Consider the following 60,742-nt stretch of genomic DNA (forward strand, 5'->3'; position numbering starts at 1 on the left):
GGTCTAAAACATAGAGAGATGCGCTGAGTTAATTTATACAATATGCTTCCAATTTACATGGTTTCCTTCAAGTCAACTCTGGTTAGGATGTAAAAGAAATTCAAAGATCATCATGCACTAGTTTGATGATCTTTTGAAGCAATGTTTTCTATGAGTCTATAACCTAGTTCTATGATCCACACACTCAATCATGAATCGGTCAAGAAGAAGAAAAAAAATTCAATGGCATGTTTAATTTAATCACTTGGAATAAAATATCAATAATCTAGTAGCTTTTAGCTGATCCATGTAACACTTACTCTCAAAAACCAGTCATGGAAATTTATCTTTAATTAATTTATTGATTTTTTTAACTATTACAAGAAATATTCGAGAAAATAACACAAGTTTAAAAGATATTTTGAAAATAATATAGGTTTTTTTATTGGAGTTTTAAAAACCATGTAGCATCAAAAAATTTAAATGGGTATGATGTTTTTACCATCTCAATTTTTATAATTTTTTTTTAATTACATTGGTAACAACATAACTTATATAAATTGCGTAATTTTATTAATGTAATCTAATAACTATAATATTTCTTTAAATATTTTTTGAGTTATGCTAACTATTTTTAAAAAATTTGATGTGTTATTTTTTTGTAAAATTAAACTCTTAATTTATTATGTACCATATGAGACAAGTTAGGAAAAAAAATCTTTCATGGGGTGTTTGAAAATGTGGTAATATTTGTCTTTTAAAATACTTTTTATTTTAAAATATATTAAAATAATATATTTTTTATTTTTTAAAAATTATTTTTAATATCAGTACTTTAAAATAATTTAAAAACATAAAAAAATATTAATTTAAAATAATTTTTTTTTTAAATACTTTTAAAACATAAAAACCAACATAAACAACAATTGACACTTGACTAGGCTATGTGTGCCAGGGATGAGGAACACGATCAGTTTTCGATCGTGACAAGATTGCCATGGCATTCCAGTCATAGAAAAGTAGCGAGGACTTCCAAAATTTTGTTGGAACAAGAATGGTAATTTGATTTTCTTGTTTTCCAAAAGAGTAATGTGTAGACATTCACTAGCTGGATGCTACTGTTCATGGTGGGACTTTACATGATTAAGGAAACTCTACCTTTCCTGCGCTGGTCCTCGAGAAAGGAAAAATGGCTTCAGATCGAGGAGTTTGCCCATGGAAGGGCAAGGATGCCATGGATGGCAGGAACACAGTTTCAGAGGCTGTCCTAGTATATTAATTTTATCCCAGAAAGGAAAAATGGCTTCAGATCGAGGAGTTTGCCAATGGAAGGGCAAGGATGCCATGGATGGCAGGAACACAGTTTCAGAGGCTGTCCAAGTATATTAATTTTATCCCAGAAAGGGGCTTCAGAATTGAAATAGTTCAGGCTAGCCACCACTACACTAGCAATAAAGCCTCCAATCTGGGTTGGTGAACTAACTTTGGGACCCCAACTTCTCAGATGCTTGACCTGTTTCAGGTTTATATATATATATATATATATATATATATATATATATATAGGTGTTCCTTGATTCGCCGTGGGATGAACTGATTTTATTACTTTTTTTAATGTAGGAGAATAATGTTGAAGCGCTATTAGTGAGTGTTTTTTTTTTAAAAAAAATTCAAGACTTAGATACTGGACCTAAATGGGTCCATTGTGATGATTTTATTTAATTATATCATAAAAAATTAACAACAATAAATGAACTGAGTTTTAAAAAGAAAAGTGATCACAATAATATGTAAAAAGAATACTCCCTAAAAAAAAAAATAACAAAACTCAATTCCAAGATAATTCACTTCTAAAGAATAGAGTTGAAAAATAAAATTAAAAAAACAACATATTTTAGCATAACAGTTGAAATAATCTCATAGAAAAAAATTAAAAAAACAATAATGTCCAGTTCCCAACATTTAAATGTAAAAGGACGAAATCAAAAAAATAAAAAATTAATCAACAAAAAGAACCCCCAAAAATTAGAACACCAACAAACCTAGATAAGATTATCAAACCTCGCGAGTCAGATCATACGAACGTGATAACCTTATAAAAGAAAAGATATAAAAAATTACGAAACTCAATTCTCAAACAAATTAAATATTGAAGTGTGAAGCTGAAAAAATATTTAATATTAAAAAATAAAATATCCAGAAAAAAAGATCAAAGCCAATGAAAATTATTTTAAAAAATAATTTAATATGCTTAATATATTTTAATATAATATTAAAATTATTTTAATATATTTTTAATATTAAAAAATATTTAATATTAAAAAATAAAATATTATGAAGTTTGATTTTTCAACAAAGCCAATGAAAAATAAAATTAAAAATAAAAATTTATGTCCGAAAAGTGATACCATGAATATTCTCCACCTTAGACTCCAAAATAAAATCACAACACAACTGGTCTAGCCAAAAAATGAAACCATCTCCTATTCTCCATCAATATCCATCCCGAAGCTCGATGAAATTTACAAATGGAACGTCAAGCACGAGAACATGAACGCGACATTTAATTAATAATTAATGCGAGATATATAACTCTTATATGGTGCTGTTTTTTGAAAAAAAAAAGGGTTTTTAGTTATTACCAATTATAATTATTAGAGCTCACAAGAGAAAGGCTTTTTTTTCTTGGTTAATATTATGTTAACTCTACATTTTCCACCATGTTTAGGAGAAAAAAAAAAGAATTCTAATATTATGTTAAATTCTTGGTTAATGCATCAATTTGATTGTAGATTATTATTTAATTTACTCTTAAAAAAACCTACAAGAAAAACCCAAAATTACTTTTTATATAGTTACTAGATTGGTTCAAGATTTGAGTCAATTTTAAAATGAAATTATTTTATTTTTTAAAATAAAATAATATTAATTAATTTTTTTTAAAAAAAATTATCGTGGTCAAACTTTATTGAATGGATTAACTCATGTTTAAACGACACAAATTTCAAACTAGTTTCAAAATCGAGATTAATAACCACGTGTTTTTTAGAGATTAAAAAAACCCTTTTATTAACTCCCTCTTTCTTTCTTTCTTTTTTTTCCCGGCCCATACTCCGTTATTTTGCGACTCACCTTTACATCTCTCAGGCCCAAAAGAAAGTTCCCTTTGCATTCACTAAAAGGTAAAAACCCAAGCTCTGTGATCGCTCGACAAATCTTTGACTGGGATGAAGGTGAAAGCAAAAACTTATGCCACCCAACGTCGCAGAATCCCATGATGTTTTAGACAAGAAAACAATGTTTCGCGCCAGACAAACTTTGGCCCGAATCAAACTCACTCTTCGGAGCAAGCAATTTTGCAGCAGCACTACCAAACCCAACAACAATAATAACAAAAGCATCAGTGAAAAAACAGATTCAAAAGTGAGCAAATACGAGGAGGCGAACAGGCAACTAGATAATCTTGACTTCATGAAAGCTGCTAAGATCCTCTTCAGTGACCCTCCAAAGAAAAAGAAATTTGGGTATTGCAAATTTTCTTTCCTTTTGTGCTGTTTTATTTGGGTCTTTGGTATGTGAATTGGATCATGGGGTTTGATTGCTGTTACTTATCGAGTTTCTTATAGGCATTTTGTCGAACATGTGCTAAGCATTGGTTCCTCCTATGGGGTGCTAATCTTGAGGCTTTAGTGTTATGCACGAGACGAAATCAGACTGATATCAGTTTCTGGTCCTGGGACTCCCATCAGGGAGAATTGCATTTAGAATCAAAGGGCTTTTGTTTTTCTTTCTTTGAAATGCCTTTTGATGGGTTGATTATGATAATGTAATGCATAGACTGATCAGCAATATTTCTCATGTCGAATCTCCTGACATCTTCAATATGTTTACTTACATTCGTGTCTTTTATTTTCAGGATTGATTTCCATCTGGTACAACTCTTCTTCACCTGCTTGCCTTCACTGGGTATCTCAGTTCACATTTTTAGCATATTGTCATATTCATATTAAAATGTGTCCTTCTCCTGGTTCTGTTATTGCTATCTAAAAGAATGCGTATTCATTTTGTTTCCTCTTTTTTTTTCCCCTCTAACAGCTGTATATTTGGTGGCTCAATACGCTCGACATGAAATGAAAAAAATGGATGCGGTAACGTTATTGTCTTGTCAGGAGTGATAAATTGCGCTTTAAGTTCTATATCATTCTGCGTCTTTATTCCCTGACTTTTTTCCTTTTTCCTCTCGTCTAGTTGTCTCAGAGTCATATGTTTGCATGCCAATCATTGCGTAGTTGGATCCTCACAGGGAACTCTTTAGATGAAAAACTTCAGATGCCGAAGCGTTAAATTGGTGTCTCCTACAAATCATAGTTTCTAGTTGTTGATCAGAAAATTATACATCCGTTTCACTATTGCTTATAGGTTGGCATGCTAAACATTTGAACGTCAACGTGCATTCAACGTTATCAATATCTGCTTTTGGCTGACAAATTTTGATACCTTTCCTGCATAATGGACAAATTTAATTGATATTGTTGAACAGTTAATGATGTAGTTAAATAGTATAGTGATGTAAAAATCGCCAATAAAGTTTGAAACTTCATCTCAATTTAGTTTTATTCTGTTATTTTGTTTAAAATGTGTTCTTTGAAGTTCTTAAAATGTTTCTTTATTATGTGGTTATTCACCAAACTTGCTTTTAAACAGTTCATTTCTGTGTAATGGCTCTTGTTAGTGGTTTCATTAACCTCTCTGAGGGAAAATTGATGCCTTAAATGCAGCAGAAATTGCTTTTAAACAGTTCATTTCCGTGTATACAATCACTCTAGTTATCTAATAGCATCACTAAAGTTATCCACATTTTCTCTGCATCGGTCTGAAGTCATTGTTTTGTATTTGGGCTCCTAGTTTGATGATTCTCTGACCATCCCAGGAACTAGAGATGAAAAAGAAAGAAGAAGAGGAGAAAGCAAAAGAGGAAGAACGAAAAGCTATGGAAGAAAAAGCTCAGTCTGAGTCGGAGCTTCTAGAAGTGAAGGAGAGAATAGGTAAACTAGAGGAGGTCGTTAAGGAAATTGCGGTTGAATCTAAGAAACAATCAGGTGGCAGTGTAACAAAAACCCAGGTCCAGGAAGACAGTAGCAAGACAGTAAAACAGAAGTCTCTGGGACCAGCATCAATTCCTGATTCTTCGCCACAGGATCAGAAGGGCAAGACCCAAAATGAAGGAACTTCCCCAGATGCTAAGAGATAGAAGCCTTGTTGCTAAGTTCTGTAGAAAGTGGAAGAGCTCATTTTTTGACAAAGCATGCGCCTGACACAGTAAGCCCACTTTTGCCTGACAATCGATCGGGTGTTTGACATTTCCAGGCTATTTTAGGTTAGATAGTTGTGCTATCTAACAGTTTTAAATCCCTTCTAGTTAGAAGTATTCATTCAAATGTTTGAAAAGGAACATGTGTATTCACAACAGAATCATTTCTTTTCTTGTTGGATTTCAATTTTTGCTTGCCACATGTATAAAGTTTTGTAGCAGAAAAACTGGATGGTTTAAAATCATCACAGCGGATCAATTGAAGATTTTACGTTTTATACCTTCACTTCCAAGTGATTTCTTGCTTTCCCATTTTCTTCTAACAAAACACTCTGTACATGGTTCGTCATAAAAGAAAAAAAGATTATTCAGATCTCTTCGGTATCCGAACGAAGTTAATGATTTTCTTGGAAGTGGCAAGCTTTCGGTCATCATTTTCTAGCTTCATAGATTAAAATTAGGCCCAGGGGATTGGTTTAGGTAGTAAGGAGAAGATTAGGTCGAGTCTTGCCGCTACTTTCTTAGATGTTGTATCTACGTTCAACTGAAGGTAGCTTTAAGCTTTGATCCCATTTTGGTGCAGCAGGTCCTGATGATCCTAATGATGACAGTTCATCTCCCTCGTCGGCTATTCGGTACCATGTGAAATGGTCAATGTGGAGGAGGATGAAATGCGCCTGGATTTGACTAGGGTCAGATGCGGAGGAGAGCAAGGAGTTCACCTAGCCCAGGTCTCACTCATTTCTTCAACCTTTTTGTATTTTATTTTGTGTAGTTGGAATTTTATTTTTCAACATGATGTATGATTTTTTATCATATTATTTATGATGGATTTTTGTGGTTTTATGAATGGATTTATACATTTTTTTTTTAAATTTGGATTTTTTTTAAAAAAATCATTTAAGAAATTAATAAAATATATCTATTAAATGGACATGCAAACAATTTATCTATAAATCTGTTTTAGAACCATAAATAAATTGAAATTAGCGTAACTATGTTAATTGAGTTTGAATTGGACACCATTTTCAATTCAAATCCAAACTCAAACTCAAACTCAAACTATTTTCGGCCTATTTTCTTTTCACCAAACAAAACAAGATGAAACCCAAATCCCATTCCACTATAAACATTTTTTTATTTTATATTTTTTTCATTTGTAGTGGATTTGGACCCAGATTTTTAATTAAATTTATTTTCGAAAAGAAATTCAACAAAAAACTGAATCAGTTCCTCGATTTTTTGCTTTTATTTTTCTTAATGTCTCTTTTTAACTGCTGTGATTTAAATTAATTTGAAGAAGATAAATTTTCTTTTTTAAAAACAATAATATCACCCATGGATGAAAGAGTTCTGTAACGTGGACAGTGCATAGAACTGGTGGCGTGAAAATCAGGGGCAAAGAAATGGAGATTTTGACAGAAAGTAATTTAAATTTTATTACAGTATAAAATCAGACTTGTTTTATTACATAAAGTCATCGTTTTTATTCATGATTATTTATGAAACCACTATGACATACTTTATTCATTAAAAAAAACATTTAGTTAACAGATCCAAATCCTTCCTCTCATGTCCAATCATGCATGTCTATTTAATCTAAGTTATTAAATTTAAAATGAATAAACATGATTTTAGCATATGTTTAGAAAAAGACACAGGCTTAAATATGTATTTCTTTCCTTCACCAATCCTAGATTAATTATCGAATTCAGAATTAATGGTAAGAGATTAGGTATATAATTAGTCATGTTTCTTGCTAAACATGAGATGATCCCAGTAATTGTTGGATCGAAAAACATAGTTGTATGCTGTTCGTTTTTCTTCTTTTTTCTCGAAGTGATAAGAACAGCAAGCTTATTAACTACTACATCAAAGAGTTGGGATGTCAACTTTGCTGATTCACTTTTCATATAAATAATAATAAATCATGTAACCCCCACTCCCTCTCCTTTTTTTTTTTAATTTTCATTTTTTTCTTTCCAATTAAATTTTTTTATGATCTAATTAGCGGAGATTAGTTTTGAAATTGTTATAAAATTACTAAATCACTTTTATACCAAAAGAAGTGAGAATCAGTAAGGAGCTTCCACTGCTCATATATAAATAGTGAAGCTCCTCTTTTTTTTTCTTTTTTTTTTTCAACTAAACCCTCTATTTTTTATTTTATTTTCCCTGTTTTTTTTATTATTTCAATTTTATTTTTTTTAAATAAAACAATCTCATCTTTACCAAGTTTTTTCTTAATTTTAATCATGGATATCTCCAAGCCTATTGGATCTAAGATTATTTTTCTTTCAGGCCGAGAGCGGGAGCGAGAAGGTAAAGCCCTTCCAACAAATGCATTTTCAGGGGCAGTCTTGGACTGATCAAGATGAATGAATCATATCAGAACAACTCTCATATAATTTAATGTTAAACCTGGTCTAAGTTAGAAGTCAAGGTGAGAGTTTTTTCTTATCAATTTCATCATTCTTTTTCTCAGTTTCATCATCATATTTTTTTTACCAACCAACTAGGCTGTCTTTGAACTAATCAAATTGATTGAAATGTTAGGACAACTTCAACTTAATTTAATTTTAAACTCGGGTTAGATAAAAAGTTGAGCTAAAAGGTTTTTATATATATCATCCCCTTTTCTCAATTTCATTTTTAATTATTTTTTTTATGAATTAGCCAAAATGTTTTTGAATGTGTTAAGTTGATCAGGTCACATCAAGTAACTTTCACTCAATTTAATTTTAAATCTAGGCTAGATGAAGAGTTGGATTAAGGATTTCAAGGTTACAGTTGAGTAAAATTTAATAAAATTATCAAATAAATATTTATAAAATAAATATTTTTTTATCATGTTTAAAAAAAGCTCCGATATGATCCGTCCGTGCAGCTCGAATCTGTTTTTTTAAATGTACCGAATTCCCTTCTCGCGAGGGCTCTTGACGGAAAGGTTCTTGATAAAGTAAGCCAGCTCCTGCAGGAGCTTTGATTAGTGTAAGATCTTATAAATATAGAAACTAGTTCTTGCATTATTTTTTTCACCAACCGACAGGAGCAGCAGCACATAGAATGGTAGCTCAGCATTTTTCTCTGTGTGTATTATATCATTACAATGCACTAAGAAATAGAAACGACAGGCAGTGGATTTGACTTTGTCCATGAAGAAGAGACAACGGTTTAAGATCACAAATGATCCAACCTTAATTTTTAAACATAAATGTGGACAAAACAACCTTACTTTATAATTATAAGATCTTAAGAGAGATGACCAGTTCTTGCTTCATTTTTTCACCTAAACTGAGCTCATAAAAAATGATGGCAACCCATTTTTTCATGCATCCGTTCCCAGCCATGTTTTGAAGTGTTTCTTAAATGAGAGGCAAAATCATAGGTGGGAATTCTTTTAATTGAAAAAATGGGAGGGGGATAATAGCAGCCTAACACAGGAAATAGACAGCCGAACTGAACTGATACACGTGTTGAAACCCCACCAAATTTCATATTCCGTAGCCTCAGGACTTTCTGTGATACAAACTGTCATCCTATGATCCTATCTATCTCATTAATCCGAGATTTCTGTGGTAATTAACTATCATAGCAGTGAGGTTTCCGTCACTTTACCTTTTGATTCTAGGAAGATTAAGTTGGGGATATGATTAGCATGGTGTTAATCGAATACATCAGGTTGATTTGGACCCACTAATCCGTAGACCCCATTTTTGAGATCTCTTAGGTAAGAAATCAAGGTTATCAAAGATTAAAAACAATATAATATAGGACAATGATGAAGATAGCATAGCTGAGGGTCATTATTATGTGACTTTATCTTCACATGCTAGCTATACCTACCAACCTTCTTTCTTTCTTTTTTTCTTTTTTTTTTTCTTTTTTATCTAACATTTATACAAGTAGAGATGGTCTATTTCTTCAACCGCTAGTGGGTCAAATACGAATTCCTTTACACAATCACAGCCATCCAGTTTGTGTAAGAAAAAAAAAGTTGTGTAAATATGATGCAGACCACACTGTATCCATTGCCAAGTGTTATGGAATATGATACTAACTTGCTGCCATGATTTAAATTTGAGATTTGAATTGGTTTATAAGAGAATTAATTAATGAAGGATTTGTTTATATATATATATATAGATGGGATTTAATGTTGAGGCATTCAAACCCTTAGTTGAACCGATTCCATCTACGTGGAAGCAATAATTCCAATGGTTAATTAAAATTTAACATTAATTGAGAAATTCCCACCAAAGCCATGGAAGATGACCACAAGCTACCTTTTTAAATTGTAAAAGAGTAGTAACTTGTTAGCTAAGAACTATCTTGTTTGAACAAAATGACTTGGTAGCACAAATTAAGCAACTTCCAAGTTCAATAACTTCTTCTTCTTTTTTCTTTTTGACATAAAGACTATATATGCAAACTTCGAATTCAAGAATTGGGAAAGAAAACAAACTCTCTAACGTTCTTCTATGGCAAAAAAAAAAAAAAAAAAGGAATTTACAGGCATGATCCAACTAAAAATACTAGAATAGATGAAAAATATCTTTAGTAAGCAAGCAGGAAAAAAAAAGGTAAGAAGAAGAAGAAAAAAATAGAAAGAAATAGTAAGGAAGAACATAAGAAATTGAACTAAAAACACAAAAAAAGAAATCAAGAAAGAGCTGCTTAGAGCTTCAGTGACAAGTCAAGCTTTTGCAGATCATCTTGTTTTGCCTTCAAATGGTTAACACCAACCTCCCACCAAAACCCACCAATTCCTTCAGTAATCACCGGAGAAAATCTTCGAGCACTTTCAAATCTTGCAACCCCATTAATAGATGATGATCCACTGATGTTTTTTCCCATCAGAAACTTCTCTGATTCAAGCCTCCCGATTTCAGGTTGTCGATCAATGGGTTTTCTAGACCATCCATTTTGCCCGTAAATATTTGAAGAAGAGCTAGTGTTGGATGGCTTATTGATCATAGAGTGCACCTGGATTCCAAGTGATCTGTTGAAGGAGCCATGCAAAGGAAGAGAAGCCAAGCTAGTGTATCGATTTTGGTGTGAATAATTAGGTCGAAGAAGAGAAAAAGAAGCTTCACTAATTCTCTGTCCACGTTTGGCAAGTGTTCTTTCTCTCTTATGTGCATTCTGGTGACCCCCAAGTGCTTGAGAGCTATAGAATTTTCTTTGGCAATAGTTGCATGAAAACACTCGAGGCTCGGTTTCATTACCTTGAGGAGCATCCAAGGACTGACTTGATGGATTCATATCAAAAGAATCAATGAGATTGAGTTCTGGCTTTGATGACTCCTGGTTGGAATCCTTGTTGGAGAGGCTTAGATCCAAAACTAGATCATGATTGGTGTCTCCCCCTTCTCGGGGCTCTTGTTCTTCTGCTTCTTGATCTTCTTCAAGTTGCTTTCTTCCCTCCTTCTGGCTCTCCATTATTAATGAGGGTCTTAGACACGAGGGAGCATTTGAAACTGAAATCAAGCTTGAAGTTTCAGAGAGACATGCCTCTGATCTAGCAGGAGGCTCCATGTGGAAAATAAGAAGAGAGAATTTCCTCTTTTTGAAGGGAGGCAGAGTGGGTTTAATAGCAAGCAAGGTGAAATGTTAATTGATATAGTCATAAATGCACTGCCCTGTGTATGGAAGGATGTTCTACTATTATTTTACAGTTACAAGGTCTTAATATAGTAAGACTAGGAGAATAATACTTTTGTGTAGAGAGAGATTCATGTGCCATCAACGTTTTCATTAGAACTCATGAGAGTACCTCTTGTTTCCTTGCACATACCCATTGGATGTTTCTCTCTACCTTTCTCTTGTCTTTTTATATTTCTTGGCTTTTGTGGGTCTATGTTCCTGTTCTTGGCTATATATCTGGGCGTGTGCGTGTGGACTTCTGACATATAAAATCCAACATAAAATAAATATCATTGCTCCTTTTGGATTCTTGAATTGCGTAGATATATATATGTAGAATGGACTTATCCTAGAAAAGTTGTGGTTTTGTAAAGTTTTAAACACAAATGGAGGATTTGCAAAATCTTCACAGAAAGACTTCTGTCCTTGTCTTAATTCGCACTGCAGTACTTGGGCCATCAGAGGAAGCGTTCATGGCCTGTCAAGACTCAAAATCACCCCCCACATCCACATGATACTCTTAATTATTCTGTGTCATTTTCTCTTTTTGTTCTTGGGTATTTGGCAATCTCACCAACTTGTGTATTACAGCAAGAAAATTGCTAGTCTTCCATTAGATGTCAAGATTTATGTGCATGCATAATGAGGACAGTAATGAATCAGAAGGTTAAGATGTTGATTGAAAGATTATGATCACTTAACAGGATGGTCGTCTAATTCAGAATGTTGACAAACTTATTTGGCATTAATCATTAATTTTGTTGACTTACGGATTGCATCGATCCTTAGTCAAGTTAATCAGCAAAATATATTCTTATGCACGCAATCATGCACTAAGGGCCATTTGAGTGACATGCAAAGGTCATTTTCATCATTACAATTCATTAAACAAAGTCTAAACGTACATTGCAGAATCAATTTGGCCACATGAATTAATTATGGCTTGTATCTTACAAATTAGTGCTAAAATAACGAAATAATATTTTCCATCAATAATTTTTTTAAAAAAAATTAATAAAAATTTTATTGGCAATTTTATTGGTAATTTTACATATTAATAATACCGGTGAAAATTATATCAACAAATTTAAATAAATTCAAAACCCGTTAATTCTCCTTGTCTTCTGTTTCTTCTTCTTCTTTTTTCTCTTTCAAAACAACCCGTCTCTCCTAATTAATTAGCAAATTCAGCCACGCCCTTCACAAATCTAGTCACCGAACCTGCTCGCGTCAACCTATATATATTTGTTAGTCGTGTTAACTTCCCTCTCTTAATTCTATTTCTTGTGAACCTTCACTACAATAAGTAAGTAAATCTATTTTTTTTTTGTAACTTATTAATAATTTAGGTTAATTTATTGATATTTTTTGTAGTATTTGTAATTGGCTTGTATATTTAAGATTTTTAAAATATTTTTTAGATAATTTAATTGTTTTAATGCATGATTTGTATGTTACAGTTTATTTGGGATTTGGAGAAAATTAATTTTATTTGTTATTTGATGAAATTGAGTTTGATTTTGTAATTTAGGTGTGTTATAATTAAAGAAATGATGGGTAATTTAATTATAATTTGAAGAAATGATGGGTACTAATTATATTTTGTTAATTTTATTATTAAGTTGGAGATTTGAGGAAAATTCATTTTTATAGAGTTGATAATTATTAAAATATATTAATTTATGTTGAATAAATTTGAATTTATGTATAACTAGTTTTAGTTTTGAACATTAAAATTTACCAAAGAAGATTATTTATGTCTAATTGGTTTTAGTTTCAAACATTGTTTTGTTTGTGATAAGGGAATATCCATACCATTAGCCATTAGAATCGTGACTTGTAAGTTTCAACAACCATTCATTACATTAACATGTTTTTTTGTCATGTATTTTTCAATAATTAATATATTTTTACCGGTTGAGATCTGCATTTTTCCTTGTAGATGCCACAAGGAGCCAGTTTCCCGGGCAGTTTCAAGAGCAAACACTTTTTTTTAAAATAATTGTAAATGTCCGGACCAACTTATACAAACCTCAACTAATTCTTTAAAACCTTAAAATTAACAATCAAGAAGCGAAATTTTATTTGGATGACAAGGATACTAGTATGCGCCACATCAAAAGGTTAGACTTTCATGATGTATCTGGTTGGCTAATGGTTGTAATTGCAAATATATTAATTTTAGGTCAATTTATCTTTTTGGAATTGCTTGTTAGTATTTTGTCCTGTATTAATTGCTTATCTCTCCTTTTTTTATTTTTTTTTGACCTTTCGTAGTTTTTCATGGCCAATAATATTCCAGGATTTGGGTAAGTCAGAGCTCCTAGAAAGAAAGTAGAAAAAAAATTCAACCGGTAAGGTTGAAATTGTTGTTTTCTATTTGTGGTGAGAGCTAGCATGTTGAATTTGTTTTTCTTCCATTAATTATCGATAATTTCTTACTATGGTGTCCACTAGATTTCCAATAGGAGTTATAGTTAATTATATTTACATTGATCAACTACATGATATCTTGTAACCTTTATTATTGGCTATGATAGGTTAAAAATATCAATGTTTATATTGAATTGATTTAGATATGATATTTTATTGTGTAATAAAAATAAAATTATATAAAATATTTGTTGATGTTATATAATGCATTATATTTGTATTTGTTGGATAATTATGTTTTTTAGAGATGTATTCATTGTTTTAATAATTCCACGTGTATTGTTATTGTTGTTGTTGTATATTTAGATTGGCTAAAAAATTATTATAATTAAACAAAAAAAAATTGAAAACGCTATGGAAAGTCCTATTTCGCAAGGAAATTAACACCCATTTCATCAGGAAATTACAGAAGGTTTGATGAGAAATTTTAATGGAATTAAAGATTGAAAATTCCATAAAAAATTAATTTCTAGCGGTTTTGCTAATGAAAAATAAGTGATAAAAGCTGGGTTTTTTACGTGAAAAATCCATCAACAGTACTTCCATAGGCATTTGAATTGTCAACAAAAATGTTGACGGCTTCCTCGATGAGGAACTTGCCAATGACAGGTTTTCATTAAAAATTCCGTTGGCTATTAAAATACCAATATTGAAATTAATTTTTTCCTGAACATTGACATAATATTCTGTTAATATTTTTTTAATTTTCTGATAGTGATACAACGAGGGTGTGATTCATCTAGTGCATTAATCACCTCTATAAATTAGGCAAGATATAGGATTAGATGTCATGATTACTACGTTCAAGTCTTATGCCCTCACCAATATCACCGAAATATATAATTTATTTTTTTCAAATCCGTAATATTCATTATTTATTTAGCATTGGTTATATACAACTAGAGAAAATTAAGGGCTTCTAGACTCCAATTCAAATTAATTAATTCTACAAACAATCGTGATTTAAATATACAGTATAGTTATTTCTCAGATACAGTACATAACAGGAGTTTATTTAAAATTAATGTGCATTAATCTTGATACAATTAATTTGCATTTCAAACTCGCTTGATCTCAGCATCACTTTGCCTTTTGAATTTCAAAATTAACATAATATAGTCATTAATTAAAGGATTCTTTTTTTTTTTTTTTGTGATAATATATATTGATGATTGCAGATATCCTTAATTTAAGAGCTTGTCAGGTCTCAACTATCAATTTTATGCGTTATACTGTGATGTTAACTGGCCATGACCCAGCTGTAGATTCTGAAGGGACCTCACAAAACACTCTCTGTGGGGATTTGGCTGGCTCATAATTTGATTAAATATAAGAGATTTTATCTAATTCCATTGCTCCCGGCTAACTCAGCATTGATATTAACATGACTTCCTGCTAGCTTTTTTGCTAGCTACCACCGAACGGGTGGAGGAATGATAAAATTTCCTTAACGTACGTAATCGGCCAACATATATTCCTTTCATTACTGTGCATGGTTGATGAGCTTTGAAATGTTCATAATCGGAAGTGCTTAATTTCTACTTCAAAGAGGGCCAACTGGAATTGATGTAATAACCAAGGGATCGACGATCAGTTTTGAAGGATTTTTTATAGCATAACGTAAATAGGGTTCCAATTTCTTATCCCAAAACCAACAGTTTTAAAGTAAAGTTGAGCATGTAACCAGACCATAATGTGTGATATATATATATATATATATATATATAGCATAAAAATCAACAGTTCTAGAGTAAAGTTGAGTATGTAGTACCAGACACTAGCTAGACACAATGTGATGTATATAATATAGTATTATATATAGCATAAAAATCAACATTTCTAAAGTAAAGTTGAGTATGTAACCAGACAATATATATTAGACACATAATGTGATGTATATAATATAGTAATATATAGCATAAAAGAATAGCGATGACCATTATTTTAAACCTTTAATCATTCACATTATTATCTCATTGGTCTAGCTGTGACTTTTAGGGTTGGTTTTTTTTTTTATATATATATTCTTTTCAAAGAAAAATTCAAATGCACTGTTGTTTACATATGTTGATCAGTATGTCGATTCATATATAATAATTTAGTCAGTTTTTAGCTATTTATGAAACCCAGTCATACTTTATAATCGCTGTCATTTTATATATGTTGTAGATTGGTAATTAAGAGTAATATACAAATATTGTTCATTAATTAAGCTTTATTTAATAATTTAAATTTTGAATTAAAATTATTTTTTATAAAATAATATTGTAACCAAACAATCAAAAATTTGAGTTCCACTACTCTAATTTTTTTTCAATTAAATTTACCATGAATCCTTATAAGTTTTAAGTTTGAAATTCTTTTACTTGAGAATAGGTATTAATTAAAAAGTAATATATAATCATTTATTAGGATTCAGCTAATTAATAACTTAGATTTAGAAAACAATTATTTGACAATATGAATCAATGAAACTATTTTAGAAAATAACACATTAATTTGCTTAGAAAAAATAAAAATCTATCAAGAAAAGAAAGAATTTTACTAAAACATTTGATTATTTTGTTAATTTAAGAATACAATTACCATGGAAGATCGATGGATCACTAGCTAGGTAGCTCCCTAGATTGCCAACGGGGATGGATATATAGGCTTAGTTCACGCATAATTGAAGTCTTTGTAGATGTTAGGTAAGCTTCCACCTTTAAAATAAATAGCCAATGAAGCCTCTGATCATGCAATCAAATCTAATTTATACGCCTCGGAATCTAATCCTATATTAGACTATATATATATATATATATATATATATATATAGTCTAATCTCCAATCATCAATATAATATTAATTAGCACAAATCATTGTTCTTTTTAATTAGGGATTATAATTAATCCCATGATCCCCTTTTCATCTCACATTTCCTTAGGAAATAATTCTTTGACATTTGATGGACAAGAGAGTCCTATCTCTTAAAGATTCTACCAATCCCTTTCGCTTGTTTCTTCTGGCCGGCTTCTTTTCCCTGGCGTCATGGGATTGGAGAGGGACGAGTAATTAAACCCTAACCTGTGTCGGCAGTACTGTAGGGTTTGGAAATTAAATATATGTATATTTCATGAATTAATGATCCTATATTTATTTTCCCATGGTGTTTAAATTGTGTTGAATCCCTCGGAAAATTCCCCTTCACAGGGTAATTATAACCCAGGCAAAGTCTTGATATGTGCAACAATGAAAATTGAAAAACAAACAATTGCAATGTACTCTTGAAATGAATAGAAGTGATCAATGTAATTCAAAGTTTATAAATATATTAGAATAATGAGTAAAGATATTTAGTTTATCATAATAATATTCACTATAAAATAATTATTCAAGAAAATTAGAATACATTCATGTCTAAATCTATAAACATGCAAAAATAAAACTCAAGTCAAGCATGGTTTTAACATAAATATAATAAAATAATACTAACATGCATACTAAATATATGTCCAAGCTTGCAATTCATATAAAATCATATTCAAGCATGCATACTAATAATAATAAAAATAACTATGCTCAAATAAAACAAATAAGGATATCTACTTGTTGAAGCACTTTAAAGTAATCAGACTTTTATTGTTGTAAAAATTAAATTATATGTCCTTAAAACTTTATTACTTCTCAATTATTTTATTATATGTCCCTCAAAATTACAACAACACTACATTGGTTTAGATGCACTTCCAAACTAAAGTCTTTGAACCAAAGTAAAAGGGCTATATTATATCTCAATAAAGTGAATCTAAGCTTTAGATTTTGGGATGAAAATCAAAATATAGAAAGGAGAAGAAAAAAATAAAAATAAAATGAGAAAGATTAAGTGTGTAAAATTCTGAAAAAATATTATACTCAACTCTTTCTTCACCTCTATTTTTATAATGAATTTTGAAATCTAAAAGGTTAAAGAATTCTTTTAGTTGAAAAACTGTTTAGATTTATTAGAAATGCTTCTTGAAGAGACTATTAAAATTCACGGGCTAGGCTGGATAAACATTATGCTGGAAGAAATATTCTTCATGAACCAGGTCTAAATCCAAATTTCAGTTGGCAAAAAAAAAAATTTATAATCTAAAATATTATTTTACAATAAACTCAAACTTAAACCTAGGCTCAAGCACGAGTCAATTTTTAAAGTATAAATGTTTGGTAATTAACGAGCCCACTTTTACTATAAAAAGAAGGGACATGTTATCATGAAAAGCTAATTATAGAAAAGTATATGATCTCTTTCATATCATAATCTGTGAAAATATATTTTAATTAATCTGAATCTTTTAGATATATAGCAAAAATAAGTGTATATAAAAAAAAAGATTTTGAATGTAAGCACAACAATTGTTATAATTCAATTTTTACATGTAATTTTTCAAACATTTCTCAAAAAATACAAAAAAAATACATTTCCTATAAAATTTCTTCAATTTTTTAAAATTTAGCTATTTCCTAAACTTTTTTTATACTTTTAGTGTTTTTTTATATTTTATTCTGATTTTGAGCAGACAAAAAAAAAAGATAATTGAGTGTGTGTTAAAGAAAATAAAAAATAAAGAAAGAGAACGAAGACAAAAAAAAATTGGAGGGAAAATGAAGAGGTGAAAATGAGGAGTGGACAAAAAATAATAATAAAATAAAATATGAGAGCTAGAATATTGTCATCCCATTTATAAACATCATTATGCATGTTTTATCTTAATTCTATATTATAATTTTTTTCTAAAATCCAATTAAACATACCCAAATATGATTGCCCTTAATTTTAGGGCTAAGCATTTTCGATTTAGCCCGGTTTTGAATAAAAATAAACAACCTAACCAAAATTATACTTTTTCAAGTTTTTAAATCGAACCGAACTAAAAACTGGTTTAAACCGACCAGTTTCAGTTTGGTTTGGTTGATTTTTTTCCTTCCAAACAGGTTCAAACTGAAATTAATCCAATTTTTTTCTTTTTAAACTGACATATCGTCTGGTTTTTTTATCAAAATAACGTCGTTTTGGCTTAAGGGTTTTAATTTAGGTATTTGACCAAAATTTAATTTGGTCCTCTGACTTTCAATTGCTTTCAATTATATCCCTAATTAGCCTTAAACTTCTGATTTTATGCAAATTCTGCCCCTAACAAAATTCAACATTAGCTCTGAATTTCAACGCCTTTTTTATTGTAGTTTTTGGTCTTAGATTTATACAAATTGACCATTAAACTTTCAATTCTCTTTAATTTCATCCTTGGTTTCAATCAATTAAGTCCCTAGAGTTTAACGCCTTTGTGAAAAAGGTCTTTAGCTGTGAATTTTTTCAATTTAACCCTTCATTAACCCTAAGATTTTAATTTTCTTGAGAGTTTACCCCTGATTTGAACCAATTAACTTTGTAAAAGTTAAGTTTGATCTTTTAAATTTTAATATTCTCAATTTAGCCCAAATTGGACTTCCAAACTTAATATTTCACCAATTAAATCTCTAATAAAATTAATTTGATCCATTTAAAGTATAATTAAGTCATTGCACTTAATTAAATCCTTTGATTTGACCCAAATTAACTCTTAAACATAATTAAACTTTAATTTGATCCATGATTAAATGAAATTGTTATATTAAAATCTAATTATGTCCCTATACTTAATTTTTATGCAGATTTGTCTAATAATTATTTCATTTGACATTGAATCCGTATTGTCTCTCTAGTTTTGGGTACAATAGAGTATAATTAAGCTTTTAATTCCATCCAACATTGCAACTTTTTTTTTTCTGTATATTTGAAATCTTCCTCATCCTGTTTTTGTCAAATCATCATTCTTCTTGCTATTATTTTTTTTATTTTAAAAATAAAAATGGTTAAATTTTGAGAAATAACCTAAACATAAGTTATGACATCCACTGTCACCGAAAAAGAGAAAAGGTGGTAGCCAACACCCAATCAATCCAAGAATGTGCCTCAACTCGTTGGCCCAGACACCACCAAACACGTTCACGCACCATTGTATGTGTCCCACATGCCTCCTCCTAAAAACCCTAGTAGGTATATTTTCTCATTCTTTCGTTTACAATCATTTATTGTTGTTATTATAGGGCTTATATATAAAATTTATTGAAGTATGTTTCGTCCTACTTGAATTACGATGATGGTGTTCAATGTCTCGCAATGAAACTAGGAAGACGGGATGTGTTGATTTTTGCATTATATCAGATGTAACAATTTAGTCTCTATATGAAATTTTAATTTGTTTGTTTGCTTGTTGTTTTCGTGTTTGATTGTCGTATATTTTAAAAACATGCCATGTTTGAATTTTTGTGATATACTACGTTGTTGTTGAATTTGAAACCATAAATGCTTTTGTTACCGTGTTCTTAATTTATGTTTACATATAAATCATGTTTTTCAACTTTGAAATCTGGTTTTTAAAATTTTCTGTGTGTTTTCATATATATTTAATTATTGTTTTCCTGTGTTTTTGGTTTGCCTTTGGTTAGTTTTTTGTGTTGAATTTGTTTCAAAACTATGCTTTTACGGCCAGCTATTTTAATTCAAAATTGTGTGTATGTTTGATTCCTAAGCTAATTTTCTTATTGGCTTAAAATTATATAATGCCTTTTGTTTTCAATTGTGTTCATGGTGCTTTTGTTTATTTCTTTGTCTTTAATCTATGCTGAATCTTAGTTTTCATGTCGAGCTAACTTTATTTCCAAAATTCTTGAAAAATAGATTAATTATATGAGTGAGTTATTTTTCTTTATGTAAAAATTAGTCAATCCTAAATTTTCTAACGTCACAGCTTTGATTTGAAACATAAAAACTAGGGTTCATACAAGGTTTCGATTTCTGTTTTCATATTTGAATAAGTAAAATATTATTTTACTGAAAACATGCATCATTTTCAAACTTTCTATTTGATTGTTTTAATTTTTTAATTTTCAAACTTTCTATCTGCTAGTCATATTTTGCTTGCATTTTTCTTCACATATTTGTTTTTGTCATTTTCATGTGCTTTGTTATTTATAATATTTTTACCAAATATTCTCATGAGAATATAAAGTTATATATGTGTTTCTATCATGTGCACCTCTTGCTTGTATTGCATGCATATATACAATATGATTAAATAAAAATTCATGAGGGATGGTCGTCGACGATGATATTTTCTATGAGTTTGTTTCATGGTTCTATTTAGATCAATGTTTGACTATGGGTTAAAGAGGCGATATCTCTCAAATGTGAAATTAAATCAAAGTAGGGTTTTATCTTAGGATCGATCAACAAAGTAGGGTTTTATCTTGAGGCAGCTAGCTTCATGCTATGTTGGGTGAGATGGAAAGAACTGTAGACTGCACAGAAGCTTTTTTGTTCGAAAACAATCATACACTGTTTCATAATTCTTTTTTTTTTTTTTTCAAATTGGTCCAGTGGAATCGGTCAAAACGAGATGCAATAGCTGATTAACGAACCTCATCAATCAATCAATTTCCAGGTATTTGACTCTTTAAACAGATTCAGGTTAGGATTTCTGTATTCTTATATAAACAAGCCAAAGCTAGGAAGCCAACCTAGCTAACTTCGAGGGGTGATCCTTATTAGCATGCAAAAGGGTTTTGCTCAAAAAAAGAAAAAAAGAAAGCAAGGAAAGGAGGACGAAAATGACTCGTTAACCTCATGTGTTGCTTTATTTTGCTGTATTGATGCTTCATATTTAAACATTATATATATTATATATACTCATATACCACCGAATTGATGATGATGATGACTAATCAAGAGACTAGGAGATAACATAATAATGGCACTCATGGTTAGATATTTGATGTGAGAATTACGCTACAATGTCTGGTTGTCTCACATGCCAGCCATGAACAAGTTGCAGTACTGCGCTCTGTTATCTTCCTTATGGCATTATTGAGACCACTCGGGCTTGGGTAGATATTGGTTGAAAGAGGAGTATCCATCAAAAGTACATTTCCTTGTCTTGTTCTACTTTATTACAAGTCTTCAGCTAAAGTCATTTTGGATAACGAGCTGGTCGAGTTTGACGAGGCTTGATCACACAGGATGCGGTGAAATATTATGCATGCCATGGATGTATCTTCATATATTCCTTCCACTTAATTATCTTCTTCTTTTTTCATTTTCATGGCATGTTAAAGCATCACTGTAAATATAATAGAAGCCAGCTAAAACATCTTTTCGAGCAATGTTTCGATTACTACTATTCACTTGTTAAAACCTAATAAAAAAGAGTCTTGCAAGCTCAACAACCTTGTCTGGATTTGACCCCACAAACTAGCTCTTGATTGTGGATAAAAACCCATATTTCTTCCTTGTAGCTAGGGAAGTGAAGGGGGAGACCTGAAGTACGTTATCTATCACTCAAAAAGACCTTTGTTCATGCTGTGGGACACTAGAAATGGAGGCGAGTCCAAATAAGAAGTCCCATTTGCGCAATCGGACTCAACATGAAACCCAATGGGACAGCCCCGCATGTCAACAGAAGATGCAGTTTGTCGTCATCTGGTGGCGAAATGGGCGGTGAAAACGACAAGTGGCCGACAATTAGATTGAGAAGTTGATGTGGAGAGCCCCTAGTGTGGTTTCCTATGCTAAATAACTTTATGAATTATTATCAGGTATGCCATGTCACATCTCTAAAGGAAGCCCCTTCAGATAAGTTTCAAATGTGACATGAGTTAACGAAACAGAGGGAGAGAGGAGGGAGAGAAAGAAAGATAACAAGGCATTTGATGGATGGAGAAGAAAAGGATGGACTTTGTTATGAGTGCAATTAGCTTTTGAATTCACTTGCTTGTCTATGGCAAATGGGAAAGCAATTATGATTCTTGTGTTGGGTTTCGCTTGCTTGGTCTAATCAAAATTGGGACCCCAAATCTTCTTGTAGATTTTTCTGTCTATCTTTTTTATTAAGTTAGTGTTTTGTAAGTAGTTTGAAGAGAAAGTTATGGGGCATATAGCCATCCCATTAGAAATACATATCAAAGGATATGAATTTCCTGCTTGAAGATGACCTCTCCACTTCAAAAAGCCATACTTCATTCCATCTCATCTCTCTCTTTCTCCACAAGTCGAATTATAACTCGAGAGGAAAAAAACAAACAAAATAGAATCGGTCTCCTCGTGGCTTTATCTATATAATTTGGCAAACATCAAATCCAATTAAGATTCCTCTGCTCAGGCACTTGAGGTTGCGATCTAACGGCAAAAGAGCCTTGTTCTTTTCCTCTGTATCTGGAATCATATTTCTTTTTTTTTTTTTTGCATGCCTCTTATACTTGTGGTAATTTACTTATTCACTGGACTTGTAGGGTATTTAATAAACCCAAAAATTAATCATAGTATGCATAAACTGACCCAAACACCCCGAATTATAAAAAATAAAAAAAGATTCCTTTGATAGTGAAACTCCTCGAAATTTAATACTAATCACTACCTTTAAAGTATTTTTCTAGCTTTTTTTACAGCAAGTCTACCATTGACTATAATTTGGGAGGCATTTGCTTTACATAAAGTATTTTGCTAGTTTTTTTGTATAAAATATTTTATACACTAAAAGAAAAATATTTTTCATGTCCTTTAATTCACGTCTTTCCTGCAGATGCCCTTGTCAATACCACGAGTACAGAACAGAAAAGGATACAAACACATATTCCACCCCTCCACCTGTCCATTCATCCCTCGTTAACAGACTTTAATGTTGCAAGAAGAGATATTGCTTACAAAAAGATAAAAGAAAACAGAAAAATCAGAAGAGCTGAAATGATTTTTGAAGGTTTCAAAATCCATAAGAACTGTGATACACGCCTCAGAAGGGCAAACGTTAGGTGAATTACACTTCATCATGGGACCCGTTTTATATGTTAATTCATCTTATCAATTAAATCATTAATCTGGTTCTCACGATTCCCAGTGTCTCCCCCATCTTTGAATAATGCCCTTTTCCCTTGCAATCCTTCTTTTGGCTTGTTAAGTGAAAATGACCCCAAAAAATTAAGGATCTCCCTGAAGTGTGGACCAGCATTGGCAACTTCATGTACAATGTCTTCTAGACATAGAATGCCATACTTCCCTAATGCCTGCCAAAATGAAGAAATGTGAGGAAATCCCAGAGGGCACTACAAAACTTGACACAACCGTGAAAGATTTATCCAATACCTGTTCGATAATGTTATTATCAATTAGTGGAACTCTTTTGTTGTCAATCTTTCCATAACCCTTCTTGTAAATCAGATCACTCACATTCTTAACATTTGGATATCTTCAAAAAAAAAAAGAGCTTGTTAGGATAAATTGATATGAAATAGTTAGAATCATACAGCAACCAACTGTCCCAACATCATTAGGATAATCATCTCTAAACTAGCATTTCAATCGGTTGAACCCTATTCCTAAAACCATGTCTGCCTAAGGACTAGAAAACACACAACTGAGGATCCAGTTAAAAACAAGGTACAAGTTTGTGGCGTGTGAAACAGCCAGGCAGACAATTCCTTCTTACAAAAAGAATTCATGCTATTAGAGTTCAACTGTTCTCTAAAAATTTATTAAGAAATTGCTTGAGAGAGCCATGTGGGCATTCAGGTGTTCATTTAAGGCAGAAATCAAAGCCCATATGTGTTCATGGACAATCTTCAACTTGACCTGACATCTGTCAATATTGTAATTTAGGCTCCAAGCACAATATAGAGACGATGTCTTAAAGAGCTTAGCTCTATATCCAGCAGACATACTCAAAATAAAGATCAGGTAGAATTCATAATGTCTATTGAAACTAAAAAAGAATGCTGCTAGATATCTATTATACAGATATCTAAAATCTTATCTGGTCACTGGTTCACATAGCAGATAATTCAGAGAAACAGAGAGCAGGTTGGTTTGAAAGCTAAGAATTCAGAGAAACAGAGAGCAGGTTGGTTTGAAAGCTAGGAATTCAGAGAAACACAGGTTGGTTTGAAAGCTAGGGGAAGCCAAGCTAGAACTTACTTGGCATTAGATCTAACATACTGGACTAATCCATTTGGCATACTCACAGTAACTTTACTGGGTCTCACAATAAATCACTCAACAGAGCTATAATTAATTAACATTAAACCATTCCTCTGCCTATATTTAAGATTATACTCTTCCAAAATAAATTAATGTGGGTTTCAGAATCCTACCCATATGTAACATATGGCTCCACCTTTTGTAGCAATTCTAATACCCCTGGGCTGGCCTTCAAGAAGACACCATGAAAGATTCTTGTCAATCTCAGGTTGTATAAGATCTTCCTGGTTTTTGGATGCATGTCATTTTTGCTGAAAACAAATCAACGTGTCAGAACTGGAAGAATAGATTGCAGAGATATTGAATGGAACCATTGCAAAGCACTAGTAACCTACCCATGTAGACGAATGACAAATAGAAGCTTTGAATTTGGTGTGGACAATGCTGATTTTGCCCTCTTAGTTCTCTGTTTCATTCGGATGAGGTCCAATTCCTAGATGGAAAGCATCAGGTTTATAATTATTACAGAATCATACAATCAGGTTTCGTGTAAACTAGTGTATATTCTGTGAAATGCACAGAAGAGAAGGGTCACCTTATAGTATTTTCAGCACCATTAGCTTAAGAAGATTTACAATTTAACAATCAAGGATTCTTACAAGATTGACAAGCCAGAAAACTCACTGAATTCACATGCTAGTTTTCGAAGACTTTACATGAAATCTTTAGATGGCAAACTATGATATACAGTTATATGTATGCCCCAAAACATAAAATAGTTCTGCCAACACACAGGATAGTAATTTCACAAAACATACACATACCACAATAAGCATGCCACTCAGTCCTCTGGTCAAATGGTTAAGGGTAAGGTAGTTGCAACAAGTCTTGGTCCTAACTTCTGAGTTACCAGAAAATTGCGCATACACGATAAAAGATCTAGACAAGACGGCACTTAACAAGCTGTCAAAACACATTTGCTTATGATAATCCAAGAATTACTGGCATCAGATTTCAGTCTCTAGTGCAAAACAAGAAAATCATCATCCAGAGCATGAGAATGAACTTTTGTCATCTGATAGTTTCCCTAGCAATCTTACTAATTTCAAGATGGAAATGCTTGAATATAAGAAATTAAAAAAAAATGGAATCAACAGGCATATTTGCACGTACAGTAAGTAAATGGAAACCAGCAGAAAGCAAAAGTTCGTATGAAAATAACTAGAGCATAAAACAATTGACCTAAAGTTAAACCATTTCATGCTGGGATAAAATAATAGAATCAAATTCATCAAAATGTTTCAAATTTCACTTATATTACCATGCATTACACAGAAAGGTACAGAAAAATGCAACAACAAACATTAAAGAAAAAGTAAATTTTGAAAGAGCACCAATTCACAGCAAGTAGAATATTTTACCCTGTCCCTAAACTCCCTGACAAGCTGTTCAGGCCTTTTAATATCCTCCACTTTCCTCTTCCTCCCACCATGTTGCCCCAACTCCAACTGGGTTTTCCTCGTAAGTGCAATCGATTCTTCCTTGTGCTTCCTTTTCTTCAATATCACCTCTGATATATATGCCATCTCCAGTGGTTCCGCTTCTGCCATTACTAATATTTTTATCCTCTACCCTCCTTGTCCAATAGAAAAAAGAAAGAAAATGAAACCTCCGATCCACCTAAAATCACATGAAACAATAAAGTTAGCATCTCCTCCCTTTCTGAGGTGAAGTAAGCACGACACTGAATTCCAAACAACAGAAACTGCAACTCCGACTACTAATACATATGCAGATAACTGTATTTCTTAGCGAACAAACAGAAACCCAGATAGAAAATCAATACTTTAATGTTTCACAAAGAAAAAATACACCAATCTTAACTATCACCGTTACCTAGCCTCTCTTTGGTTCCAGAGGGAGAAGAAAGAGTAAGGAAAAGAAAAAGAAAAGCCGGAGATATGTAACGGTGTAGAGGCAAAGAAACAAACGGGTAAACTAAAGATGAAAAGGGATTTGTAGAGACTGCTGGATTATTACCTGAGAACTGAAAGAGAGGTGAGTTGGGGAAGAAACTGAATTGAGACGGCTGACTTTTAGGGCTTATTAGGATGTTGGCTTCACAGCAGAAAACCCCTCGCGACAATGTAGACAAGTAACGCCATGTTTTTTTTTTGCGGTTTTTAAAAATTTTTTATTGTTTTTATTTTAAATTAATATTTTTAAATATTTTTAAATCATTTTAATATATTGATTTTAAATATTTTTAAATCATTTTAATATATTGATTTTAAAAATATTTTAAAAAAAATTAAAAATATTATTTTAATTTATTTTTAAATAAAAATATTTTTAAAAGCAAAGCATGACCATATTCAAAAAATTCTCTTTTCTATCTCTTTCGGTTTCATTTTAAAACAAATTCAGATTAGTCCTTTTATTTAAGCGGTGGTAGTGATTGTGTTGTTAAGGAAGATTAATTTACAATTAAGTCCTAATAGTTTCTTGAAGGTTTCAGTTGAGACTCTTGAGAGTGTATTGACTCATGTTGTACTCTAGAATTGGAGTGGTTTTCAGCTTAGTTTTTTTTAAAGTAAATATTTAAATATATATATATATATATATAATATTTTTTTTATTTTTGAGAGAAGATAGAAGGAATTATGTAAGAGGTGTCTATTTTCCAATTCTTTTTTTACTAATTAATTGTTGTATTTTTTTTTTATGTTGTAATACCAAACAAATCTTGAGTTTCAATCAGGTTAAAAGAATGTCACATAAGATGCTAGGCATTCAAGTGATTCTCAAATGCTTCCTGAATTACTAGTTAAGTTTTAGATTTACTTTCTAGAAATTACTGGTTTGAATTTTATAAATCTCAGGATTATTAGAGGCTTACATGGTCGTTAACTTCAGAACTTGTGGAATTAGTCGAGGTGCGCACAAGTTAACTCGGACACCCACACTAATAAATAAAAAAAGTTAATAAGCTAGAAACATTGGAAGTAGAAATAGAAAAAAAAAAGAAAAGGAAAATACTACAAAATAAATATAACCTTTGCTATTTTCCTTGAAATAATATTAGCTTTGTGTTTTGGAAAAAACACATGATAAGAAATTAATAAAATTTTATTCTTTTCTATTAAACGATTTATCTTTCATTTCTTATTTAAATTGCTTGTTGAACAAATTCATTTTGATTAACTCAAGTTTTTGAAATAAAAAAGAACTATTAGTTTGAATGAAGAAAAGTTACCCCACAAATGTTCTCAAAACACCTTAAATAATTTTAAAACTATGCTCTATACAAATCTTTATCATGGGATAAATCTCATTCGAGATTTACGTGATTAAATAACACATTTTAATTAAATAAATATTTTATATTTATAAAAAAGAGTTCATCAAGGTAATTCTAGAGAAAAAAAACTCACCAAATTATCCTAGATATGTAATAAAAATTATAATATATAAAATAATTTATTTGGACATGGAGATCAGTTAAATAAAAATATATTATATTCATTTTCATATTTTAACAAGTCTAATATTTTTATCTATCTCCATCTCTATCTATATAAATACAAAATTAAAAAAAATTTCAATTAATTTATGGAGTATTATAAATTAGTTTAGAAATTAATTAAGATTAAATCTTTTCGATTATCTATGAACATTATCTAGCCATTAGGAAAAAAATTAAGAGTTTTGAAAGAAAAAAACACAAAGAAAGAATTCATCCTTTTTTTTTTTAATAGAAAAACTAAATGGGTAAAAAACACTGGTCAAAACAAATAAATAAAAAAGTGCTAAAATGAGAACACACGCAGAGTAACATGGACACCAAAATGCATAAAGCAAATAGCAGCACCGTCTCCCCCCTCATAATTTGCCGTCGAGAGCGAAGGAGCGAGCGGTGGACGGCCTGTCTCTGCCTCCGTCTCCATCTCCAAACAAACCCACCCCAGTTTCATTTTTCTAGTCGATCAATCTCTAATTCAACAAATTTCTTTCTCAAAATTCAATTTTGTGATCATCATTAATTAACAGAGAAGAGAATTGAAACGAATTTTGAGAGAGAGATCTGCAATGGAAGTGACTACTTCTTCTTCTTCTTCATGGGACGCTTTACGCAAACAGGTTCCTTCATCATTTCTTTCTCTTTCAAAATTCTCGATTTTTTATTTGAGGGATTTGATTAAAAAATTTCCGAATTTCGTTAATTTCTGGATGATTTGTGTGAATAGTTATGGAAAACTTGACATTGATTTATTTCCGCGAGGCTTCCTTGGTTTCGAATTATATCTTATAGGATTAATGTAGTAGCGAAAATGCATCTTCTCTTTTAAACGGAGGGAAATACTTGTAGCGTAACTACTTCACCTTGAGGCCTGCTCCATGGATAGCTTGAACCTGTGATGCTCTGATTATGCCATGGCTCTTGGAGAATTGAGTTTCTTTTTGCTTGGGCTGGATGGTTGAGAAAATCATCAAGAGATCTGTGAAAGTATCTATCGATTCGATGGTTTTTTATTCAAATGATTTGTTTGTTCAGTTAGGAATGAAAATAGTTTGTTTGTTATATTTCATAATGTCCTTTTATGTCTTCATATATGGAGTTATGATAATTGGTTTACGAGTTCTTATGTTATTAATCCGTGTTCTTTTCTTATACTTTCTGCTTGATATTAACTCCTGCTAGCTTGAGTTTTAGATATCTTTGTAAATGATTTTCTGCAGGCAAGGAAACTTGAAGCTCAGTTGGATGAGCAGATGAGCACATTTCGTAAACTAGCATCCTCGAAGGGTTCTACAAAAGTTGATTTTCCAGAGAATGATCTTGAATCTGGGATAGACAGGCTATTAAAACAGCTCCAACAAGTAAATTCACAGATGCAAGCTTGGGTATCATCTGGAGGATCAGAAATGGTTTCTCACACCTTGACTCGGCATCAGGAAATTCTTCAAGATCTTACTCAGGTAGGTCTTCCATTCAATCTGTGAGCTTTTGCTTATGCTCCTCAAAGATCTTTGAGTTGCTTCATTGAAGTTGACCATGTATGAGGCAAACATCTCTTGAAGCTGTATAATTATACCTTTTCTATTTCCTTTATGATCGGTTTTCTTGTTATTGTTTAATTTCACTACAAATGAAGCTCATTCTCCTTTGAAAACCAAGAACACTCACAAAAGGAGGTGTATACTGGTTGGTTACTATTGGAGATTGCTTCAGTTTTCTGTTTCACATGACAATGTTAATAAGCTGATATGTTTGACAAAGGGGTTTTGCATCTGGGCTCTTGTGATGGATTTGTTGTCTCTGTTGTCGCCCTTACGCTTGCATTCACAAAACCTGTTTAGAGAAGTACATTTAAAATTCACACTGATACATAATTTGGTTTACAAATTTTGTTGGAGTTGAAATTGTTGAAAAATGTATATGATGATGACAATCTTCCTTTCTAGGCCCCATCTCATTAAACTAAACACCCCCCTTCTCTTTCCTCGAAAAAAAAAAGACAATAGGGAATTGTGTAATCTCTTGCAGTGCAGTGGATTATATTCAGTCTAATTAACTTGGAATTACACATGATTAAGTGCAGGAGTTTCATCGTCTCCGTTCTGGCATGAGAGCTAAGCAAGAACATGCTCTTCTTCTGGAAGACTTTAGGGAGTTTGATCGAACAAGATTAGATTTGGAAGATGGGGTTGGTTCTGCAGACCAAGCCCTTCTTAGAGAACACGCATCTATTAGCCGAAATACCGGGCAGGTACACGCCAAAGGGCTCTTCTTTTTGCGGTATAGGTGTGTTTTAGTATAATTTATATGAGTGTGTGGACTTCCACATCCTCAATCTATTAGATTTATCCTTTTCTTTTGTAATGGAACATTGACTTAATATATCTGAAATCATATAAACTGTGAAACACTCAAGATATGTTGGGAAATGTTGTGTGGTTACCCTCGTTGGTTATACTGTGTCTCTGATTTGCATGCTTCATGTCATCATGCATATGCAATCTGCACTGTAATTTATGCAGAAAAAAAGAAAAAAATCTGAAACAGTAATTTTCAAGCATGACTGCTAATGTGCAACTTATGCTTTTAATTAAAGTTCCTTGTTCATTGTGTTCTGGTGCTTCAGATGGATAATGTGATTTCACAAGCTCAATCTACTCTTGGTGCACTAGTTCTTCAACGTTCAACTTTTGGAGGAATCAATTCAAAGCTGAGTAATGTTAGCAGCCGCCTCCCAACGGTATGAAAACCTTTGCTCGGGTGGTTAATTATGTTTTAAATATTTCTGGAATGCTGAATGAAGCAATGTCTTGAATCTTGTTTAGGAAGCCTCAATCAGAATTATTATTTTTTTCTTTTCATTCTATAGTACATGACATGAATGGGTAAAACAAGTGGAGACACTTGATAATAAGTTGGTTGCTGAATGTTAAAGCTGCCTTTCAAACAGCAGTTATAAATTGTCTAGATGGAATCTTTGGTAATGGAAAGGGATCTCCATGAGCATGCTGGAATAAACTATACGGCATCACTTTTAGGCGATTGCTTAACCCCAAGAAATGATTTTGTTTCCATGGCTTCGGGTTTCATGTATTCTTCCATGTATATACTTGTAATGATTGACGTACTTCTTTGATGTAATGATGCAGGTAAATCAAATTCTATCAGCAATAAAGAGGAAAAAATCCATGGATGCCATCATACTTTCCCTGGTTGCATCCGTATGCACTTTTCTTATTTTTATTTACTGGTTGACCAAGTAAGAATTTCATTGTGCGCGCTCTTGGAGGTTGCTTGTGGTGAGACAACCCTATCTTTTATCTTATCTTTTTGCTCTAAAGTGAATCGAGGGTTGTATTTTTTGTCCAAGTTTATAGTGACATCCCTAGTGGTTAATGCTTTGTATTGCCACGCCTGTAGCATTTATGATATGCCATGTAAAGGTCGGTCGATACGATAGACAAAAATGATGAGTGTGATCTGAAACTGAGAAATTGTGCAAGCCAATTACTTTTATAGACCTTGGATCAACCAGGGTTACCATATAAGCTGTGGTTCATTGTCTGTCATTCATGAAGATGATAGTTGAACCTACTCCTTGCCATCATTTGATTCTGCGTTTGGGTATCCAGATCGGAAAAGAAAAGGAACTGATGGTCTGATATTGTCCCGAGCAAAGCAGAAATGGTGCGTGCAATATATTTGTTGTGCATTGTGTTTGTGGATGGATCAGTTGGTTTTGTGCTTTTTTATAGCGAAGAGATGAGGTCAATTTTCTGATCAAATCTAACCTTACTTTAGTGTTGGGAAATTGGAGACCTAAGATTCAACAACACACACCACCACGAACAGTCCAATTTGATGCAAAATAAAATAATAAAAGTAAATAAATAGTGGACACGTGAGATTTAACGGTCAGGGAAAAATCTTGTCTGTTCCATGAATTCGAGAGCAATTTTTATTTACTACAAGAGAAAATCATTGTAAGAAAATAATTATGATTTCTATATCTAAAATTCAATAAATCACCTTGTGAACAATGAAGGAACAAGCTTGAGGAAAATATTTTCTTCAAAAAAGAGTTATTGTCATTATTTGAATTATCAAAGAAAATATCTTGAAAAATATATTTTTCATTCATGGTTTTTGCAACGTCTAACATTTACGATGATGGATATGGTTGTATTGGTGGTGAACGTGATGATGATTGTCGCGATAGCAGTATAGTAGATGAGACGATAATTGTTGTAGTAAAGTGGTGACGGTGAGATGGCGGTGGTGCTAAAGAGTGTTGATGCAAGGTGGATGTGATTGTTGTGGTGAACGGTTGCGCGCGGTGGTTTTGATGACTATCATACAAATCGGTAGTGCAAGAAAAATATCATCTTCTCGTTTCCTTCCGTGACCAAGACGCCGCTGCAACATCGGCATTGGCAAGGCTGTCATTGTCCATGCAAGGAGACGGCATGGAGCGATGCTTTTTAGTGAAGGGTGCTCCTGAATGGACACTGAACTTACTCTATCAAAAATACCAGCATTAACTTTGCCGTGCTGATGACCAAATCATGAAAAGCTAGTAGAAAAGAGGCGGGTTAATATTTCACTAATGTACATTTTGGTTCTTAAATTGTTTTAGTAATTTTTATTTTGGCCCCTGTAATTTCTTTTCCTTGCAAATAAGTCCTTATTTAAAGTCTTATTCTGCCTCTATCTCTTACAATAAATGCAATTTGGTCTATGGATGTTTTTATTTTCAATTAAGCCATTACATGAAATCTTAAACTTGATCAAAATTGTGACAATATACTGCAGGAAACAAATTCCTAAACTTTATAATACCTTAACTTGAAGAGAAAAAAAACAGAGACAAAACATAAGAAGATAAATTAAAAAATAAAATAAGGTAAAATATTTCATAATATTTATATGGTATCATAGAAAAACATTTATTAAAAAAATATTATTGTTAGGTCATTGAAGTTGTTTTTACTTTGATTTTGACTTCTTTCCTCACACCATCATAAATATATTATTTTCAATAATTATTTTTATAATTTAAATGGGTTGGTGGATAAGATAAGAATTAAGTAGATTTCAATAGATATACCCACTGAAAAAATAAAACTTCTATTGCTAATAACATTAAATGTCTATTATCACAATTTTGATGAAGTTTAGAGATGTTGGATCAGTTTGGTAGCCAATTTTGTATGTTGTATTGTTTTAAAGAACTACATAATCATTTTATGAGAGCTCACAAGTGTTTATGGTCAGGGATAGGAGACTCCAGGGACTCTTTTGTGGGATGAATTGATTGCTATTAGGCAGAGGAATGCTCTCCATTACGCATTGGTTGTTGATCATAGCATATGATGCTTTATCTGTTCGACAGAATCAGGGAAATGTCGGACAACGTATATAGACCCGCTGGAAATCAGCGTGCTGTGACTCTTGATTATGAATCAATTGATGAATCTTCCTTGGATGCGAGGATCTTTATTTGGTCCAGTTTTATGGTGAACCCTGTTTTTTCAAGGATTGGTCGTTTCTTCATGTTGATGGAGTAAGGAGAGAATTTCCCAAAGGTGACCTTAAGATTTACTATCTAGCCCAATCTAGGATCTCCATCCTTCTCTGTTGGAGATGAGAGGTCTCTCTGAGAGTCTCGCTCCCTTTGCAGTTCAAGATTATTCATGTTGCCCAGTGCCCAGGTTAGAAGGTTTTGAGGATCTTTTGAAAGGTTGGAGCTGTTGGTGGGCACATCAGCTCTGTGGTATATAAGAAAAGCTCTAAAAAATGTCGAGAATGGGGTATAAAATGTCGCTTGGGATATGATGTTTGAAAACCAATATTTTCTTCCAAGAAACTATCTCATTAGAAGTTGAGGAGGCAGAAGGTGGTCTTGGTAGGGAGGAGAGGAAAAGGAGTAGTTCTAGAAAGCACCATTTTTCTGTTGGAAGACATTATTTAGAGGCCTAAGGAGGGGAGAAATATATAAGATCAGGAAGGAGAGGAAATGGAATGTCATGTTTCTTCGACCATTTTGTTACAGAATTTGTTATCATACTTGTAGGCAAGGGACAGCTCCTTTTCTGTCTAGGTTAAATAACGGGAATGACTGGATGACCCTCCCTCTCCCTTCACCTCTCCAGTTCAAGTTCGCACACAATTTAGTCTCAGGTATTTTGAGATAACATCATCCACTTCCAGCTGAGATAGCTAGCACCGCAAGAAATTTCTTCATATACATTAGTAAAAGCCAACCTATTCACATTTTATCTTAATTTTGTGTATAAGCCCGCCAGAATGCAACGTGCAGTAGCTTCATCTTGTTTTCCTCATCTGCACTTTCATCTAACAGCATTCTGGGATTATCTGTGTTGGTTTGTTTATGGTGTTCAATTATCACCTCCTAAAGCTCCTTGCTGCTGATGTTTTCTCATTAGAATCACCATCTTCTTCTGGCAGCTTGACAGCAGAGTAAGTTCCTGCTCCACACAGCGCTCCGAGGATCGGGGCAGTGAGGTAAATCCATATGGCTTTATAGTTATTTACAGCAATGGCTGGCCCTAATGTTCTGACTGGGTTCATTGATGCCCCTGTTGTTTCCCTGCACATGAAAATGAAGACACTCCAATATGCTAATGATGTTTAGATGTTTTAATCTCTGTAATAAAATGCTCTATTCACTACAGACTACTTTATGCACAGGAAAACAAAGAATCTCTCTCTCTCTTTGCTATCTTTTTATTTTTAATATTTGATTTGACACAAACCATTGTAAACATGGAAAAGAATGGCCTTAATCATAGATCATTTTCGATTGACGAATGGGAACAATCTTTGTAGGTTCTGAACCACAAAAAATATGCTGTTGTCGTGTCTCTCACATCAACTTATATGGAAGGGTTAAGCTATACAAGAACTGAAATAGGTTTTGACTCAGTAGCTTTTCTTGGATTCGCCCCTTTTCACAAGTCTTCAAGTTGTTGCTAGCAATAGTGCTTAAATATTCATGTTCTTTACTATGTTTTGACCAGCATTTTGCTCACTGTGATTTTTGGACTCTCCTTAATCAGATCAATAGTGCAAGAATAATTTTTTTTTTATTAACATGATTGATCGGGCAGCTTATGTATACCTCGATTAATTTTATAAGCTCTGAAATTAATAATTATATAATTATCTAGTAATTCTAAAAAGACTCGAATTCATTATCATTAAAAAATAAATCTAAAATTTTATCAGTTTGAAGAATAATTGAAGAGTTTAGTAGAGATATACCCAGCAATGAATATGTTGAGCATGACAGTAGCCCCTACCGCGATTCCCGCCAGCTCACCCACCTGTGCATGGCCACAAATTTTTGTTACAATTGCCAAGCTTGACAGCTTAATTTATGCATCTATTTCAATGTATTGTGTGCATGTGATTACCTAAAACCTGGCAGAAGGGAGAGAGTAATAAATTTGGCCACTGCATATATATATATATATATATATATATATATATTAACGTGGTGTCCGGACTAATTTATGTATATCTCGATTAATCTCATGAATCCTAAAATTAATAACCATGTAAGTTTTTAGCGATTTTAGAAGGATTTGAAAAAGATTCGAACTCATAATTATTAAAAAATAAATTTAAAATCTGACTAGTTGAATTATTTTTTATGGGTTGTAAATGTGAAATTACTCGTGATCCATTCTAGGGCTATTGATTTTATTAAAGGGTGCCAACCATCTTGATTGACTCATGTCGTTTTCTCTTCCCTTTTGGAAAAATTGGGGGAAAAGAAGAGTTGAAAAGGAGAAGGGATATGTAAATGTAATGCTTTCTTTTATACATAAACAATTTAAACAAGGGTATTAGAAATCAAGTTTCAATCCAGCTTTTGCCATTTATTAAGAACCAAAAGGCATTCTTAATGCTCAGTTGAGAAGGTTTGAAGCAAGGAAAGGAAAGTACTTACAGCTCTTGTGTCGGTGGCTACAGCAGTGACAACGAACATGAGAATAAAGCTGGTGATAAACTCTAAAGCAAAAGCTTGACCGTATCCCCCAGAAGGAACTGTGACCCCCCCTCCCATTACAGGGTGAAATATCCCCTTCAATGCAAATGCAGCACATAATGATGCCAATACTTGTGCCCCAATGTACACGGGCACCTGTTCAAAGGAGAGTGATATTAACGGCCAAAAACTGCTAAAATAAGAACACACAACATTAATTGAATAGTACTGTGTATTTTCTTGTACATGTTTCCATGGAAAGTGTTTCAGGGCAGCAAAGGCAATGGTGATAGATGGGTTGAGATGAGCTCCAGAGATGTGGCCTGTTGCTAATATAACGATCATTACAGCTAGTCCGGAAGAGGCAGCAAGGCCAACGAGAGTTTCCGAGCCTTGTGTTTTTTGGTTAACAATGGCCGTGGCTGTCCCAGCAAAGATCAGTATAAGAGTGCCAATGAATTCAGCTCCCACCTGCGGTTTTGGAATTAATATAAGTTATTACATGAACAAAAAACACAAAATGGAAAACGTTAGTTCGTTTTGGTTATTGTTATGTCATAGAAAGTTGTCTGCACACAACATGCATACCTTTCTTGCTAGTGAGACAGGAGGAGGGGGCAGTGAGCAAGAGACAGGAGGCAATCTTCCTTCTTCCATCGCCCATTCTTCCACACTGAAACACTTGCAACTTCTCAATAGGGATTTTCTACCATGAACACCTCTCTCCCCCTTAAACCCACCAAAGAGAGGAGCACCAGGAGTACCTGGTGTTGCTGGGGTTGAAGGAACTGATGGAACCTCTGCATTGTCCATGACTCTAGCTAGATTACCAAAAACAGTCAAAGGCTAAATGAATATAGTATATAGCAAGTGCAAACTATTTAATTAGAGAAGCTTAATGCTCTGAGTTTGCACTTGCTTGTCTTTATGTTTTGAAGGAAGTGAGATGACTGATATTTATAGTACAAAAAGAGAGGACATTAAGAAGTTGACTTAGAGAATCCCTAGAGATGGAGAGAATGAGAGAAGTAGTGGTTGGAACTGCTGGAGATGGGAGGCTGGTAGCCTTTGGAAGTGGACGGTGGGAAATATTGCAAGAAGTCCTGTATTAGAAAAAAAACTTTGAAAAAGAGGCTTTTAACATGAGACATGAATCATTGATTTCCTGTCTTTCCCACTTGGGGTTTTTTATACTCAATGCATTCACTCAATTATATAGTAGACTACACCACCGTGTCACCTTCTCATTAGACTCTGTGCCTGCCTTGAATTTGCTCGAGATCGGGTCGTATAGATTAAACCAACCATGTTAGCATTCGTCAACATCGTAGAGATAGATGAGTCCAATATCTTTGAATCTACCAACTAGGATATTGAAGAACACAAGTGTTTCTCTGTAGCATCTAGCTTTTTTTTTAAGCATAAATTTTTGATAATGAGTCAACATGTTTCCCTCATTCTAAATTTTTCATGCATCAGTAAATCTCTTTGATGCATAAATTCAAGCAGCACACTTCCTATTTTTGCAGTGGTGAGTAAAAACTTGGCAAAATATTGCTTAATTGGTTGGCTATGAATGAAAGTTGGTGGCTAAGAATAAAATATATTAATCCTACCAATTAATTAATTAAGAAGAGAATCAAGTGATACCTCTGGAATCTTTGATAATGACAATCAAGAAACAATTAAAATTTCCACTTAATCACTGATATATCAATAATAGCAGCAAATAATTATTTCTTGTGCACATGTGTGTGTCTACATTCTAATTATATACAAAAAAAAAATAACACTGCAAATTAATAATGGTAGCTAAAAGTAAAAGATTGTAATCGAATTATCAAAGCTGCTCCACTTCTTTCTGTGTTTAAACCAAGATATGCAATCTTTTACACCAGCAGTTATTAAGCTCTCAAGAAATAATTTCACTGTCAGTTTTTATTTCTTCTCATTCATACTTTTCATAACATAAAAGGGAAATCTTAATTATATTATACGTTAGGGTAGTATTTGATTACTATTCCAGGAAAAAAAAATAGAGACAATCTGAACATTAAGGGCGAGAAAGAAAAAAAAAAATAGAGACAATCTGAACATTAAGGGCGAGAAAGAAAAAAAAAACAGAGACAAAACTGCTTTTGATAATGATATTCAAAACAGAGTAACTGTTTGTGCATTTTATTTAATTAGTTGATGATGAATAAGAAATAACAAAATATAAAAATATTTGTTTTATCCTTGATATATATTATCTGCTTTAAAAGGAACTATGCTAGGCCGAATTTGTTCTTCATGATAACAGTAGTCAACTTTGGTTCTTTTGATAAAGTAATTGTATATAGTGTGCATCAATGCATTGCAGAAGCTGTAGTATACGCCTTTCATCTGCTTCATTCAGACTGAAAAAATAATAGGTTTTTTCAGTCTGAATGAAGCAGATGAAAGGCGTATACTACAGCTTCTGCAATGCATTGAGGCTCACTATATACAGCAATGGTTCCGCACACAGTATCATGCTAGTGACTAACACTGAAAGAGGGATCAGTCTCCGACAATTATGATAAGGATGCTGTAAACCTACGGTAGGGGTGTGGTTTTACAAAAGCTAGGCAAGGATAAATGGTGATTTCATGCATGGTATGGCTTGGGTACTAATGAAGACAAGTACCTGTACCTGGAATAATGTTCGCACTACTGTTTTTGATAAAGTGGAACATTTCAAGATCATAGGAGGAACGATGTAAAGAAAACCATAAGAAGAAGTAATTAAGAATATAAATAGGGTGGAATAAATTCGCTTTTTTATGTGAGAACGTATGGCTTCCTCTCTTTTTGAATCTTTTTTCATATGAAACTTTCTATTTGCCCTTTTCCTTCGGTCATCAATTTGATAATCACAGCTCCATATCCATATACATGCATGCATGCATGTATTATTATATAATACTGTCTATGTCAACCTTTATTCTAAGGTGACAGATGACTGACAAGGTTTCATCTCCAAGGGTGTACACAGGATGGGTTACTGAAGGCATTGATCTTAAATTTCCTTTTTCATTTCCAGTGGCTGAACTCCAGTATTGCTTTACCCGATGTTTTTTCGTCGGAAACATAGTGTTTTTCCGACATCAGGTAGAAAAAAGCTGTTTTTATTGACGGATTTTTATCATGACTAATTGATTTAACGATGAACTTTCATCGGAATTCCTCGGGAATATATGTTTTCCCGTCGCCATATCGATGAGAATAGTGTTTTCGACAAGTTGACGTTAGGAATATATGTTTTCATGACGATTTTTGGTCAAAAAAACAACGTTACCAACATATTCTCGTCGGTTAAATTCTTGAAATATGATTTAAGTTTAGTATTTGTGATAAAAAAAATTTCAGTGAATACTGCAATGTTTAAAGAGGTGCGTGTTTCTAAACTTTAGTCCCTGTTATTTTCAACGTTTAATTTTCATTCTCGAATCCCATTTACTCTTGCGTTTAATTAAAGCTTTTGTAGATCAATAGACTCGGTTGGTGCTAAAATTTCTCTGCGTGCATAGCTTCATCGACCAGAAATGGTGTAAAAAGAGTCCTCCATATGTCCTTGTGAACAAAAGCACTTGTGGGGTCAAACGTAAGGTCAGATTTGTGTATCATTTTGTCCTAGACTACACATGTGCGTGTGGTATGTGCACCACAAATAAATCATCAAGTCAACTTATCTGTGCAATGTCGTTGTTCTGCACAAGATGTCGTGTCCTCTTCTCTTCCAAGTTAATTGATCTTTGTATTGAAGGATCAGACGAGAGTGGGCCGCTACAGAGCTAGCTACATATAAACCCCTAGCTCCGGTGGTGGAATACAGGGCATAAAGTCATGAGCCCGGTGAGACAAGATTTCCTAGTGGTGGCAATGAGGCACATGCACATAATTACCAATAATTTCCATACTCATTTTCGGGATTGACTTGGAAAAGAATTTTAGTCATTGCATTAACCCGTGAGTCGCCTATCAATCCGAGTCAAATCTATTTTTATTAAAACATCTTGTTTCTTTCTGTTTTTCACTCATGCTAACTCTGACAAGTTTGAACTAGGTTTAGTCTAGATAGTTAATTGAGTTTTATCATATCAATATTCTGTATAATTTAATTATGAATCATGCTCAAGCTAGGCTCTGAATAAATTAGATTTCTTTAATTAATTGATTAAAAAGAAGCAATTGATTAAAAAAAATGAATTAGATTTCTTTAATTAAAAGTTATGCAGGGTTTATATCAAGCCATAAACTTCCGGGTCACCTTTTCCTTACAATATGATTGTCATACCAACCAAATATAGATAGGTCCAGCAAATGGGACTTCGGCTTCTTGGTGATCTTAAAATCCTGTTCATCTCCCACAACATATGAACATGGCCCATGTTTTAAAGTAAATTATTTATCATCATCATGTATGAGTGTGTGAGTATGCATGGAGCCAGCCCTCTATCCAGTACAGTTATGCAGGAAGATTGTGGAAATTCTTGCTTCGTTTTAGAGATCCAACACCTTTCTATACAGCAGAGGAAAGGAGATGATAAAAAATTCCTTTAAAAATTTAATTTCAGTGATGGAGAAAGTTCAGAATCTTTCCCAATGTGGCTATGTCCTGTTTATTCCCTTTAATTCTCTGCAGAATTTGAAGAACACTAAATTTACTACACCAGCTGATAAAAATTGTTCTGGTCCCCAGTAATGGACCAAAATCATACAAGATTTATCTGTTGAGTTGATCACAAAGGGGTAACATCATTGATGTATGAGATGAATGATTAGCTTAATTAATTTTGTCGAAGGAGATCATTAATTATGAAAGTAGTTGTTCTTCCATGATTATAGAGGTTAGTGGAGATTTGCAGGTGGATATAAGACAAAAGACTCGTGCACATATGTAATCTTAGTGGATCAGGTAGGGCATTTTTGTCGAGTCATTGACGAAAGTTCCTGGTGTTTTTCTTCCTTTTCTTTTCTTTTTCTTTGTAATAAAAATTTCATGGAGAAAATGAACACAGTTTCTTCAACAGAAGGACAGAAATTTCATGAAAGAAAAGAGATTCAGCAGGCAAAATTCAAGATCAAAACAGACATTGGACTGATTTTCATTCTCAAATACAAGAAGAGTCCATGTCTCCGGGCCTGCAGAAACAATCTGGACAGATGAAACAGTATCGCAGCTCAGAGTAACATCCATGCAAGGGATATGCATGTGTCAAAGAGAAATTTATGGGGGCGAGTGCCCTATTATCCAAGCCGTTTATATTTTGCTTTAAATAAAAGATAAATTTACCAGATATATACAAGTTATAATTAGATGATGCATGTTATTTGATAGGATTAAACTGAAAATAGAGTTGTCAATGGCTCATAAGTTAGAAGAAATATGTTGGATTCCAAATACATCAACTTGAGACATCAAAAATAAGATTATATTAATTCTAAAAGGTGTAACTCAACTAGTTAGGTTCTAAATTTGCTTTCTAGAGGCTACCGATTCGAGTTTTACAAATCTTAGGGCCATTGAAAGTTTACGTGGTCGTTAACTTCAGGACCTATAAAATTAGTCGATGTACACAAAAGCTGATCCAGATACCCATATTAATAATAAAAAAAATTCTTTTAAAGTCACGGTAGGTTAGCTAGAAATTTTATAGTATTCATGAGCTCATTTTAATTACTTTATTTTTTTTAATCTTGGGGAGAGATCCTAAGAGAAAGAAGAAATCCCAATTCAATTCATTCATATTTACCCTGCCCGTTTATCAAAATCCTCTTGCTTGTTTCAATTTCAATTTTGATTTTTTAACACTTGATCATTGTACCAGCCAATTTTAGTTTTATTTTTTAAAATTGAGAATCAACTAAGTATCAGAATTCTCCCTCGACATCATGTAATCCCATGTATAGCCAATTGAAAAAAATACAATTAAGTCCAATCCTAAAAAAATAGAAGGGTCAAATTGAAATAAATAAATAAATCAAGGGATGTAAAAGAAAAAAAGAGGCTTCATCTTTCCCCTGCCGGCTGCCCTTTGAACTTAGTCCCAGAAAAAGAGTTTGGATATTCATCAATTATTCAATTTCATTCCCCGTAACTTTAGTGGTTTTATATTAGTAGATTTGTATTCAATTTTGCTAAATCGAGAATGCTTCAAGGTTTGGGTTTGTTCCCCAACACAACGAGTAGACAATACCATTACAACCAACACAAATAACAAAGCCAAATTCCAAATTAATCTAGCATAAAAGAATCAAATCATAAGAAAAAAAAATTGATAACCGGAAAACAGGCCAAATAATTTATTTTTTTATAAAAATGATGTTCAGGTGGATAAAAAAAAATAATTACGATATCTTAGAGAAAAAAACCTTTTTTCTTTTAAAATAACAAAAATAATATAGCTCAGTTCTTAGTAAATTAAATATGAAAAGATAAGATTGAGTTAGAAAGGGAAAAAAACTAGCTCGAGTCAACTTGTTTTAGTATGGAAAGCCTATAACCAGAGTAATAAGAGTCGAGTGAACCCAGATTAACTTGTTAAATTAATGTCTAGAGTTAAAAGATTAAGATAACTCAATAAAAAAAAAACCACAAAGCTCATTTAAAAAAACTATTGGACGATGAAACTAAAAAATAAAATAATGTTAAGCTGCGTTAACTTTTCAAACCCATAACTTGTGTGTTTTGTTTTTTTGTTTTATATTAAGGATGTTTTTGGGTAAAAATAAGTTAGGAAATGTATTAAAGGAAAAAAAATAGTTGCTTGATTTTTTTACCACTATTGTGATGGCCAAATTCTAGATAGACAAACGACACATTATCCACCCCTTAAAAAAAAAAATTAACCAAGGCATGCTAGCCTGGGCTAGCAAGCCCACATAACCAGCCTAACTTCTTCTTACTCTTCTTTTTTTTTTGCTAATTTCATTATTCAATGCTTAGTTGATTCTTCAATGGAGTTCATAATCTATTTTGGTTTGCGTTTTGTAAGTTTATCATAGTCTCAGCACAAATGTCTTGGTATTTAGTTAGTGTTTAATTTTATAAATATCTATTTTTATTGTCATATAATTAAATAAAAAATAGTTTTGAAAAAAAAAGGTTACTAAACTAAGTTAAGCTCATGACCTGAATCATGGATTTAATAGGTTAACTTGATTGATTGAGAATTGAGTTTTATAATTTGTTTCGGTTTTTTTAAGAGATTATTGTGTTCTCGAACAAATCTTTTAATATTATGTCGATACTTAATTTTACGAGCGTCTATTTTTATTATTATACAATTAAATAAAAAATAATTTGCAAGTAAAAAATTATTAAACTTGGTGGAGTAAAGTACTCAGATCACAGGTTTGACAGATTAAATTATGAAATTCAGGTCAATTTAATATATTATTATTATTATTATTATTATTTTTAAATAGTAAATTAAGTTTTTATTTTTCAAAATAAATCATGTGTTTACCGATAAATTTAATGACACAATTAACGAATTCTCCACAGCATAGCTCGGGCAGTAAGCCATCGATAAAAGAAAACACAAGCAAAAAGTATGTGAGCTGAAAAGGAAACATGTCCAAAGGAAACTACAAAAAAATTAAAAAAAAAAATTCACCAAAATTAGCTATCTCAATCACAACTGTTAAATTTGACTCGATTGAATGGTTGACTTAAAAAAATTTGTAACATTGAATTTCAAATAGAATTGAAAAAGATATTAATCTTGTAAATTTAAATTAATTTAAATTGATTAATGTAATTAAATTTGGTTTAAACTCCATTAGATCAATTCAATTTTTTTAATAAAATAAAATAAATTTTTTTAATAAAAATAATTGACTAAAATTAGCATGGTAACTCATTATTTAACTTAATAACCTAGAAATTCAGGTTATTTTTTAGGATCAATCCTCGAGTCTAGTTTGACAATCAAGAGCACAACCCTTAATTCCAGGGGTTTTTTTTCCAGTTGTTTTCTAGAAGGCTGGGTGTACCAAAAATAAAATAAATATATACGCTTCACTACAGCAAACAAGGAAGTGAGAAAACCAAAAGGACAGTTCACAGTAGTATCCTTGACTGTGACTGACAAACAACCAAATCAAAGCATCAATAAATCTCTTGAGGCACCGACCTTCAACCCGTTCTCACTCCTCCAAGTTCAAAGCACAAGAAAAACCCCGAAAACCAGATAAACTAACTCTCTCCCAGGAAATCGGAGGTAATTATTTTCAAACTTGTCAGACTATTTTCTGTTTTTTTTTTTTTTTTTTATCTTTGCTAATCGTGGCTTAAATTTATGGTTTCTTTTTGCATGCGTGGTGAATGTAAGCTTAGATACGCAATTTATTAAATGGGTTTTTATGTTAGCTAGATTAAGCTAATGATCGGCATGATTAAGGGTTTTTTATATTGTATCTTGCGCTAAATTCGATGTTCTCGCGTTATCTGGAAAGGTCTATTGAAGACTCTGAATAATGAAACGTGGGTTGTTGTTGCTGCTTTTTAATTTTTTTTATCTTCAGCATTGTTTGGCAATAATGTTGGGTTTGATTTAGGGCTTTACTAAAATAAAGCAGATTTCGAATTTATTAGACTGTTTTGTGTTTGGTTTTTAATTTTTGCTAAATATAGCCTCAATTTATGGTTTCTTTGCATGTGCACTGAATGTAAGCTTAGATACGATATTTATTGTAGTGGGTTTTTGTTGGTAACTTGATGAAGATAATAATCGGCATGTTTGATGGTTTTTATTACGTGTTTAGTACTAGAATTGGTGTTCCTCCTGCATTATCTGTAGAGATTTGTTGGAGAAGCTGAGTGTTGATAATGTTTATGTAGGAATTCAGCTTTTTTTGGTAGAAATGTTAGGTGTTTGTTTGTTTGATTTAGGGCTTTGCTGATGTAGAGGGAATTTTGAAATTTAAAATTGTGTGCATTGAATGTATGTGGGTTACAGCCGCTTATTAGGGAGAAAATGGGCTTTGTTTGGTAAGAATAGTTGGATTATTGGTTGCTGTGATTAAGGGGTTTTGTACATGTTTGAGAAATTTGAGCAGGACTTGTTTGAAAACATCACATGTCGATTTAAAGGTTCTAATGAGTGTTTTTTTTTCTTGCATGTGTTGTTGGTGTGTTTTAATGGTGAGTTTGGAACTTAGTTTTAGTGTGCTATTATTATCACTAATCATATGTTGAATAACAATTCTGCATTAGCTATAGTTTAGTAACTTTGAAGGATTACTGTTAGTTCACTGTATTAATGCTCATAACCTTGAAATTCTAGTATACTGGTCAGATGGATCATAGTTCTGAAGAAGAGTCAGATATAAGTGAATCAGAGATTGAGGACTATAAGGACAAACCGCTAGAAGATTTGAGGTCGGGGAACCTTAGAGTGAAGGTGAATGGGTTCCTAAGATGCCCTTTCTGTGCTGGTAAAAAGAAGCAGGACTATAAGTACAAGGATCTGCTTCAACATGCAACCGGAGTATCTAAGGGTTCTGCCAGCAGAAGTGGAAAACAGAAGGCAAACCACCTTGCCTTGGCTAGATATTTGGAGATTGAACTGGCTAACGAAGCAGAGCAAACTCCACGCCAGGTTGTGCCACAGCCCATCAAGCCACCTCCAGAGCAACAGGAGCTCTTTGTATGGCCATGGATGGGAATTCTTGTGAATTTGACTGAGCAGAGGGACAATGAGTATTGGATGAAGAAATTTGCTGAATATAAACCCTTAGAGTTTTGTACCTTTTTGAATGAAGAAGACCATTCCACCCAGGCCATAGTGAGGTTCAACCGTGATTGGGATGGCTTTATGAACGCAACAAGATTTGAACAATTATTTGATAATGCAAATCATGGTAAAAAGGACTGGAAAACGAGGAAAACACAACCTGGATCAAGCATTTATGGCTGGCGTGCTCGTGCTGATGATCACGATTCTGATGGGCCAATAGGGGAGTACCTTCGCAGGGAAGGAAGATTGAATACTATTCCTGCCATTGTTCAGGAATCTAATGAAAGCAGAAATACTGTTGTGGCACACCTAGCTGATAAAATTGACGAGGCAAATAAAAATCTGGATAAGCTGCACTACAACTTCAATGAGAAGAACATGTCTTTAAGAAGGATGCTTGAAGAGAAAGACAAACTACACTATGCTTTTGTTGAAGGTATGTTCCTTTCTTTTTGTGAGCATCTCATTGGTATTGGAACAGTACACTTGCATAATTTGCATAAATGCGAGTTAATGGGTGCCTATGTTTCTAGTACATCACCATGCTTGTGTGCAGATTCTTATCTCCATTGCACACTCTTTGTTCCAAATTGCTTTGGGAATATCTGTTTGTCTTGTCTTGCTGTAGTTAGACATGCAATTCTCCTGTATTTATCCATAAGAGTTGAATATCCACAGTAATTGTTTCTTTTTTGAACATGACATTCACCCAAACCAGAAAGAAGTTTGAAGAACTGGATGCTTTTGTTTTATTTTATCAACATGTCAAAAGTTTTATCCCATTCATTCAGGTGTGGAGTCCAAATTTTTATCCCTGACTTGGATAGTACTTGGATCATATGGTTTTTAATTGTTTATCAGAAACAAGGAAGATGCAGCGACACGCACGTGAAAATGTTCATAGAGTATTGGCAGAGCAGGAAAAATTGAATGATGAATTGGAGTCTAAGAAAAAAAAGCTTGATTTCTGGAGCAAAGAATTGAACAAACGTGAAACAGTAACTGAGCGTGAGAGGCAAAAACTTGATGACGAGAAGAAAAAGGTAACATAAAGATTCAAACCAATTCTGAAGCAGGAATGGTTAGTCTCTCCACATCAACTTATCTTAGTGATGACGTTTTCTTTTTTCCTTCTCTTCTCTTCTCTTTTCCTTTTTATTTATTTTATTTTATTTTATGAAGAGTTTTATTACCAATTGATTGTTTGCTTTTTGATCGATGAATATGTCATGTTATTTTAATTTACGGTTGTTTTCCACAAGGGCAATAAACTGGTATAGTCCTAACAAGCTTTCAGCTTACAAGAATAAAAGGCATTTTAATGACTGGCTTATATAGATCAAATAGATAAAAACACTGGCATGAAAGATTGAAATGCTGATACATTTTTTATGTCCAGTTATATATTGTGCTCAGCACTGACTTTTTTATGGTCCTCCTAGAATGATACGAGGAATAGTTCTCTCCAGTTGGCATCCATGGAGCAGAGAAAGGCTGATGAGAATGTTTTAAGACTGGTTGAAGAGCAAAAGGTGTGCTTCTTAGTGCTAGGTGCATTTTATTTTGCACTTCTTTTTATCTTATGGTTTCTGTTGCTTTTAATTTATGGAGATGTCCAAATTTTCAGAGAGAGAAAGAAGAGGCCTTAAAGAAGATACTTCAGTTGGAAAAACAGTTGGATGCCAAACAGAAGTTGGAAATGGAGATTCAAGAGATAAAAGGGAAATTACTGGTGATGAAGCACCTTGGAGATCAAGATGATGCAGCAGTTCAAAAGAAGGTGGAGGAGATGAAGGATGAGTTGAGCCAGAAAGAGGATGATTTTACTGATATGGAATCTCTGAATCAAACTCTCATAATTAAAGAACGCCAAAGCAATGATGAACTTCAACAAGCACGAAAAAATTTAATAGTGGTATAACTTTCCTTTCTCTTTTTATCATTGTTTCAAGTTTCACACAGTTAACTGAATCAATGTAATTTTTTTCCCTAGAGTTTAGGAATTATAGAAAACAATGTCCTTGAACTCAGTTTCTTGTCTTGGCACATGGGGTTCAGTTACTAATAGAGAATGATATGACAATCGATTGGCATCAAGCCTACTTGGAGGGTAAAGGAAATGTAACCAGAAATGTGAGAGAATTCAGATTTTTATTTCTCTTGGCTGATAAAATGGAAAATACAATTTGTGACATAATTGTATTCTGCCTAATTTTGGGCACGGGGACCAAGTAGTTTTTTAGGTCTAACTTTCCATGAATATTCTCTACCTGTACTGTCGATGAATGAAAGTGAATTACATACGAATAATCGTGTATTTATTGGATAATTCTAATATGAAATAATGGAAGGCAGTTTCTTCCCCCCTCCCCTGTTTTTTAGGGTCTGGGAGATATGCTGGGTGCTCGAACTCTTATTGGACTAAAAAGAATGGGAGAAATTGACGAGAAGCCCTTCCATAATGCATGCAAGGAAAGATTTCCTGAGGACCCATTGTTGCATGCTTCCACTCAATGCAGCTTGTGGCAGGAGAAATTGAAGAACCCAGCGTGGCATCCATTTAAAGTTATTGATGTTGATGGGAATGCAAAGGTATTTTTTTTTCCTTCCTCCTCTCTTGGTGAATAACTGGAAGGTTGAAAGTTTAATCGTATGGTATGATGCATGATTCAGCAAATACTAAATGAAGAAGATGAGGAGCTACGAAACCTCAAGAAAGAGTGGGGGGATGAGATATACACAGCAGTTGTTACAGCTTTGAATGAGTTGGAAGAGTATAATCCTAGTGGGAGATATGTGGTTTCAGAGCTCTGGAACTTCAAAGAAGGAAGGAAAGCCACATTGAAAGAGGTCATTGCCTATATTGTGAAGAATATAAACACTCTCAAGCGCAAGAAAGCAACATGAAGGTTAGCTCAACCAGCTTTCTTGATTATTTTATTTATATATATATATATAATTCATTGCTCGAGTCAAATCTGATAGTTAATCAATACGTAATTCTTACTTTTAAAGTCATTGAGAACTTATCCATCGTTCTGTATAAATTATCGATTCTATGAGAGCAAGAGTTAAAAAAAACCATGGTTGGCACCGTATTAAGCTCAAAAACGTTTATAATGGTTTAGTTGATGCCTCTAATACATCAATCCATGTTTTCCTTTTCAACCCAAGATGCACTAGGTTCATAAATACCTCCATTGTTATCATGTACTATGGGGTGTTGTACTTATAAAATGAAGCACGAATCTGAAGCATCTGCACATTGCATTCAAGTTTCCTAGACACCAAACTCCTTGTAGAAGTTTGTTGCACCACGGTTTAATCTTGACATTGAATGCCAGGGAACTCTCGGAGAAGGTGGGAAGTGTAGTTTAAAGAGCTGGAGGTGTGCAGAAACTTAAGAGGTTGGAGCAGGTGTCAGGTGACATGAAAATTGTGGACCATAAGTTGTTGGAGCAGGTTTATGCTGCCACCAAGATATGCTCAATCTAGATGTGTGGTACTACGAAACTGTTGGCGTCAGACTCAATTCTCCAACAATTGTGAACTTAATTTTTATGGAAGAAATTTTTCCTGCTGAGTGCAGCGGGATTTCTCCAAGGTTATAAATTTTCTGTTACCACTAGTCATTATTTTCCATGGGACGAGGTTAAGTAATGTCTTGACTTTTAATATTAGTTGGTTAATGAAGTATGCGCTTTCTGTAAGGCGTTGTGGGGGTGTTTGACTTTGGAGTTTAAAAAAAATTGATTTTTTTTTTTTTGTTAGTGTTGATAATAAAAATAAATTTTAAAAAATAAAAAATATATTATTTTGATATATTTTTAAATAAAAAATATTTTAAAAACTAATTTTTATTATAAATAGAGAGTGGAAATAAAAAGTAGGGGGCGATAATGGGGATATGTTGGAATGTCTTTTAAAATGTCTTTGTATTTTATTTTTCTTACACTAATTAGACGCAACTCAAGTCATTTTATATGCTATTATAAACTAATGGGAAAACCATTAAAAAAAAAGGCCTCGAAAAACATTAATTTTGATGATTTCTCAACACATGCATTTCTATGAAAGCAATTATCACACGCTAGCATACATGAAGATATCATTGGCCAGTTATTAAAAAAAAAAAAAATACTTGAGGCATACGTGTATTGCTGCATTACAAAATTCATTAGATTGTGGGCAAATTGGTTTTTTCATGGTCTTTTTATATTTTTAGTATGGTAAAATAAAAAATGACTTAATTATGTTTTAAAGCAAAAAGGTTAACCTTGTGTTTAAAGTTTTTTTCAATTAAAAAAAAATAGTAAAATGATTAAATTAATTTTAATATCAAAACTTACTTCTTTTTTTTAAAGGCTTTTTTTTTATTATGTTTTTTTTTATTATAAAAAAATTTAAGAGGTGATTTGATAATTTAATTAAAATAAATATTATTAAAAAATAAGTAGTTGACACTTGCAGCTCATTAGTTAGTGTGTGGATAGTGCCCGTGCATTTTGAGGGACACATATTGTATTTTCTAGTGGACAAATGCTTGCTTACAAAGCAGCGTTGAAATCTTCTCAACGGTCCTCTATTACTGGACAACATGTGTGGTCAATAGACCTCTAGTTGACACCAATGACTTTTTCATTTTTTTTTCTCATTTCTCTTCGATTTTCATGTTAAAGCTTTCAATATTTCAAAGTAATTTTTTAATTTGTTTTTTCTTTAGATTTGGTCCATGTTTTTTAAATACTCTTTATTTTATTTGAAATAATTTATAAAATTTAATTTTTTTTAATTCCATCCTCCTCCGTTTTCTTCATCAATCATATTTGGATTTTTATTGCTATTTTTTAATAATTTTATTGATTTATTCTATTTTTTTAATTTCATCCCTTGTAGTTTAATTTCATTTAATTTTTATATCAGATTTGATTCTTATTTTTTTTATTGCTATTTGTTTTATTTTTTAATTTTGGATGATTAAAAATTTTATTTTGTGATTTTTTCAAACTTGCTTTCCATGGGTAATTCGATCTTATGTCTCGAGTTACGGGTTTCGAAAATTAGTCTGATTTGACTGTATTTTCGTTCTTATTTTATACTTTTTTCTTAATATATATATATATATATATATATTGTTTAATTTTATAATTTAATATTATGTTATTGAGCTATTCCTTGTTGCAATCTAAAAAATAAAATAAAAGTTACTCCTTCACTAGATCTTTATATGTAGATATTGTTTAATATTGCGGTTCAATTGTACTTTTAAAAATTTCTGAATTTTTTTAGCTTCAAATTAATATTTTTTACGCGCTAATATTAAAAATAAAAAAAATATTATTTTAATATATTTTTAAATAAAAAATATTTTAAAAATGATCTTCTTCACAATCTCAAATAAATTCGTTATCTTTACTTTTTTTTATTCATTTATTTAATAAATACTATGGGTCAAAGAACATAAATGCTGCTGAGGAGGTGAGCAGGGAAAATAAGGATTCTTTTCCCTCGAAACTCTCTAAAATCAAAGAAGAGAAAAGAAAAGGAATCAAATTATCAGAAACTTTTGTTTTCTAAAAAAAAAAACAAGAAGAAGAAACACAAAATCAAAAGACAAATTAATGGTATCATTTTTTACCATATAAATAAATAAAAAATTGAAAAAATATCTCTTTCCGTATCCGCTTCTTCTTCCTATTCTTTATAATAACAGCCATACACACACCCTTTTTTATTCTCTAGTTTCTCTCTCCAAATGACTGTCTCTCTCTCTAGAATTTGCAGCTTTAGATCTCTTATCAGATCCTTCAAATCTCTCTAATTTCAGGTCAGATCCCACTCCCTCCCTCTCTCTCTAGAATTTCTGCGTTTTTTATTGATCATTGATTGCTTTAGATCTCTTATCAGATCCTTCAAATCTCTCTAATTTCAGGTCAGATCCCACTCCCTCCCTCTCTCTCTAGAATTTCTGCGTTTTTTATTGATCATTGATTGCTTTAGATCTGCTATTCATTTCTTTGTCAGATCTCCGTGTTTGCTTTGTTTATTTTAGATTATTTTGCTGCTCCTGAGCTCTAAGGTTCAGAGCTGACATGGGTTTTTTTTTCCTTCTGAAATTTGGTTGCAGATTTGGTTTTTTGAATTGGGTGACTGATAGATTTTGTTAGGGTTCGGTGCTGATTTTGAATGTTTAGTTTCATTAAACATTTGGGGTTAAGAAATTTTGTTGTGGGTTTGATTTTGTTCTGGTTTTTGTGATGTCGCTGTTGCCGAAAGGTGATTCCATTCACATTCGTGAGGTGTGGAATGACAATCTCGAAGAAGAATTCGCGCTTATCCGTGAAATTGTTGATGATTTCCCTTATATTGCCATGGACACTGAGTTTCCGGGCATTGTGCTGCGTCCGGTGGGTAATTTTAAGAATAGTAATGACTATCATTACCAAACTTTGAAGGATAATGTGGACGTGTTGAAGTTGATTCAACTGGGTCTTACCTTTTCAGATGATCAAGGGAATTTACCAACTTGTGGCACTGATAAGTATTGCATTTGGCAGTTTAATTTCCGCGAGTTCAATGTGAATGAGGATGTTTTTGCAAATGACTCGATTGAGCTTTTGCGTCAGAGTGGGATTGACTTAAATAAGAACAATGAAAATGGTATTGATGCTGTGAGATTTGGTGAGCTCTTGATGTCGTCTGGGATTGTGTTGAATGATAGTGTGTACTGGGTGACTTTTCATAGTGGTTATGATTTTGGGTACTTGCTTAAGCTGTTGACATGCCAGAATTTACCAGATACACAAGCCGGGTTCTTTAATTTGATCAACATGTACTTTCCAACTCTTTATGATATCAAGCATTTGATGAAGTTTTGCAATAGCCTTCATGGAGGGTTGAACAAGCTTGCAGAGTTGTTAGAAGTGGAGAGAATTGGGATATGCCATCAAGCAGGTTCGGATAGTTTGCTTACAGCTTGTACATTCAGGAAATTGAAAGAAAATTTCTTTAGCTGCTCATTGGAAAAATATGCCGGTGTGTTGTATGGTTTAGGTGTCGAGAATGGACAAATTACTCATTGATTATGAAAAATAGAAAATCCCCCCGCCCCCCCCCCCCAAAAAAAAAAAAAAAGAAAGAAAAAAGCTTAGAAAGATGCTTTTTTCAACTCTATGTGGTGTCTGACACCAGAATTTTATGTACGCTCTTGTTCAACAAGTTATTGATATATGAACATGCTTTCTGTCTACTTGCTTCACTTTCTGAATAAGAGTCAATAATGTGCTTAGCTTCATGGTGACATAAATCATTTTGTTAAATGAAGATACAACATTGATAGTTCACTTCGCAATTCTGATACGTAGTTTGTCTTTATCCATAGCCAGCTAGTGCAGCTTCCAGACAACTGAATTCTGCTCCAGGGACAAGATTATTTTTCCTGTTCATTTTCTTAGTGATTGTTGGATTGTTTCTCTATGAACTTTATGTATCTCTCTGCTTCCTTAATATATGAATTGTTTCTTATTCGTGCTCCTCCTTGGTTCTTAGTTATAGATTTATAATCATTTACAGTAGTATCCTGCATCATAGAGTACTTAGTTTCAAGTGTCAATTACTGCTTTTAGTTTTACGTAAACACAATACTGGTTCACAGATGATGTCAGATAATAAATGATGTGACATCTCCTTATACCAGTACGAGTAAAATCTCCTCCACCACCTCCTCCTCCTTGGTTTTGGTTTCTCTCTCATTGCGTTAGCCTCAGTAATGTGTATACTGATGGCAACTCTGTCTGTTGATTGTTTGGGTTTCTTTTATTGTATAAAAATTACTTTGCTCATCATTTTCTTTAGCATTTGCACTATCCCCGGTTAAGGTTTTTCTCAAGTTACCTGTCAAAATTACTTTGCTGAATTCATCTCTCCACTCAACTGCTCAATGCGTCAGCTATGTTACTTGGTCAGGTATAGCTCTACTACTACATATTTTTGTGTCTTATCCGATCCATTGAAGTTGATGCTTTATCAATGTGGAGTTAGTATTTTCTTCCATCTTCTCAATCGTCTGACATGTTTCATCTTTTCAGCATAGGCACTTTTTGTCTTCTTCCAACTTACTTTGTTATTCTGGTTTATTTTTACCCAGTTGGATTTTTTGGAAAAAAAAAAAAAGAGCTTGCCTTCTTTACTCTGAAAGTGATGCAGGACTAAGGTCTCAGTTCCATGATCTTTACTGCAATAATCAGATTTAGCAGAAAATTGACTTTGTGGCCTTGAAATCTTTTTACCTTTTGAGTTCAGTAGAGGTTCATTATCCAAGCAGATTCTAAAGATGATGCTGGCCCAAAGTCAAAATGTAAAAGAACTAGACTTGCTTGATGGCCTCCATGAGTGGTCAAAATGTAAGAGAACTGGACTTTTAACTTCTTGATGGCTTGCATGAGTGGTCAACTATGATTAAATGGTTCCGTTAGTAACTTGTATCGTTAAGTGGTTAGTTGTATCCCCGTTCCCTTTTGCTCTGCTCATGTACCCATTTCTCATGGTTTTCGAGATGCAACAAGCATACAATTGCATTGCAGTTTGCAGTGGCAATTTTCAGGTAATGGCATTTTTCCTTTCGAAGATGACATGGGTCAACTATGATGCTTTATGAATGTGATAGTGCATTAATTAGCTCCGGAATCATAATGTTGTAAGGTGTAAGATAATGTTAATTGCAGGAATTTCTCGGTTGTGCAGGTCTTTTTCTTTTTGGTCAGCTTCTGGGTATGCCAGGATTTCCTAATAAGCTATTATCAGTATCTGCCGTCTGATTCTTCTATCTTTTCCCCTTCAATGTTTTCAGACTCTTTTAGCATCAGCTAGTTAGCAACTACTAATGGAGTCTTGTGATAAACCCTAACGAATGAAGAGAGTGGATTTCTCTCGGCCGCAGAGTTGGATATTTGCTACAATTCACATGCCAAGTTGATAGAGAACATTGAATTGCTTTGCTCTGCTCTGCTCTGGAGATATGCCTGTATGCTAGATGGTACCAGCTTTTAGAAACAGGCATGTTCCAATGTCTATTGAAAAGACAACAGGTTTAGCCCAGCATGCTACCTTGTTCGAACGGTGAAGGAACCAACATCAAATTACATAACATGAATATGATGATAAGCCCATTGCTGTTTAGGTGGGGGATCAAAAAATGCCACTTATTATTTTCAACATGATCATAAATAAATAAATAAATAATTTAATAAAATCCATGTATTTAATTAATAGAAAATTGCATTTAAAAATAATAACTAATAAAATAAGATTTCTTATTCGTTAAAGAAAAGAAAAGGAATTAAATATTTCCGTTGGACCGAGCTCTGCTTCGATTCAATTTTATCGAGGCCTGGCTGGATATTGGACCTCAGGGCCTAGGATAAGGAATTGAAGGACAAGAAGGTCGCTTAGAAATTTAGGGCTTTTTTTAAAGTTTTTGCCCTACTTTTATTATCGTCTTCCTTTACGACCCTCCAATTTGCTCCGCAGGCACACAAGCAGCAGGAGGCCTACCTTCACTTGCAAAGGTCTTTGTCCTCTTTCTCTTGCATCAAGCCATCTTCAGTTTCAGTTAGTTAATGTCATCAAATCTTGAACTTGTTCTGTCCTGTTTGTAGTTGATCAGTATTGTTTGAGTACTGATTTTCTGTTTTGGCTTTCTTGTGGTTTTGCAGTAAGGAGATTCTAACATTATCAACAAATCCCAAAAATGTCAGGGTATGTATCTGTTTTAATAAATTATAATTTCAACCCATGCTTGTTTGTGATTTCCTGTTTACTAGCTATTATTGTGTGTTTAACCCATGCTGTTAGAGGTTAGTTTGTAGTTTATGATTTTGGGTTTTTCTTATTGGTTATAATGAAGTTGCACATTTGATATGCTAGGTGCTTCTTCTTCTTCTTCTTTTTGCTGTTACTTGTGGTGATTGTTGACATGGTGAATTGATTTATTTCGCTTAAGAATTGCGAATGGTTTTTATGCCTAGAGTTTAGGCACGTTTCAACCCATCATCTTGCAAGTGCATCTTGATTTCTTGGAATTTTTGAGCTTCCATTCAATGATTCCAAGTCTTTGAATGTTAGGCTTTTGCCAGAGGCCTCTGACATTTTTATTCAAGAAAAAAACTAGTGATAGAAAGGACAATGTGGTAACTATCGTATTTTGATAGAAAGGCCTTTGATGCGAATTTTGATGCACCAATCAAAATGTATTATAGATTGTTACTTATGGCCCACTTAAGGGTGGTGCATTTTGTATCCTCTTCCTTCCCCAAAATAAAAAAACAGAAAGTATCTATCGTATTTATCTGATGTGGGGTTTTTGTTGTTTGATTCTTGAACTGGAAATGATGGTTTGTGCCATCATTATTTATTGTATTTGAATCTCCTCATCTTTGCAGTGAAGAGACTCCCGCTCCTGCTGAGACTCCTGCTCAGCCTCTTGAGGCCATGGACTTGATGACAGCATTACAGCTTGTTCTGAAAAAGTCTCTAGCTCATGGTGGACTTGCCCGGGGCCTCCATGAAGGTGCTAAAGTGATTGAGAAGCATGCCGCCCAGCTCTGTGTATTGGCAGAGGACTGCAACCAGCCAGACTATGTCAAACTCGTTAAAGCACTCTGTGCTGATCATGGTGTAGGCTTATTGATGGTTCCCAGTGCGAAGACCCTTGGCGAGTGGGCTGGAGTAAGTTCTTTTTTATTAGCTTTTTTATATGAATCATTAATGTTTTTAGTCTACATATAGCTTAGATGTAAAACTATGGTATAGGGCCTTTTTTTCCTCATCTATTTTCTGTAGCACATCATGTTTTTCTTGCCAGTGATGGAGTTATTGTTAGCTAGGTCAAAAGAGTAAAACAGCTTGTTGTTTCGTATTGAATTAATAGATATTGGCTTATTGCAGATCATGTTACCATTTTTTTCCTGTGAAAACTTGCATATGTATTTCCATTAAATGATTTTTTGTCACAAAACCATAACCTTTATTTACTGGTGCAGTTATGCAAGATTGATTCTGAGGGCAAGGCCAGGAAGGTTGTTGGTTGCTCCTGCGTTGTTGTGAAGGTATGAGTCCTTTAAGGTATTGCATGTTTGTACTGGATTGTCATCTTTAGGGTTAACCTTTTTTCCCTTGCTGGGTTGCAGGATTATGGTGAGACAAGTGAAGGCTATAATGTTGTTCAGGAACATGTCAAGTCTCACTGAGTCAAAACGGTTCTCTAATTTAACAGGGTCTGATTTGAATTTCATTTGTAGAGACCTTCACTCCATGTTTCCATGGACCCACAATTCTATGGGGGTGTTTTTTAGTGTTTTCTGGTCATCAATCTCATGGTCAGGGAGTTTTGAGTCTTCTAGTTGCCTATGACTTTAATCAAATTGCTTCCTATTGTTTTGGTGAAACACCTTTTTATTGATGTATGAAATTCAGAATTAGCACATTTTTAAGACATCAATTAATAAATGACATGCAGAAGTAGCTCATCAGGCGTAAATGTTTTTTGAACATGATAGTTACCAGTTTAATGTTTGTTGCTGAAACACATGCTTTTACAAGCTTTTCTTCACTTCTTGCTTTGATTGTCCAAGAGTCCCTTGAAGTTGCTTGCGATTTGAATCATCTTTATATTCAAGTTTCTGAGATTTTAGATTTGAGTTCAATAAAATCCCTGTCATGCGCATCCAGTGTCCACATGCCTTAATCTTAATCTGTTGGGTTTGCCGAGTTATCTGCTGCTGGAGTAAAGTATACAACTCTGTTGGAACGAGGCGTTGGATTATATTGATCTATCAATTGATTCTGTTCTCTCCAGCGAAGTTCCCTTCATTGTCAAATCTAGTCAGATGGTAAGCCGGGTATAGCACTTCTTTGACATTGAAACTATCCTTGAGAGTTGAGACTTTGCCTTGGTATCATTTTTAGCCCTCTTTAGCAGCAAAAGACCAGGATAGTATTTTGACACTACTAAGGAGGAGGAAGGCAAGCTCCTAACCATATGAAGTCGAATTTGTCACGAGCAGAAAGGGCTACGCATGTTTTAATTGAGAATTGTTGAGCTAGAACAGTTTTGGTAGATGATTCAAATGGGTTCAAAGCTTGTCATTTTGAGTAACTTTTTTGTGAATATTCTAGTCCTAACATTATTTTTCCTGAATCAAGATGGATTTAATCTTGGTGTTGCAAATACACAACTATAACGCCAATCAAAGTCAATTTCTTGAACCTTTACACTTACTCTCTTTGCATAAATAGTGACCACACTTGAGGTATTTTAATCTCTTAACCAATTGTAAATGATTGATTTTATTGTATAAAGTCAGTATCTTTAAAAAAAGAACATTGTTTCATGGCACTTACATTTTACCACTGATTCGCAGTGAAATTGTTATTTTGCCTCTACCAAAAAAAAAAAAAAAAAACAACTAATGTACATGATAGGCAACATGATTTTTTTTATGGGATACAATAGTCATTATTGAATTGAACGACGTGAATTTAACCCTCTCAAGTTTTTGTTGCACAGTGGAAAAACATTTCACTTGAGTCAAGGGAATTTTTTTACTTTTCAATTTATTTTGTACAGTACAATGATTTAAATGTCTCTTAGAATTAAACTTTAATGGCTTTGTGTATAGGGGTATTTTTATTATTTTATCATAGTTATTTTTTGGTAATTTTCATGTGAGGTTAGGAGTAATTGAGTCTTTTAATATATATATATATATATATATATATATATATATATATATATATATATAATACAATTAAAATAAAAAATGATTGGCGCTGCTCGTGTTTTTCGAGTGATGCACTCCACTGCCAATTGTCAGAGGAGACAATGGCGCGATGCGTGCTTCTGGAAAAGCGATGGTTGAGCTTTGGTGACGTGTTTTTCTTCCCCGCTATTTTCTTGGATTTTCCTTTTATGATGTAATTCGGTCTCATGACCCATATCACGAATTTGAAAGATTAGATGAAGTTGGCTATGGTCATTTTAGGTCGTTTTTTTTTAAAAACAATTCATTCTTCAATATTATAATGATTAGAGATTAAACACTCGTTGTTCTTTTAACTTTATTTTCTATAGAATTACCCCGATTTCATGTCCTGAGTCATAGATTCGACAAGTTCACTAGGGTTGACTTGAGTTTTTTTTGCGTTGCTTTTTTTTTTCCAACTTTGCCCTTCAATATTAGGTTGATCTGATAATTGAGTTTTGTAATTTTATTCAATTTACATTCCGTGAGGTTATCCCAATCTCAAGACCAAGTTATGTATTTAGCGTGTTGGCTTGGAAAGACTTGAGTCAATTTCTTTTTTGTTTTTTTTAAATTTGATTTCTTTTTAATTTTTTCATTCGATATTTTATTTGTTAGGAATTAAAATTTATATTTTTTTTCTATGCTATTATTATGTTCTCATTTAATTAATTTTTACTTTATTAACAAGTAAAATCATCAAAGACTTTTTAAAAATGCTGTAAAGATATATTTATATAGTATTGACAAGTCTTTATCTTTTGTATTGAATTATTATTGATTTGTTTTTTTATTTTAGTTGTTGTCTATTTTTTTTTGAATTATATTATTAAATTAATGAAGTTTATTAAATTCAATAGAATTAATGACTAGAATCTTATATTTTTTTATTTATTTTTATTTTTTAAAAACATTTACACCGCTTTGACATCTGTTTTACGTTGATAAAAAAAAAGCTGGCCTGTGTTGTGGTGTGAAGTGTGAACACCTATCTAATAAACATCCATGCAACGTGGCCCATTTAGAGAAAAATCATTCTTAGTATCTTACAGTGAAGGCAATTTTTCACTTATCCACTGTAATTTAAAAAATTATTATTTATATCTTGAATTTTAATTTTATGCACACATTAACACATAATATCCTCACTCTAATGCGTAAAAAAAATCAATAAATTTATTTATAAAATTATCATTATTTTTATTTAAAAAATGAAAAATCCCTTTATAATTCAATATTATAACTTTTCCATTTTAATTAAAAAAAACTAACCCAAACCCAGATCTCCAGACCTCCCATAACAAAAAGAAACTAGATTAAATTGAGTTCAAATAATTAATTTGGCAGGGGTGACCGATTATTTTACATTAAATATTACACTCTCCTAGTCTCCTCCTCCTCCTTCAAATACTTCATTGAATATATTATATAATTATGTTCAAACATTTTTTTTTTTACTTCATTGAATATATTATATAATTATGTTCAAACATCCATGCACTCAATTTTTGCAAGTTCAAATACTTCATTAAAATTTAATAAAAAAACTCGATTGAATAGAAAATAATTTTTAGAATACTTGATTGATGACAAACAGAGAGTTGAAATGCTTTGTAACAAAATAAAAGTTGGAGTACCAGACTGAAAAATAAATAAATAAATAAATAAATCTCATGTATCATACACACACGTGCACGCGGGCATTATTTTTAAATATCACGTGTTTATCAAAATGATTATGAAAATAAGTGAGAGAGTGATGTTTGGTTATTGTTTAACGGTAAAAAAAATATGGATACAATAAAAAAAAAGACTCTTTTCTGTTCCCCATATGTTCAAACTAAAAATTATTTCAAAACTATTATAAAAATAAATTTATTTTATATTTATATTTATATATTCTCAACAAAAACACATTTCTATTTATTTTATATCTGTTTTCTACTCTACAATACTAATAAAAAATATAACCTAATATTTATTTCATTAACAAATTTTTACCCAAACAACCCTTCCCCGATAGTATTTGACATTGGATTTTGGAAGTGCTTTTAAAAAAATTAAATTTTTTTTATTTTATTTTAAATTAATATATTTTTGATATTTTCAGATCATTTTGATATACTGATGTCAAAAATAATTTTTAAAAAATAAAAAAATATTATTTTAATATGTTTTAAAATAAAAAATACTTTGAAATGCAACCACTATCACATTCTCAAACACCATCTAAAAAATAAATA

General features: G+C 32.6%; 8 protein-coding genes across 15 annotated transcripts; 5 read left to right on the forward strand and 3 right to left on the reverse strand.

Annotated features, from left to right (window-relative positions):
* The first annotated feature begins 3,134 nt into the window (after positions 1-3,134).
* On the forward strand, positions 3,135-7,972 carry LOC18097135 (stress response protein NST1). Of its 5 annotated transcripts, XR_002980821.2 has the most exons (6): positions 3,136-3,503; positions 3,896-3,945; positions 4,075-4,127; positions 4,910-5,298; positions 5,874-6,021; positions 7,592-7,972. XR_002980821.2 is itself a non-coding variant. In XM_024596972.2 (4 exons), exons 1-4 carry the CDS (start codon positions 3,229-3,231, stop codon positions 5,228-5,230), a joined length of 699 nt encoding a protein of 232 aa, XP_024452740.2. In that variant the 5' UTR covers positions 3,137-3,228; the 3' UTR covers positions 5,231-5,570. The 5 variants fall into 5 exon arrangements, 2 of the variants coding, with proteins under 2 accessions (XP_024452741.2, XP_024452740.2); XR_002980820.2 differs by lacking the exon at positions 7,592-7,972 and having other exon boundaries at positions 5,874-6,136; XR_002980822.2 differs by lacking the exon at positions 7,592-7,972 and having other exon boundaries at positions 5,877-6,136.
* Positions 7,973-9,808: 1,836 nt separating this feature from the next.
* LOC7493218 (zinc finger protein 1) lies at positions 9,809-11,122 on the reverse strand. The gene has a single exon (XM_002304685.4). The coding sequence runs from the start codon at positions 10,826-10,828 to the stop codon at positions 9,968-9,970; it is 861 nt and encodes a 286-aa protein (XP_002304721.3). The 5' UTR covers positions 10,829-11,122; the 3' UTR covers positions 9,809-9,967.
* Positions 11,123-23,146: 12,024 nt separating this feature from the next.
* Positions 23,147-26,583, reverse strand: LOC7478297 (60S ribosomal protein L7-1). 2 transcript variants are annotated; one of them, XM_024596673.2, is made up of 6 exons: positions 26,439-26,583; positions 25,820-26,078; positions 24,794-24,891; positions 24,572-24,709; positions 23,568-23,670; positions 23,147-23,488 (listed from the first exon to the last, which is right to left on the reverse strand). In XM_024596673.2, exons 2-6 carry the CDS (start codon positions 26,006-26,008, stop codon positions 23,273-23,275), a joined length of 744 nt encoding a protein of 247 aa, XP_024452441.1. In that variant the 5' UTR covers positions 26,009-26,078; positions 26,439-26,583; the 3' UTR covers positions 23,147-23,272. The 2 variants fall into 2 exon arrangements, with proteins under 2 accessions (XP_024452441.1, XP_024452442.1); XM_024596674.2 differs by having other exon boundaries at positions 26,295-26,512.
* Positions 26,584-28,267: 1,684 nt separating this feature from the next.
* LOC7478298 (Golgi SNAP receptor complex member 1-1) lies at positions 28,268-31,466 on the forward strand. Its single transcript, XM_002303804.4, has 5 exons — positions 28,268-28,538; positions 29,139-29,378; positions 30,002-30,169; positions 30,545-30,658; positions 31,068-31,466. Exons 1-5 carry the CDS (start codon positions 28,488-28,490, stop codon positions 31,179-31,181), a joined length of 687 nt encoding a protein of 228 aa, XP_002303840.1. The 5' UTR covers positions 28,268-28,487; the 3' UTR covers positions 31,182-31,466.
* Positions 31,467-33,926: 2,460 nt separating this feature from the next.
* Positions 33,927-37,050, reverse strand: LOC7493219 (aquaporin NIP6-1). 2 transcript variants are annotated; one of them, XM_024597207.2, is made up of 5 exons: positions 36,521-37,050; positions 36,179-36,403; positions 35,894-36,088; positions 35,203-35,264; positions 33,927-34,559 (listed from the first exon to the last, which is right to left on the reverse strand). In XM_024597207.2, the coding sequence occupies exons 1-5, from the start codon at positions 36,743-36,745 to the stop codon at positions 34,466-34,468; spliced, it is 801 nt and encodes a 266-aa protein (XP_024452975.1). In that variant the 5' UTR covers positions 36,746-37,050; the 3' UTR covers positions 33,927-34,465. The 2 variants fall into 2 exon arrangements, with proteins under 2 accessions (XP_024452975.1, XP_002304723.1); XM_002304687.3 differs by having other exon boundaries at positions 33,927-34,528; positions 36,521-37,021.
* A 6,928-nt stretch (positions 37,051-43,978) lies between these two features.
* On the forward strand, positions 43,979-49,409 carry LOC7478299 (factor of DNA methylation 1). Of its 2 annotated transcripts, none has more exons than XM_002303805.4 (8): positions 43,979-44,181; positions 45,259-46,135; positions 46,561-46,742; positions 47,142-47,231; positions 47,327-47,614; positions 48,082-48,291; positions 48,373-48,608; positions 49,044-49,409. In XM_002303805.4, the coding sequence occupies exons 2-7, from the start codon at positions 45,259-45,261 to the stop codon at positions 48,604-48,606; spliced, it is 1,881 nt and encodes a 626-aa protein (XP_002303841.1). In that variant the 5' UTR covers positions 43,979-44,181; the 3' UTR covers positions 48,607-48,608; positions 49,044-49,409. The 2 variants fall into 2 exon arrangements, with proteins under 2 accessions (XP_002303841.1, XP_024453590.1); XM_024597822.2 differs by having other exon boundaries at positions 43,980-44,181; positions 45,247-46,135.
* A 2,023-nt stretch (positions 49,410-51,432) lies between these two features.
* Positions 51,433-57,246, forward strand: LOC7493221 (40S ribosomal protein S12). The gene is made up of 7 exons (XM_052451325.1): positions 51,433-51,526; positions 54,548-54,877; positions 55,228-55,265; positions 55,413-55,455; positions 56,139-56,424; positions 56,739-56,804; positions 56,886-57,246. The coding sequence occupies exons 4-7, from the start codon at positions 55,448-55,450 to the stop codon at positions 56,943-56,945; spliced, it is 420 nt and encodes a 139-aa protein (XP_052307285.1). The 5' UTR covers positions 51,433-51,526; positions 54,548-54,877; positions 55,228-55,265; positions 55,413-55,447; the 3' UTR covers positions 56,946-57,246.
* On the forward strand, positions 51,957-52,948 carry LOC7493220 (probable CCR4-associated factor 1 homolog 6). Its single transcript, XM_024597297.2, has one exon. It carries the CDS (start codon positions 51,957-51,959, stop codon positions 52,779-52,781), a length of 825 nt encoding a protein of 274 aa, XP_024453065.1. The 3' UTR covers positions 52,782-52,948.
* Positions 57,247-60,742: the final 3,496 nt, after the last annotated feature.

This window comes from Populus trichocarpa, chromosome 3, assembly GCF_000002775.5.
Source record: "Populus trichocarpa isolate Nisqually-1 chromosome 3, P.trichocarpa_v4.1, whole genome shotgun sequence".
In the NCBI taxonomy this organism is placed as follows: Eukaryota; Viridiplantae; Streptophyta; class Magnoliopsida; order Malpighiales; family Salicaceae; genus Populus; species Populus trichocarpa.

Excerpts from the sequence above, each read along its gene's own strand:
- LOC18097135 (XM_024596972.2), top strand. The coding sequence starts at position 3,229 with ATGCCACCCAACGTCGCAGAATCCCATGATGTTTTAGACAAGAAAACA. Across the intron at positions 3,504-3,895 it reads CCAAAGAAAAAGAAATTTGG|GATTGATTTCCATCTGGTAC; the intron begins GTATTGCAAATT and ends TTTTATTTTCAG. Across the intron at positions 4,128-4,909 it reads AAATGAAAAAAATGGATGCG|GAACTAGAGATGAAAAAGAA; the intron begins GTAACGTTATTG and ends TGACCATCCCAG.
- LOC7478298 (XM_002303804.4), top strand. The coding sequence starts at position 28,488 with ATGGAAGTGACTACTTCTTCTTCTTCTTCATGGGACGCTTTACGCAAA. Across the intron at positions 30,170-30,544 it reads TTAGCCGAAATACCGGGCAG|ATGGATAATGTGATTTCACA; the intron begins GTACACGCCAAA and ends CTGGTGCTTCAG. Across the intron at positions 30,659-31,067 it reads TTAGCAGCCGCCTCCCAACG|GTAAATCAAATTCTATCAGC; the intron begins GTATGAAAACCT and ends GTAATGATGCAG.
- LOC7478299 (XM_002303805.4), top strand. The coding sequence starts at position 45,259 with ATGGATCATAGTTCTGAAGAAGAGTCAGATATAAGTGAATCAGAGATT. Across the intron at positions 46,743-47,141 it reads TTGATGACGAGAAGAAAAAG|AATGATACGAGGAATAGTTC; the intron begins GTAACATAAAGA and ends TGGTCCTCCTAG. Across the intron at positions 47,232-47,326 it reads GACTGGTTGAAGAGCAAAAG|AGAGAGAAAGAAGAGGCCTT; the intron begins GTGTGCTTCTTA and ends CCAAATTTTCAG.
- LOC7493219 (XM_002304687.3), bottom strand. The coding sequence starts at position 36,745 with ATGGACAATGCAGAGGTTCCATCAGTTCCTTCAACCCCAGCAACACCA. Across the intron at positions 36,404-36,520 it reads CTGTCTCACTAGCAAGAAAG|GTGGGAGCTGAATTCATTGG; the intron begins GTATGCATGTTG and ends CCAAAACCGCAG. Across the intron at positions 36,089-36,178 it reads AACACTTTCCATGGAAACAT|GTGCCCGTGTACATTGGGGC; the intron begins GTACAAGAAAAT and ends TCCTTTGAACAG.
- LOC7493221 (XM_052451325.1), top strand. Across the intron at positions 56,425-56,738 it reads CCCTTGGCGAGTGGGCTGGA|TTATGCAAGATTGATTCTGA; the intron begins GTAAGTTCTTTT and ends TTACTGGTGCAG. Across the intron at positions 56,805-56,885 it reads GCTCCTGCGTTGTTGTGAAG|GATTATGGTGAGACAAGTGA; the intron begins GTATGAGTCCTT and ends GCTGGGTTGCAG.
- LOC7478297 (XM_024596673.2), bottom strand. The coding sequence starts at position 26,008 with ATGGCAGAAGCGGAACCACTGGAGATGGCATATATATCAGAGGTGATA. Across the intron at positions 24,710-24,793 it reads TTTGTCATTCGTCTACATGG|CAAAAATGACATGCATCCAA; the intron begins GTAGGTTACTAG and ends ATTTGTTTTCAG. Across the intron at positions 23,671-24,571 it reads GAGCCATATGTTACATATGG|ATATCCAAATGTTAAGAATG; the intron begins GTAGGATTCTGA and ends TTTTTTTTGAAG.
- LOC7493220 (XM_024597297.2), top strand. The coding sequence starts at position 51,957 with ATGTCGCTGTTGCCGAAAGGTGATTCCATTCACATTCGTGAGGTGTGG.
- LOC7493218 (XM_002304685.4), bottom strand. The coding sequence starts at position 10,828 with ATGGAGCCTCCTGCTAGATCAGAGGCATGTCTCTCTGAAACTTCAAGC.